Source organism: Mixophyes fleayi, chromosome 3, assembly GCF_038048845.1.
Source record: "Mixophyes fleayi isolate aMixFle1 chromosome 3, aMixFle1.hap1, whole genome shotgun sequence".
Lineage (NCBI taxonomy): Eukaryota > Metazoa > Chordata > Amphibia > Anura > Limnodynastidae > Mixophyes > Mixophyes fleayi.
In genome coordinates, this window is record NC_134404.1 from 41,608,331 (window position 1) to 41,680,419 (window position 72,089).

Here is a 72,089-nt window from a genome sequence, read left to right on the forward strand (position 1 = left end):
TTTATTATTACCAGCAATCTACATCAACATTGTTTGGATGGAACTTTTATTATTGATTATCCAATAACATCGTGAACACCGGAATTTATCCACGCTGCAGATTCATAGACTCTATGCTTGTTTTTCTGGATTGTTTGTATGAATTTTGAACTTTATACCTTATGTTGCCTCTGAAGATAGTACAATCTCATTGAAGGCAAGGCACTATATATTTTTTACTCACTCATCAAGGAACTGACATTCTGAGTATCACTTGGATTATGATACACCTATTGGACTCAATCTACCTCTCTGGGACGTCTGTGTCCAACCTAATGAAGACTTTGTTAGTTGTTTGAGGTTTGAACCAAGGTACTATATTGTTTGCCTTTTATATTACTGTGCAGTCCAATTTTGCATCTATTTCATAAGTTGTTATTTATATCATTCTTTGTGATATCAATGTATTAACCACAAATTGGAATTAAATCAATACTTTTACACGATTCATACATATGTGCGCCAAGAGGACATCTTTTGTATACATGCCTATTTAAGGGTCGGAACTACCCTTGTTAATCCTCTTCCTCCTGAGCAGCAAGGCCTATGCCCTTTACATAGACCAGGGAACCAACATCCATTATCTCTAAGTGATTGATTGGTGACCATTGTTTGGGGCACCCTTATGCAATGTCAGGTAACGAGCCCTAATGTGCATAATGTATAGATGTTATACAGTTGTAAAAATTATTTAAATACTTAGCAAGAGTGCCAATGTATAGTGTGTTGTTGGTGTCATACAGCAAATTCTTCAACTTCGGTACATATATATATATATATATATATATATATATATATATATATATATATTTATTTATTTATCTACCGTGTATAGCTAGATACACTACCACCACTACTCCTACTGCCTTCATTCCCCCCCCCTACTTCTTTCACACCAACAATTCCAAATTTCCACTTCAACCACTATATATATGTGTATGTATACATGTATATATATATATATGTATGTATATATATATATATATATATATATATATATATATATAATCATTACAAAAGCTTACTGAGAAAAGTAAAGAGAATCATTCTGTTTGGATGAATGTTTAAACAGGTGCACAGTGTACAAGAGCCTTTACAATAAAGGATCTTAGATAGAATCTCCTCGCAGTGTGACCTACCAGCCTGGCGCTGTTATATAAAATGTTCCCTAGTCTATAGTCTGTTTGTACTTTTCACCTGATATGCTCTGCTTGGCAGTAAAGTAAGACATCCTTATACAATATTGAAGGACTTAATCAAATTCAATCTCTTGCAAGCCGCTTAACATTTTTTACAAGTGATAAACCGTTGTCTTTCATTGTACGGCATTAGCATTTTGGAAATTCCAATATTGTCTTATTATCCTTGTGTTAAGAGAAACTACTAATCCTTTTCAGAAATATACTTCCATTAATTATAAAAGAATTTCACCTTTCAAGTGAAGCAGAGAGAAGAGAGCTTCTGGCCCGGCTTTCATCTTTTATTCGAAGATTGCTGGCACCATTAAGTAGGTGAGTCCCTCCATACATGAATGAATTTTAGATGACTCTATGAGATTAAACACTGATAACGGTAATTTTCATGTAAAAAAAATCTAACCTCTGATAGCTGATATACTATCACTTTACTCAGGAAATAATGTAGATAACAATAGAGTATTGTTCTAAATCTTAAATTGTAATGCAAAGAAAATAATCCTGATTTTTCAAATACAGTATGTATTCTACATACACCATACTGATTTATCTGCAGTAATTAATTACATGTTCCTGAAGTCTCTCCAGGTGCTCTGTGTAAAGGTTCCTGGAAGCAGTGGGCCAAACCATCCTGAGGCTTGCAACAGAAACTGGCAACCCCCTCATTACTTATACAAATCATTGTAAACATTTGGATAATGCAATTTCAAGGCGGATTTTTTAAAAAAAATAAAAGGCTTAGCAGCTGCTGCCTGGAGCATGGAATATAATGTAAGAACAATTTCCCATGCTGGGATGCGGCATCTTCTAAAGCAGTTATGGGTACCAGGGAGCCTTTCGACCCTTGACGTGCGTCCCTTCCTGCATTATTGTCAGGTATGTTTAGTATAAGCTTGCAACACTTTTTTAAAATGTCCGCTGATATGTTATTACAGATAGGCATCGTTTTCTTTCATTAAATTGTTATCATTTATTACTGAAATTAAGGGTAATGTATGGCCCTATTCAAGATTAGAGGGCCACACCATGTAGCCCATACTTGCCAACTTCTTCTAGTTGGCGTCCGGGAGCTGCCGGGGGGGAGGTGGGCGTGCAGGGGATGGGGCTCCAAAAATCACGGCATTTTGGACCCGCCCCCTTGACGTAATGACAGAAAAGCGTTATTTTACAATGGGGGTTGGGCCAAATGCTGCGATTCCCGGAGAATCACGACATTTTGGGCCTAATTCTGCCCACTTCACTAGGAAGTGGGCAGATGGGGGAGACTGCCATACACTCCTGGGAGTCCGGGAAACCCACCCACCAGAAGTGTATCAGGTTGCCCATCACTGTTGTAAAGGAAAATACTTCAGATTTATAGTTTTGGAACTGTATCAGAAGTGTCTCAGTTGGAATCCCTACTATCAAAATCATGTGCATAATCTTGCCTTCTTTCCCTTGTGCATGATTCAATCTCTAGATGGTACAACTAGGCTACAGGTAGCTTGGTGAAGATGCCAGAGGGGATAGAAAGATTGGGAACCACACTCAATGTGCACCACACAACTCCTTGATTTTCCCTGACTACTCTCTGGGGGACTGGGTTACATTGGGCAAAGTGTTTTCCACTGAAGGGCAATTGCAAAATGCACCCCATTAAAAGTGTAGGAGGAGACTTGTCTTAGTGCACAAAATGAAATCTTGTTTTCACGCTGCTGTGCAAAACCAGACGCACAGGGGCCCCAGCCCCGTCAAACGCCCTTACTCTACGTCAGTTCCTCCAGTTGATTACTACAAACTACTGCTCCTCCTCAAATGCCATATGGCATATATAAATGTAACACCCCCCTAGTGGTGTTTTAGTTAAACCTTTACCTCAGTGAATAGAGGAGGGGTCACCTAGAGGGTAAGATAGAAGTTTCTGAAAAGTTACATAAACTGGTTACCATGGTGATAACCCAGCCCAGCCTGTGAGACTAAGTGAGAGGAAGGAGGGGCTGTCATTAAGGGGGGATAGGAACTGAGAAGGGAGACACAAGAGGAGAGTTGTAGCTGGGGACCTGGGGTGGAAGCTCCCAGGCTCCCCCAGCATTGCCTGGAAGTCTGAGCATGGTGACTGAGCCAGGGCAAGGAATGTGTGCCCTGGATGAGGGGGAGAACTCCATGCCACTATAGAGAACCCAAGAGAGAGGGGGACACTTTGCATGGAAGAGGCCCTGGAGTGAGGGCTGCTACAAGAGGCCTGGTAGCTGTAGTGTCAGATCCTGAGGCTGAGAGTACACAGAGTGACGTGTCAGAGCACAGGAGACATCATCCCCGCAGAGGAGGGGTGAGCTGCAGTTGAGAGGTACACAGAGTGTGTCAGAGCTGCATGGAGGAGAGGCTGCCTGCCTATTAGCATCCATGCATGTGCCCCTGCAGAAAGGGTATCTGCAGTGAGTATGGAGTGTAAGAGAGACCAATGATTTATGTTACATAACATCTGGATAACATTAAGAACTGTGCAGGAGGAGTAATGAGATATATTTGCAACCATATTCGTATTGCTCATTAAGAACTGTGCTGGAGAGAGTAAGGAGCTGTACATATATTTCTTTATTGCTGCAACCATTATGATTATCGTGCTGGAGGAAGAGTGTAAATAAAGAGTTGAGTTTGTTATAGAGATGGTCTGGCGCCCAAATTATTGTGACTTCTATTACACTGCACCAAAGTGACATTACCTGTGTCCCACTAACTACAAAGAAACACCTGCATGTGCAGGGACCCCCTGATCATTTACACCCATGCCCATCAGCTAGCCAGGGCTTGAGAAGGAGGTGCACTGTGTACCCTTTGCACCCCACACTACACACAGTGACAGGGGGTTACATATATGTAACCCCTGGGGATGCTGCAGTTGGACTTGAGCACCCAGGGGCTAATAATCACAATTGCATCAGTAAAAAAAGAGATGGCTATAGCTATTTATCAGTCCAGGAAGAAAAACTACATTTCCCACAATGCTATTGTGGAGAGGGGGCTGAGCCTATGAAGACTGAGAAACCAGGGGGCGGAGAGAGAGGAGCATCCTGGGAGAGACTGAGCGGTGTGACCAGTCCAGATAGGTGACCCTAGGCAGAAGGGCACTGGATTGGTGGTCTGAACAGAGAGAACAGACAGTCTGCAGAGATATCAGAGCTCAGTGCAATCCTAACCAGAACCTGCTGGAAGTCACAGTGTGAAGCTGTAGGAGGAGGTTTGCATGCACCTCTGAAGAAGGACATTTTACAAGTCAGCCATCTTGGAATCAAAGTTCAGACCTGTGACACACACTGGTGCAGATAAGTAACTGGTTATTTTTTACCTATCTGTTATTATTCAAGTGGGGTTTGGACTATATCTGGCCACAAGGGCTGAAGAGTTAGGGATAGATGGGTGGGCAGGTAAAATTGCAACAAGTGTTTGTCTAATCAGCATTTGTGGAACTACAAGTCCCAGAATACAAATAAGAAATGATTTTACAGTTGTTGCTACAGGAGGGTTTGCATACTGTGACTGCTTTACCTCACTGCAAGTGATTTAAAGACATCTAAAAGCTGCAATCTGGACACATGATGTTTCCATGCCATGCTGCATCCATAGAGAAGGGCCCCAACTTGCAGTGCACTGCTCCATTTGTGTGGCATGTTTGAATACTGTTGATGTGTGTGTTTGGCAGTACATTGTAGAGCTATAAGGAAAATATATATACATTCACCCCGCAAGGTATTCCCAGTATCAGGAGCCAGTAAGGTATCTGATATATTTTTGTATAAGGCTGTGACAGTTAATGTTCATATTGTATGCTGTTAATGTTATTGATTTATTGCGAGTTATTGTGTTAACTGGGTGTTCATAGTAAGAAGTGGTGCTCCACTTTTATCCACACTGTCTTATTACTGTATTGTATTGTTTGCACTATTATTTCAAATTATACCAAAGTATATTTTTCTATAAAATTACAAAGCTGCATTCAGGGTTTTCATTTCAATAAATGTGCCTGGCTGGCTTTTGCAGCACACAGTTTGTCACAGAGTGTTAATACTGAGCAGGGGGTTTTCCCGATTCTCCCCCTGGTGTATCTTTTGAACACCCCCCAGAAGAGAAAGCAGCGATTCGGGTGGAGGCACTGAAAATCAAGTACCGAGGTGAGAAGCATCTGCATTGTTCAATATATATACACCCTCACAATGCATAATACAGAAGGGGGTGTTACATATATATATATATGTTTAATATTGATAGTAGAGTTAAAGGGCAGCTAAATTAAGTGCTGGGACTGTTTTTCACCCAAGGTTCACACATTGCCATCAGCACTGGTGCTGCCATTATAGGAGCCTAGGCCCAAAATACTGAATGAGTTTTTTTCATGTCCCCACGGTGTTCCACATGGAATGTCAGCTGATGACATTTAAGAGAAGCAGTCGGCATCTTCTTACCGTGAAGCTGCTGCTCCTCAATGTCTGTGATGGATCGGGAGTGTAATGTCAAAATCTGAAGGGAGGGGGCACCACCTAGTGCAATCACAGTGCTTTTGCCGATTACCATTCACACATTACACCCAAGAATACCCCCAACACAATATGCCAAGCAGTAACACCCACAGAGAAGAAGGTATTAACTTACTGTTCACACTGACAGTCATAGAGAGGATGTTTCCAAACCAAGGAGAGGCAGCTGTGGATGAGCCCGTCATGAGCTGAGCCATGCCATGTGTGACAGCCATGTCACTCCATCTGTGACCTCATCTCTCTGCTTGGATAGTGCTGATTAGTTAAGTTCTCTTCCTGACCGAACCTGCTCCCTGCTGTGATTTCAATGCTGACAGTGAGGAATGGGTACACACTGAAGAGGGAGACTGCTCTACAGTCTGTGCTCTCAGGGATAAGAGTAGGGGAAGCAGCTGCCTATTTTGCCTCTACCTTGGCCCAGCCCTAACTAAACCCATTTCCATGTATTCCAAACATAAATAAATAATAGTTTTGCAAAAAATAAACAAACAAGAACTACATAAGTGCACTGGTCCCAGCGCTAATCTTATATAAAAGTTGCCACTCAACATTACCCCTCATAGATGTGTGTTTCTTATTACGTTGGAAATGTAGAGCAATTACATTGTTTGCAATTGGGCTTGATTTGGAGTAAGCCTAAGCATATTACTATGTCAACTCCTCGTTCCATCATCGGGATGATACAGGTCGCCCAAATGGGGTCGGGGTTCCCTTTAACTAATTGCACTTTTATAGAATAACTTCCTTCTAGGGAACTCCTCTTCTTCCTTGAATCAAGTTGAAAAAGTCCTTGCAAATGATTAAATCATTTTATTCATCCCTAGTAATGATCTCCACTTTTTTTATTCATTTAGCATTATTCACTAAGGAAGTGGTCATTGATGTGGTATTTTTATTCTAGTTGAGGTATAAAGCTGCTGCTCCGGTCTTTGTGTTCCACCCACTCTTTACATACAATGAATGGAATATGATGTATAGAAAAATAATGCTGACAAAGAATATCTATTCAACTCTTTTTATTTGTTTGCTGTAAATCACCAACAACATGTAAAATCTGTCTGTATTTAGCCATCAAAATCCACCGTAAGGTAAGAACATATATATATATATATATACATACACGATATACTGTGCCTGGAGGACAGTTAACAGGCTGTATTTAGAGCTTTATATTTTCAGTTATTACAAATACATTTGTAAGTGGAGCAATGATTGCCACTTAATTAAACTGAGAATCCCACAAATATATACAGTTAATGTACTTTCCTACATCCAGCGCATTTAAAAGAGGGACATGAGCCTTTCTGTATTGGGGATTTTGGGCATTTGAACAATTCATCTCATGACAGTATTTGTGTTTCAGTCTAACATATATTTTGAGAAATATGACTTACAAATTTGGAAAAGAACAGACACTGGCTCAGTGTCACGGATAATATATGTTATTATGAAAGCCGCGGGAACCAGTCATTCTAAAGGTGGCCACACATAATTGATCCAGTACAGCAGTCCACCTAAAATAACGCTGATACGTCATAAGCGTGGTGGAAAATACATTTAACCATAATCGGCACGTGTGTGCACTGGTCTCCCAACAGCACTAATGGGCTGCAAGAGAGGCGGAGAAGTGGCTCAAATGCCCAAGAGGCTGATTAGGAGCATCTCATTCAATTCGGTAATAGTCCCGTTGCCTGACCCTTAGGTAAAATGACGAGATCAGCCCGGTTATCGGCCAGCTTCAGTTTCATATACCCAGGTTATTTTATTGTCTAGTTCTCAAAACTGCCTAAAATAATGTTAAATGTAATATTAAACTACAAAAATACAAGCTGAACTTTAATTAACCTCGTAATGAAAATAATAATAATAATAATAATAAAAACAATAAAAAGTGCTTTAAACAGTTAATGAATTGAATACAACATTTATTTAAAACCCTTTTGACACAGTAAACTGCAGGTTTACTTTGCTATGAGCTACAGAATATATTCAGATGTATCTCAGATTTAAGGATCACAGATTGTTCCTCTACATCCAGGAATATATATATATATATATATATATATATATATATATATATATATATATATATATTATAATATATGTACTGAAGGATGGTAGATAAGTGGATAAGCCCTAGCTATTGTCACAGCAGTGTGTTGAACCCCACCATTACCTTCATTATTTGTGTTGAACTATTTACTAGATTCTGAAGGACTGACTATTTTGACGGCTAGTTGCAGGAGGTGTGTGAGCAGAAGCTGCAATTGATTTGTCAGGTGCAGCAGTCATCCAATCAGGTGCATCCTTTACCCATATCTCCTAACTTTTTTTTGAATTCTACAGGAGGTTGGAGTCCTCCAAGCTCAAGAACTTGAGTCATCCAGCAGTAAGTGTAAACATATTGGTGTGGTTCCTAGGATTTGGGGCACTAGCTAGGCAGGATGGGATAGCCTGAAGTTGATAAACACTTTAACAACAGCATTGCCTGTAAAGATATACAAGTTTCAAAAGAACAACCATCATGGCTGTCCTTGAAGTTAGATTTAAGTAGATTTCCAAATAGCACTGTAAAAGTAGACACAATGCCTTGCATTTAGGTGTTTATTCGATTTTGGTGTGTTTTATCTTTTTTAGTTCACTGATAATAATTTCACATTTTCAAAATAAGTATCCAGGCCTGTTCTATTGAATACATATATAGATAAAAGCGTGCTACAACTACTTCTTGCCTTTGATACAACTGACCTAACAAAAGCAATAGCAGGGTCATTTCAGGGTAATAATTACTTTTTTGGTTATTCCTTGGTACAGCCTAGTAATGTGAATGTAAGAGCCCCTTTAAAGACAACAAGCAAGCTGTTCTAAATCCTTTGTAACGTTAATCCCCTTCAATAAAGATTGATTAAAGCAATAAAATGCACTATGACTATGAACCAGCAAAAACTATGTGGACAGCTATCCCTAAATACGTAGTAAATATTGGCTGAAAATGTTCTGCAGGATTATGTTTAAAACCGTTCTGAGATCGACTGCAAAATATTTTAAATCATAATGTGAGCATTAAAACATAGAAACGCTGTAAATACCTTTATAACGCAACATGTATCTAATGGTATTAAAATGCATTTTCGGCAGCATTTATATCTCCGATCCTATTGTATGTCTAAAATTCACGCCACTAATCTAATGCCATCTATTTGTGCCCTCCTTGGAATTGGAATCAGCTAACGGAGATAAGGATGAAGCTGTTTAATCTTGGCTTTCTTTGACAAGCCGATCCTGAGAGGGCCGGTCCGTGTCTTGAGTGGAGTCACTCTTCTGATCCCATGAGAGAATGTCACTGGTGGGGAAAAGATAAAACCTCTTATCATTATGAGCAGGAAAGACGTACACTTCACCACTCGGTAATGATATTCTAATTTCCATTGCATAATAAACAGCACAAAGCTAAGCATTGTTTAGAGTGACTGGCTCCATTTGATAGACAGACGACCCCCTGGGAATAACAATTTATGTTTATTTTTATAGCAAGTCAAAAGCATGATTTCAAACAATTCCTATGTGTCACTTCTGAGGGGGAGGGGGGATTGTGTGCAAATAACCATAGTTTCCAAATCCATTCAAGTCATTTGCATTTATTAGGCTTTTTTTTTTGCGCTCTCCATTTCTGTAAATTTTGTTGCGCTGTACATAGGCTTAACTTACACCCTGAGCAAGTTGGTGATGTCATGCATGTGTGTGTGGCTTAAACGTGGATTTAAATGTAATAAAATACAAACACAGTTTAACCCATATCCAAATCATGCTCATAAAAACAATTGCTGCTTCCAGGGGACAAAAAAAAAAGTTTATTTGTATTCTATAGCAGTGGATTAAAAAAATTTTTCAGTTCAAGGCACCCTTAGGGTCTCCAAAATGTTTTCAAGGGACCCCCAAGCCAAAATAATTACCAAGTAGTCTCCCGCCTTGCTTACCGCTGGCCCTGGCCGAGGCACCCCTGTGAGATCTCCAAGGCACCCCAGGGAGCCTAGGCGCACAGTTTGGGAACCACTGTTCTATAGTGCTGAAAAATCACAGTACCCAATCATGCACAGCCCCTAAACGTTTGGGTTAAATGCTCTAAATGCTGCTGGCTTCAGTCACTGTCCCCTAAATTATACAGAAATTCTGTCTGGTCTCTTACCTGTCTCAGTGGGTGATGTATTACTTGACTCTCTCATATTACTTGTCAAAAAGGCCGGAGTCCAGGAAAAGGTCTTGGCAACATCTCCTGTATAACAAAATTGTTTCTTAATTGGTGTTCTATATACTAGAATTAAAGTAAGACTTTTATGAGGATATATAGAATATGTTCTTTATGCTGCTTACAATTAAATCTAATTACATTTCAATAGAAAAAAAAACACTTTGTGATATATTTGTTTTGCCATTCTACCTTTTTATCTGTTTTTTGTCAGGTGGACGTTTGAAGTTGTAGACAATACCAATTAATGGACAGTCAAAGCAACAATGTCCCCAACTAAGAGATCTGCCAACAACCTACCTTGTATACACTTCAAGCTACCAGCAAAATGTAAATATGCAGTGAATGAATTTACACCCCAAAGCGTCATTGAATCCATAGAGAGCCGGGACATTATAATATGAATATAAATAAAACTGCTCGTGTTTTTTATTGCAGAAAAATACCTCTATTTTTTTCCTTTCAAACATGCAAATCAGTAGGGAAAATCTGGGACAGTTGGCAAGTATGTCAGATGTAGAGAAATGTTACCATTCAGCTAAATAATTTGTAGCAACCTTTGATATATGATTTTGACTTCATTCTTATAGAAATATCTGCAGCTGGTGCTGATGTTGCAAAAAGCCATAAAGACTGCCAACCAGAACATTATGTTAATAAGTGAGTTTAATCCTTATAGCATTTGTTTACACAATATAAAAGGATTAGTATATCAAAGCAACAAAAAAATAAATACTCAGCACACCTAAATTAACCTTTGCATAATATTTGTATAATAAAGCTACATTGAAAAAATAATTAGCTAAGCCCGCTTTTTTTAAAGACTAAAATTTATATATATATATATATATATATATATATACATATATATATACATAGAGAGAGAGAGACGTTACTGCACACTTGTTTAGTACCCTTCCATCTCCTGCCTCTCCAGTGTAGATACGCAAATGTCAAATGTGTCCAGCTCTGCATGAGAACATATAAGTGCGCTCTCTTTTTGGGGATGCACAGAGCAAATGATCAGAAAATACGCTACACAAACGGGGGTATGTCCAAATCAGTATCAAGCCCATATACGACATCAATGGGGTGGAACCCTTACAGAACTCACAGAGCGCGTAGTTCAAAGACTTTACAGTCAAGAATATTATTGTCACAATCAACATATAAAAACAACTGATACACCGCTTGCATTATTTTTTCATTATACTCCGTTGTTAACATTTCTACATGTAATGTAGTGTATAAAAAAAATATTGAATTCTGTTAATAAAGTAATTTAGTCACTACATTTCAGTTTAATTTAAGCTAACCACTGGGTTTCCCTAGCTGATTATTATTCTATTAATCCTACAAACTTGTGACTAGTAGGAAGCCATAAGATCTCTGCTGTTGGTACAAGTAGTGGGTTTGGTACGGATTTCCGTTGACGAAAATTCTGACATCCTTCATACCTACAGCAAAAAAACAATTGCATAAAAAACGAAGGCAATAAAAACAGACTTACCTGAAATCCGAAGATCCAGATGTCCAATGGTACTTGCAGGCTGACAGTAAGTGATTCCGAAAGGACAGCGCTCCGGCACTTCAGTCTTACGTCTGTGCGACTTGGATGAATGTTAATTTAAAGCGGCAATGTCTGGACCCCACAGCTTAAGTGTTCAAACAGTTAGTCTGCGGGGTCCAGACATTGCCGCTTTAAATTAACATTCATTAGGTGGCGCAGACGTCAGACTGAAGTGTCGGATCGCTGTCCATTCGGAATCACTTACTGTCAGCCTGCCGGTGTCATCGGACATCTGGATCTTCGGATTCAAGTTAAGTTTGTTTTTATTGCCTTGGTTTTTTTATGCAATCGTTTTAATTTTGTAGGTATGAAGGATGCCAGAATTGTGGTAATCACTAATATGATTACCACCGCAAGTAGTGACCCCCCCCCTCCACTTTGTGGCCAACTAATGTGCCAAATAGTGTGGTGTGCCCAAGGTTGGCACCCTTTGTTCCCCTCTATATCTTGGACAATTGAGGTAATTTTCTTATTTTATTGATTATTTATTGCTCACTGCCATATTTCTGTAAATGTCTATCGCATTAAATGTCTGGACTAGTATAAAAAAGCAAAGTGCCCAAATAGCAGGAATCTATGCTAAACAGAACTCACGTATCCTTTGACGGTTAAATATCACTCTTTCTTTATGAAGCACACAGAGCTAATAATCATGGAAGTGTATTTTTCCTGTTTTCACAATTTTGCACATCAGTGGTTTTGGCTCTTTGGTGAGCCCGCATTTAAAACTTGACATACAGTGGATATAAAAAGTCTACACACCCTTACTGAAATAGTAGGTGTATGTGATGTATGTATATGTAAGATAGTGTAATAGATAATAATGAGACTCAACAATTTCCATGCACATTGCACTGTGTAAATTAAGAAAAATAAGTAAATTATCAAAGGAAAGATAGCTTCCACCCCCCCAAAAAAAAAAAAAAAAAAACAACAACAAATTATCAACCAGTCCCAAATCTGAGCTGGTGCCTCTGTGGGGGAGAGAAATGACAAGAAATTACATTTTTTCTCCCCCACTGGCATATGCAGAGATCAAGAATTTTTTTTATTTTTACTTAGTAAAGTGGTGCTAGGGTTTGGAGTGTCTTTTATTTTCAATTAATATTGTATAAATGTGTGTACGTGTGTGTATGTTTTTTGTACCTTTTGGTATAATCGGCTGAGATCTTTGTACATTATAATGGGAGCACTGGCGTGGCAAAATTTTCACTCCAAGTCTTCCAAACTTATTAATAAACTGTCCCTTACAAACCATAAAATGTTTAATGGCTGATACCTTTCCTTACATTATTCTCTTATCATTTTAACCATAACCATAATAAAGACACGACAACTTAAATGTGGGGAAAGTAACACGGGATTTATTGCAGGTATGGTGGTGGAGAAAGGAGCAGTCCGAGTCGCCATCCGCCAGGCCAACCAGGATGCCCCAAGCCTTCCAGGGGGCATCCGCAAACGGGGGACAACCACACACCCCAAGGCGCACATATCTACCTAAATGGGGCTACCGCCCCGGGCACTACAGAACCCTCCCCTTTTCTAGGCTAACGGAAGCAACCACAAGTCAACCCGGTTGGGAAGTACTTGGACCGAGACTAATAGCCTATTCCATTTGAAAACAGGTGGGTTAAGCGTGCCCGATACCATCATGTGCCCTTACCACTGGCCGTCGACTGTACTACGATTTCCGGCCACGCCCGGGTCCTCAAGACCCGCGGCCCGCCACCACACCTAAAGAATTCCCGCTAAGCCTCTATAAATATCCTCAACAAACAAACGCATGCCTTCCTCATTCAGATGAACACCATCAGACCGATATAGGCCAGGACTCTGGAAACGTATAAGAGGATGTTGTATACGGACTCCACCAATAGAGCGAATAAATCGAGCAATCACCGAGTTCACTTTTTTCGTCAGCCACTCTGCCCTCCTTAAAATATCTCCAAGACAACCTAGGCACTATATCCGACCAGCATATTAACAGGTCAGGCCAGGAGGCACGGACCCAAGCCAACTCTGACTGAATTACGAACTCCAAATCTACGGTCCTACCTATACCCAGGTCATTTCCTCCCAGATGAATAACCAACACATGAGGCACCCCCCTTTTAGCAATCTCATTTACTAACAACCTACGAAAACCCGTCCATCTTAAACCCCTCTGACCAATCCACTGAACCACAACCGACCCCGGAATAGCTGAAGTATCACCTATAGCCCTATGCAAAGCAGCCCAATGCACAAACGAATGTCCCAAAACCCAGACCAGCCGCGGGGTCCTGTGCTCTGTAAAGAAGGCAGTGAAAAACAATATACATGTTAACGACAAATACCAGCAAAACTTTCGAGCAGCTGGAAATTGAAAAATAATAAGAAGAAAAGCAAAGACCAGCATGGCCCCAGGATTCTATCCTGCACACCCATAACAGGCAACTCAGCAGACCACCACACAAGAGGTACGCATTCACACAAGTAGCAAAAGGAAACAAAGAGGGGAGCTGAAACACAAGCGAGGGTAAAACCATTAAAACCTCATGGAGCCAACAAGCCAATCATGGCCCCACTTTAGAGGGAAAAAACGGACAAAACCCTCGCGCCCTGCTTAAAAAGCATGAGCAGCCGAAACCCTGTGAATCCGCCCGCAGCTTCAGATCAGGAGAGCAGAAATTCAGGAAAGAAGAGAGGGTGCGACCTCTCTCATAACGTTTGTAGACATTACTTTTCCACCTGCCCAGTTCCTTCAAGGTAGGCTCTGATGCCCCTGCAACCGCAGCAGATGTAGCGGCACCAATACGGAAAGAATGGGTGCCAAACTGCTTACAATCCACACCCACAGCCGTCAATGTGCGTTTAAAAACCACTGAAAATTGGTACCTGGTGAGAGGTGAACCATCACCATGCACCAACCAAGGTAATGTACCACTCGGTCTAAGGGAGGCAAATTGGCTGATTAACACAATAGGGCATACAGAACAACCAACCCTTGGGACCAATGTAACCCAGCGCCCTCTCCCTAACTGGTCAGATTTAGACTTCCTCACCTTACAACACACAGAGCTGCTAGATATTATTACGTGCTGGCCTAGCATGCCTGACAAGGGGGAAGTACGAGAGGAAGCAACTAGCTCGCTCACCCGCAAAGCGCCAAAGTATAACATAACAAAAGCAGCGCGAAACAAAGCAACCTCGTAGCTATCCCTAGCAATTGTCGAGATTGCGGCCACCATATTCCCTAGCAACGAGTCACTGATAGGCCTTCTCTGATCCGAATGAACCGGTCTTTCTCTCGCCCAACCCCTCAGGGCCTTTGAAATCAAAAAACTTTTTGTAAAGTCTCTCTCTCCTTTCATCCTAGCAAAGAATGATATCCCTGCCAATGCGGCCACCATGGAGGCCTTAGACTTGCCTGCCTGATACCCAGCCCAGACAAACACCAGCATCCGCTTATCCCCACCTTCCTTACCGCCAAGGCCAAGGCCTTGGAAAGTGCACCATTCCGTCCAGGCAGCCCGATATTTTCACCCTCGTCGAGGGAGCCAGGGAGGCTTCGGCCAGCCCTTCTATGCTGGCTTGACAATCTGCCATACGTAAGAGGGACAGTGCACACCCGTTAGGGATGCCCCAGGAGCCAAGACCCTAAATCTCTCCATCTGACCCCTAGACAACGCATCCGCCAACTCATTCTCGACTCCAGGCACATGCCGAGCTTGAAAGGATATATCGCAGGCCAGACAGCGCCAGACTAACCTACGCAGAAGTGTAATTACTGGGGGGGACTTGGACCTTTGTCCATTTATTGCCTGCACAACACCGAGGTTGTCACACCAAAAAAACTACCTGTTTTCCAGCTAACCTGCTTGCCCATAGCTCCAGTGCCACGATCACGGGGAAAATCTCGAGTAGCGTCATGTTAGCTGTCCAGCCGGACGCCACCCACTCCTCGGGCCATGAAGCAGTACACCACTCGCCTGCAAAGTATGCCCCAAACCCTACCGACCCAGCTGCATCTGTAAATAGCTCCAGCTCCGGACTGGAGACCGAAAGACCGCGCCATACCCGTACTCCATTGAAATCCTGCAAGAACAGGTCCCACACTGCCAAATCCTCCCGGATTTCCTCAGAGAGTGAGATGCGGTCGCCTGTTCCCCGCCGTTGCCCTCTCCAGCTTCCTACAAAATACCCTGCCCATGGGTATCACCCGGCAAGCAAAATTGAAACGTCCCAATAACTCCTGCGCTTGTCTCAACGACACTCCCCCTTGGCCTATCACTTCGCCTATAGCTCCCCTTAGCTTACTCACTTTATCGTTTGGCAAGCAGCAGATACCCCGGACAGTATCTATCTCAATACCCAGGTATGATAACTTGGTGGTGGGGCCTTCAGTTTTTTCCCCAGCCACTGGTACCCCCAGGGAATGGAAAAGAGCCTTCACCGCAAACAACATGTCTCTACAAGTCTCATCCTCCCCGGGCCCTACCACCAAGAAGTCGTCCAAGTAGTGAGCGACTCCGTGGTGGCCTGTGCCCGCGCAGATACACCAGTGCAAGAACGAACTGAAACATTCGAAGAATGCACAGGACACCGCGCACCCCATGGGAAGACACCTGTCTACATAATAGCCCTCCTCTAGCTTAAAACCCATAAAGGGGAAGGAATCAGGGTGAAGCGGCAGCAGACGAAAAGCCGACTCCACGTCAACTTTCCCCATCAATGCCCCTTCCCCGAATCCCCGAACCATGTCCAGAGCCGATTCAAAGGACTGGTACGTGACCCTACAGTACTCATCTGGGATCGCATCGTTCACCGACGCCCCATGTGGAAATGAGAGATGCTGAATGAGTCAAAATTTCCCTGCCACCTTTTTAGGAACCACCCCTACCGGGGACACCACCAAGTTCCGATATGGGGGGTCCCGAAAAGGTCCACTCATGCGCCCCAACATCACCTCCTTCTGAACTTTCTCCAATAGAACCCCTGGGTGCAAACTAGCCGATTTTAAATTTCCTCCTATTCCCGACTGCACCGCTCCCTCGATAGGAACTCGAAACCCCTCTCTAAAGCCTTCCCTCAAAAACTCTGCCTCCATCCTATGAGGATAGCGGCTAAGCCACCTGCCCAGGCTCGCCAAATTAATCGGCGACCCTGCCTTCCCCAACGCCAGTGCTGGGCTGACCACCTGAGCCACCTCTTCTATCCTGCTTGTCACATGCCTTTGCTGGATGCCCTCCCCCGCACTTAATGCATGCATGGGTGAATCTGCACCCTTGCCCGTGAGGGCAGCTTGATCGGTTGAACAGGAAACAGCGGCCCTTGCTGAGAAAGGGCGCATTACCCTTCATCCGCCCTGTCTGTCTCCGCCACGTGACGCTTGTGGCGGCGGCCCCCCACCCCTCTTGGGACACCTTCAACCAAGTCTCAACGTCTTTGTAACCTAACATCAGGCTGGCGTGTCCCTTATATTTTTCCCTGAAAACCTCATCGTAGGCCAGCCAAACCCCGGGACGGGAGGACACGTACATCTCGTGTATCATATGCAGATATTTTAGCATATCCATCCATTCGCTAGGGCGAGACTCCAGATAACAGGCCGCAAAGAGGTAAGCGCCTGACAGCCAGTTCTTATAGGTCTTGTAACTGGCTTCCCCACCCCCTCCCCTGGCCATGGCCTCTGTCACCAATTTCTTGCCCTGTTTGGAAACTTCAAACATATCAACGAAACGCCCCCTGTGAATTCTACTGCGTATTGTCTTTCTGACCCCTTGAAATATACCTGTGCTTGCGCAGCGCATAGTGTCATCACCCGTGAGCCTGGAGCCCCTGAAATGTCTGTGTCTATCCGCAGAGCGCTCTGACTGTCTAGTAACAAAATGCTTCCGCAAGCGCTTCACTAACCGCTGCGGACTACCTTGTGAATCCGAAGAAGACATGCTAGAGCTACAGCTATAGCTACCAGACCCCCCAGATTGCTCGTCATACATATCACAGACATTCATCTCACCTTGCTCCGCGGACCCTCCTTCCAAGCCCGTCCACTGACCTTCCATCTCCGCCTCAGCCGAGGCCTGCCGCTCTCGAGTCACGGACCTATCCCTTCGACCACCACTGAAAGCGACGCCATCTGCTGGGAGAGACACGTTACTACATGACGCCAGAGACACAGCACCAATCAACAAAGAGCGCCTTCCTTGACTACCAGACCTGTGATTCTCCTGCACCACCCGTCTAGCCCGCTCCCCCTGCCCTTCCGGGGCAACACTGCTGGGACCTGATCCACTCCTAGATCTACCCCTGCGGGACCCGGAAGCCACCTGTCTATTGCCCCCTGCTGCCCGGCCCGACTGCTGACTACGATGGGATCGGGCTCTATTCTCTCTGGCCCGGCTATGCCCATGTGAAACATCCTGTACTTGCCCCTGGTAACTACCCCTTGGAGAGCCAGAATGAGGCTGACCCCTGTCTATCCCACGCGGCCCATTCCGCACATCCCTGCCCTCCCCTAGAACAGGACTACCCCTACCAGGTAAGCTACCATGGACACTGAGGGAGCGTGACAGGGATTGGGACTGACTAATTACAGGCAACCTAGGGCTACTCCCCGTATTAACAGTGGAACTGCTGGGCCTGCTAACACTAGTGGGGGGGGGGGGACACCACCCCCTTGTACTGACCGCGAGCCAGCGCTACCCTCATGCTGGCCCACGGACCTATGATGCTGCCTACCGGCGGGGGAGTGCCCTGCCCCCTCCGCCGCTGAATGCTGGCCACTTACCCTCCCCCTGGCTGGAGCTAGACGAGCGGATCCTCCGCTCGTGGAGTTGCCATAGCGACGGACCCGGGACCGGAAGTGACGTCCGACGTCACTTCCGGCCGGGCGGCGGCCCTGGAGGCCTGAATCATACCCCTCCGCCGCATCTCGTGACGGGGGGAAGGCCCGGCGCCTGCTAGCTCTCACATGAGAGCGGGATGCCTGGTCTGCTAAAGGTAAGGAAACGGGCGGGGGAGGGGAGCGGGAGGAAGCGGGGGAGCGTGGATCCATATCGTGGCTGGGGTTAAATAATGAACACACACCAAAACACAACAAAGGGGGGGGGAGCGTGAGCGGAGACAAGGAGAGAGAGGTGGAGGGAGATGTAGCGGGAGATGGGACCAGGGATAAACAACCACTAAAATACAAGTACTATACAATCAAGGGTAAAAGAAAAGAAATAAAGAGTACAGACAAAGAGAAGAAGAAACAAGCAGATATACACAAGTGTTGAGAAACAGAGACAGCGGAATAAGAGATATACTTATCTGTGTCAAGCAGCCTCTAACGTCCAGCAGTGTAACGTCCAGCAGTGTAACGTCCAGCAGTGTAAGAGATGGATTCTTCTCCGCCTATCCCATATATAATCTCCGTAACTCCTCCCCATGACTCATCCGGACGTCCTGATCAGACCAGCCCCTTTAACCCCCAGAGTCCAATACAGTTCAACACAGCCTTAGCTTTTATTATCCCTCGAGCTTATATCCAGCCCTCTGTTCTTATTTCCTCTTTAATAGAGGTACCAGCCCTGCACTGCCCAGACCAGGTTGGTTATTCTATAGCAGTGGGACCTATACTTGTGGTCTTCCTGCTATAGTGGAAATCAGAACATGCTGTTGAGGATTTCAGAAGGAGAGTAAGCTGGCTGTTTTCAATTATGCACCTGCAAACATGTGATCGAAACCCACTAAAGTGCATTTGTAGGTAAACTCAGAGCAATATAATAAAAAGCTTCACACACACAAAAAGGACAACCACACTCTTAACCTCACTAGGCTACCCTATTACCACCCTTAACACAATCTACACAAGACAACAACCCTCTGACCCCTGAACAATATTGCTATGTGACTGGATCACATAGAATACAAATCACTTTTTACCTGGTTGGACCAATATGTAGTATGTAGATTTATTGTATCTGTATCTGACTCCCATTGACATAGATTGTAAACTTGCAAGCAGGGTCCTCTTACCTCTTTGTCTGTTTTACCCAGTATTGTTTATTACTCTGTTTGTCCCCAATTGTAAAGCGCTACGGAATTTGCTGGCGCAATATAAATAAATGATGATGATGATGATAATAGAACCAGTCGCAACATCACTAAACTCTCATGATTTATTTTAGGAGACAAACAGAAACATTCATTTGATTGCAAGGGGTAGTGGAGGCTGGACTTTGTACAGTGAACCTTCCAAATATTTTTCCACCTCTCCATAAAGCAGTTTTACTTTTGCAGAAGCTGCCTTCGTAGGCAGAGGGGAAGTGTGCACCTTGATGTGGGCTGGGTGGTCCATCAATGTACCCGATTGCAAAACTAATTAATTTGCAATAAATGACCTTTAATGTGTTCTTGTGTAATGTTTATTACAAAATTTATTTTAAAAAATAAAGGAGCAGAGTTGCCTGAATTATCTGAAACAGTTCGAAATTTGATCGAATTTGACCGGATCGTAGACTTTGAATTTGTTGGAGACACCATTGTGACTTTTGTGCCAGTTCAAATTGGGCTCGAATTTTTGGTTTGAAGTTTGCAGCTCGTAAAGCAAAGGACTTTAAAATATATATATATATATATATATATATATATATATATATATATATATATATATATATATATATGTGCATCTATATTTAATGTGATATGTAATGTAATAATCATGCTGGAATGACTTGAACTCATGGAGCTAAAAACTGTCCAAAACATCAGAGATTAAATTTAATTTAGTTGCATAAATTTATAGTAGTGGCAACTTTTTTTTCCTGATTAAACAAAAATAGGTCCCAGTAGCCTCCAAATGTAAGATTTACTGAGCAGGATCACAATCAACAGCTGTGTTGATACATTTTTTTTTATAATTATAAATAATTAATCTGTCGGATTATGAATGATTTGTTGGATATCTACACTTAGAATATTTATGGAAGTTTTGTTTAGAACAGCAGTGTACATGATATTCCCGGCACATACTGAAAATATGTAAAAGAAGAGTGAATATAAATGAAATATGTGAAAAAAATAATAATGAGTCGTATGAGATGAATGTTCCTCCTTTCATCCCTGGTTTTTATCAGCATTGGTATCTCAGTTGCCTGTAGACCAACACTGTATGCTATAAATACAATTGTTGCCAATGATAAAGTAATACCACAGTCACCTGCTCCCCCAGAATGTCTGGGGGATTAATGGAATATTGGGAAAACTTCAGGAACTAGGTTTACTAAACTGTAGGTTTGGAAAAGTGGAGATGTTGCCTATAGCAACCAACCAGATTCTAGCTTTCATTTATTTAGTGCATTCTACAAAATGACAGCTAGAATCTGATTGGTTGCTATAGGCAACATCTCCACTATTTCAAACCCGCAGTTTAGTAAATATACCCCCAGGTGAGAAGGGTAACCCCCCGAAACCCCGCTATGCCTCCCGAACTGGGCCACAAGAAAGAGACTGCTGCTCTCCTCCTCTTTATGTTTCATCTTCATGCTTTTCCACAGAAGATGAGGACGACAAAAAAAACGGCCACCACCCTTCCAATCACAGACGGAGTTTAACTTTTTGCATATTGGTTATTTGTCTGACAGAATTTATTAGCCCAAGCAGGAAGTGAGTTGCAAGGCACAGCTAGTGGTTGTTGCATAACATCTGGATGGGAGGAGACAGTGGCTGACTGAGGGTAATGACACAGAGTAAAAACTCCAACTTGCATACACACTTATCATCATCATCTATTTATTTATATAGCGCCACTAATTCCGCAGCACTGTATACAGAGAACTCACTCACATCAGTCCCTACCCCATTGGAGCTTACAGTCAGATACACAGACTAGGGTCAATTTGATAGCAGCCAATTAACCTACTAGTATGTATGTTACTTATCACATGCATACATATCACATGTACATATAGCATAACCACAGCTGCCTACTCTCCTAGAGTATTGGGAGACATCCCGGATTCCTACTGTGCCTCCCAAACTGCCAGCTTGCCCAAACGTGTGTGTACAATATGACGTGACTGCATACTCGAGTCCGGGCCGCCACAGGCAACTAACCAGTGTTTGCATAAATCAGCAAAAAGAGTGAGGATCCTCTTGACTCAACCGAGTCAGCACAATGCTACAAGGCTACTTGTATTGCAAGTAAGTCCATTTTCATTGTTCTTTTATTGTTCATTTGTTTGTTTGTTTTTCTTAATAATTTATTAGAAGTCCAAATTGTATTTGTTAAAGTTTGATAGAAAGAATTTTGATCATTAAACAATGGAGGATCTATTTATAAAGCCCTGTTTATTGCAGCATTGTAGCTTTTTGTTGCTTTGTTCTATTAATTCCCCCTGTTATCACATGCAATTGTCCCTCATGCTTCTGCACTGGTGATATTATTTATCATGTGTGGTACTAATTTTACTGCTGCGCTGCTAGGTTATTGCTGGTGTTGCCATAGCTTTTACAGTAAAATAAAAATAATTTTATTATAAAAAAATATTTTTAATGGCCAGTACATTGCTAGACATGTCCCTTGGGTTAAATAGGATATGATATGCCTGTTCAGGTAGAGCTAGACACTTCGCCTTGGGCAGTGCACTGTACTTCATTCTTACTTTTATAATCCCTCTGAAATGATTTTCCCTGGCAGGAGACATGTACTTTAATTCAGTTAAAAAAAAGAAGCAAAAAACATCCAATTAGAGCCCTGGGCAAGTTATTTCCTGTTTTTTTTTTTTTTTACTTTAACCCTGCTCCTCCCCTTACCTCCTCTCTGCTCAATCCTTCAATTTAATCTTGCTCCTTCCCTTCCTTTCTCTCTGCTCCTTCCCATCCCTTCCTTCCTCTTTCTTACACATCCCTCTTCTCCTCCTCTTCCTTCCAGTTCTGCCCCTCCCCCTTCCCACTCTGCCCTCTGCGCCTCTCCTTTCATCCGCTCCTATGTGGCTGGCCTAACACCCCTTTGCTGCTTTCAACTAGTGCTTTCCCCTGTGATCTGATTGAAAGACTTCACTATATAAACAATGACTGGCCATGTATTGCCAGTGATAGCATTTGACATTCATGCTTTTGGCTCCTGTATCTTTATCTAAATCTAAATATATCAAAACAGAACAGGATACAGGAGTCAAACACGTGTGTGAAACACTATCACTAGCAATGCATGGCCAGTCAGGGTTTTTCTAGTGAAGTATTCCAATCAAATAACAGAGGATGTGGCAGCAAACATAAAAGAACATATTTAGAAAGAATTACACTAATCAGGAGCCACTTATAAACCCTCTACTAATTCTAAATTAATAATTACTAACGGAAAAGAGGCTAGACTTTTTGGGGTAAATGTATCAAGCTGCGAGTTTCCTGTGGGTTTGAAAGTAGAGATGCTGCCTACAGCAACCAATCAGATTTTAGTTTTCATTTATTTAGTACATTTATACGTTTACCCCTTAAGTGTTATTTAACCGACAATTCAATTAACACAATAAACCAGTGGTTCCCAAACTTTTGCAGTTCGCGGCACCCTTATAGCCGCCGTAATGTTTTCAAGGCACCCCTCTAAAATAATCACAGAGCAGTCCCGTTTTATAAGTAGTTGGGTCAGGAGAGAAACACTTATTTAGTTATATGCAAAGATACACATAAATCCAAGGGAAAATAATATTTTTATATATTTTTTTCAATTATAATAAGAATAAAGAATAATTTACAGCTAACTCACTCTGTGCCCCTGCATCATCATCCTCACACACTCTGTGCCCCTGCATGATCATCCACACACATTGTGCCCTTGCATCATCATCCTCACACTCTGTGCCCCTGTTAGGAACTCCCAAGTCAGTACAGTGAAACTCGGGAACTACTCTGAAGGCCAGGTGTTCGCTGGAGCCCCTAGTGGTGGGGACAGACTGGGCTGCGGGCCGACCGAGGGTCGAGTAACGTATACTGACTTAAAGGAGTTCCCAGGAGTGGAGTGATTGGTGGACTGTAGTATAAGAGAATCCTAGGTCAAAAGGTCACAGGCACAGATGCAATATCCAAGGGCAAGCGAAGGGTCAAACTCACAGGCAGAGAAGCAAAATCCGAATTCCAGGCAAAAGGTCAAGGTCAGAAGAGAAGGGTCACAGGTCCAATAACAAGCAGAGGTCAAAACACGGGTAGTCAAATCCAAGGTAGCAGGAACCAAAAATGGATAGCACAAGCAGGCAGCAGAACTGAGGACAGAACGCTATAACCGGCAGTGAGGCTGCAGACCTCACTGCCCTAAATACCACAAGCCACCAATCAGAGCCTAGCTCTGAGTCTCACACAGCCCCCATGATAATTACATTAATCAGCCCACAGGCTGTGTTAAATTGCGCGCATGCGTCCGGCCACTAGTACCGCCGGGAAGCAGCGCTAGATTATCAGCGTCGGACTGTTGCCTTGGCAACGGCCGACCAGGAAGTGGAAATGACGTCCCGGTCGTCAAGGTGATGGCCGGTACGCTAGCAGAACCGGGAGACGAGCCGCTGCGGCTCGTAACAGCCCCTACATCATCATCCACACACACTGTGCCCCTGCATCACCATCCACACAAACTCTGTGCCCCTGCATCATCATCCACACACTCTGTGCCCCAGCATCATCATCCTCACACTCTGTGCCCCTGCATCACAATCCACACACACTCTGTGCCCCTGCATCATCATCTACACACTCTGTGCCCCTGCATCATCATCCACACACACTGTGACCCTACATCACCATCCACACACACTCTGTGCCCCTGCATCATCATCCACACACTCTGTGCCCCAGCATCATCATCCTCACACTCTGTGCCCCTGCATCACAATCCACACACACTCTGTGCCCCTGCATCATCATCCACACATACTGTGCCCCTGCATCACCATCCACACACACTCTGTGCCCCTGCATCATCATCCACACACTCTGTGCCCCTGCATCATCATCCACACACACTGTGCCCCTGCATCACCATCCACACACACTCTGTGCCCCTGCATTATCATCCACACACTCTGTGTCCCTGCATTATCATCCACACACTCTGTGCCCCTGCATCATCATCCACACACACTCTGTGCCCCTGCATCATCATCCACACACTCTGTGCCCCTGCATCATCATCCACACACTCTGTGCCCCTGCATCATCATCCACACACTCTGTGCCCTTGCATCATCATCCACACACTCTGTGCCCCTGCATCATCATCCACACACTCTGTGCCCCTGCATCATCATCCACACACTCTGTGCCCCTGCATCATCATCCACACACTCTGTGCCCCTGCATCATCATCCACACATACTCTGTGCCCCTGCATCATCATCCACACACACTGTGTGCCCCTGCATCATCATCCACACACTCTGTGCCCCTGCATCATCATCCACACACTCTGTGCCCCTGCATCATCATCCACACACTCTGTGCCCCTGCATCATCATCCACACACTCTGTGCCCCTGCATCATCATCCACACACTCTGTGCCTCTGCATCATCATCCACACACTCTGTGCCCCTGCATCACCATCCACACACACTCTGTGCACCTGCATCATCATCCACACACTCTGTGCCCTTGCATCATCATCCACACACTCTGTGCCCTTGTATCATCATCCACACACTCTCTGTGCCCCTGCATCATCATCCACACACACTGTGCCCCTGCATCACCATCCACACACACTCTGTGCCCCTGCATCATCATCCACACACTCTGTGCCCCTGCATCATCATCCACACACTCTGTGCCCCTGCATCATCATCCACACACTCTGTGCCCCTGCATCATCATCCACACACTCTGTGCCCCTGCATCATCATCCACACACTCTGTGCCCTTGCATCATCATCCACAAACTCTGTGCCCCTGCATCATCATCCACACACTCTGTGCCCCTGCATCATCATCCACACACTCTGTGCCCCTGCATCATCATCCACACACTCTGTGCCCCTGCATCATCATCCACACATACTCTGTGCCCCTGCATCATCATCCACACACACTGTGTGCCCCTGCATCATCATCCACACACTCTGTGCCCCTGCATCATCATTCACACACACTGTGCCTCTGCATCATCATCCACACACTCTGTGCCCCTGCATCATCATCCACACACTCTGTGCAACTGCATCATCATCCACACATACTCTGTGCCCCTGCATCATCATCCACACACACTGTGTGCCCCTGCATCATCATCCACACACTCTGTGCCCCTGCATCATCAACCACACACTCTGTGCCCCTGCATCATCATTCACACACACTGTGCCTCTGCATCATCATCCACACACTCTGTGCCCCTGCATCATCATCCACACACTCTGTGCCCCTGCATCATCATCCACACACTCTGTGCCCCTGCATCATCATCCACACACTCTGTGCCCCTGCATCATCATCCACACACTCTGTGCCCCTGCATCATCATCCACACACACTCTACGCCAATGCATCATCATTCACACACACTGTGCCCCTGCAACATCATCCACACACTCTCTGCCCCTGCATCATCATCCACACACTCTGTGCCTCTGCATCATCATCCACACACTCTGTGCCCCTGCATCATCATCCACACACACTGTGACCCTGCATCACCATCCACACACACTCTGTGCCCCTGCATCATCATCCACACACTCTGTGCCCCAGCATCATCATCCTCACACTCTGTGCCCCTGCATCACAATCCACACACACTCTGTGCCCCTGCATCATCATCCACACACACTGTGCCCCTGCATCACCATCCACACACACTCTGTGCCCCTGCATCATCATCCACACACTCTGTGCCCCTGCATCATCATCCACACACACTGTGCCTCTGCATCACCATCCACACACACTCTGTGCCCCTGCATTATCATCCACACACTCTGTGCCCCTGCATTATCATCCACACACTCTGTGCCCCTGCATCATCATCCACACACACTCTGTGCCCCTGCATCATCATCCACACACTCTGTGCCCCTGCATCATCATCCACACACTCTGTGCCCTTGCATCATCATCCACACACTCTGTGCCCCTGCATCATCATCCACACACTCTGTGCCCCTGCATCATCATCCACACACTCTGTGCCCCTGCATCATCATCCACACACTCTGTGCCCCTGCATCATCATCCACACACTCTGTGCCCCTGCATCATCATCCACACATACTCTGTGCCCCTGCATCATCATCCACACACACTGTGTGCCCCTGCATCATCATCCACACACTCTGTGCCCCTGCATCATCATCCACACACTCTGTGCCCCTGCATCATCATCCACACACTCTGTGCCCCTGCATCATCATCCACACACTCTGTGCCATGCATCATCATCCACACACTCTGTGCCTCTGAATCATCATCCACACACTCTGTGCCCCTGCATCACCATCCACACACACTCTGTGCACCTGCATCATCATCCACACACTCTGTGCCCTTGCATCATCATCCACACACTCTGTGCCCTTGCATCATCATCCACACACTCTCTGTGCCCCTGCATCATCATCCACACACACTGCGCCCCTGCATCACCATCCACACACACTCTGTGCCCCTGCATCATCATCCACACACTCTGTGCCCCTGCATCATCATCCACACACTCTGTGCCCCTGCATCATCATCCACACACTCTGTGCCCCTGCATCATCATCCACACACTCTGTGCCCCTGCATCATCATCCACACACTCTGTGCCCTTGCATCATCATCCACACACTCTGTGCCCCTGCATCATCATCCACACACTCTGTGCCCCTGCATCATCATCCACACACTCTGTGCCCCTGCATCATCATCCACACACTCTGTGACCCTGCATCACCATCCATACACACTCTGTGCCCCTGCATCATCATCCACACACTCTGTGCCCCTGCATCATCATCCACACACACTGTGCCCCTGCATCACCATCCACACACACACTCTGTGCCCCTGCATCATCATCCACACACTCTGTGCCCCTGCATCATCATCCACACACTGCCCCTGCATCACCATCCACACACACTCTGTGCCCCTGAATTATCATCCACACACTCTGTGCCCCTGCATTATCATCCACACACTCTGTGCCCCTGCATCATCATCCACACACACTCTGTGCCCCTGCATCATCATCCACACACTCTGTGCCCCTGCATCATCATCCACACACTCTGTGCCCCTGCATCATCATCCACACACTCTGTGCCCTTGCATCATCATCCACACACTCTGTGCCCCTGCATCATCATCCACACACTCTGTGCCCCTGCATCATCATCCACACACTCTGTGCCCCTGCATCATCATCCACACACTCTGTGCCCCTGCATCATCCACACATACTCTGTGCCCCTGCATCATCATCCACACACACTGTGTGCCCCTGCATCATCATCCACACACTCTGTGCCCCTGCATCATCATCCACACACTCTGTGCCCCTGCATCATCATCCACACACTGTGCCCCTGCATCATCATCCACACAATCTGTGCTCCTGCATCATCATCCACACACTCTGTGCCTCTGCATCATCATCCACACACTCTGTGCCCCTGCATCACCATCCACACACACTCTGTGCACCTGCATCATCATCCACACACTCTGTGCCCTTGCATCATCATCCACACACTCTGTGCCCTTGCATCATCATCCACACACTCTCTGTGCCCCTGCATCATCATCCACACACACTGTGCCCCTGCATCACCATCCACACACACTCTGTGCCCCTGCATCATCATCCACACACTCTGTGCCCCTGCATCATCATCCACACACTCTGTGCCCCTGCATCATCATCCACACACTCTGTGCCCCTGCATCATCATCTACACACTCTGTGCCCCTGCATCATCATCCACACACTCTGTGCCCCTGCATCATCATCCACACACTCTGTGCCCTTGCATCATAATCCACACACTCTGTGCCCCTGCATCATCATCCACACACTCTGTGCCCCTGCATCATCATCCACACACTCTGTGCCCCTGCATCATCATCCACACACTCTGTGCCCCTGCATCATCATCCACACATACTCTGTGCCCCTGCATTATCATCCACACACACTGTGTGCCCCTGCATCATCATGCACATACTCTGTGCCCCTGCATCATCATCCACACACTCTGTGCCCCTGCATCATCATCCACACACTCTGTGCCCCTGCATCATCATCCACACACTCTGTGCCCCTGCATCATCATCCACACACACTCTACGCCAATGCATCATCATCCACACACACTGTGCCCCTGCAACATCATCCACACACTCTGTGCCCCTGCATCATCATCCACACACTCTGTGCCTCTGCATCATCATCCACACACTCTGTGCCCCTGCATCATCATCCACACACTCTGTGCCCCTGCATCACCATCCATACACACTCTGTGCCCCTGCATCATCATCCACACACTCTGTGCCCCTGCATCATTATCCACACACTATGTGCCCCTGCATCATCATCCACACACTCTGTGCCCCTGCATCATCATCCACACACTCTGTGCCCCTGCCTCATCATCCACACACTCTGTGCCCCTGCATCATCATCCACATACTCTGTGCCCCTGCAGCATCATCCACACATACTCTGTGCCCCTGCATCACCATCCACACACACTGTGCCCCTGCATCACCATCCACACACACTCTGTGCCCCTGCATCATCATCCACACACTCTGTGCCCCTGCAACATTATCCACACACTCTGTGCCCCTGCATCATCATCCACACACTCTGTGCCCCAGCATCATCATCCACACACTTTGTGCCCCTTCATCATCATCCACACACACACTCTGTGGCCCTGCATCATCATCCACACAATCTGTTCCCCTGCATCATCATCCACACACTCTGTGCCCCTGCATCATCATCCACACACACTGTGCCCCTGCATCACCATCCACACACTCTGTGCCCCTGCATGATCATCCACACACACTGTGCCCCTGCATCATCATCCACACAATCTGTGCTCCTGCATCATCATCCACACACTCTGTGACCCTGCATCACCATCCATACACACTCTGTGCCCCTGCATCATCATCCACACACTCTTTGCCTCACCATCATCATCCTCACACTCTGTGCCCCTGCATCACAATCCACACACACTCTGTGCCCCTGCATCATCATCCACACACACTGTGCCACTGCATCACCATCCACACACACTCTGTGCCCCTGCATCATCATCCACACACTCTGTGCCCCTGCATCATCATCCACACACTGCCCCTGCATCACCATCCACACACACTCTGTGCCCCTGCATTATCATCCACACACTCTGTGCCCCTGCATTATCATCCACACACTCTGTGCCCCTGCATCATCATCCACACACACTCTGTGCCCCTGCATCATCATCCACACACTCTGTGCCCTTGCATCATCATCCACACACTCTGTGCCCCTGCATCATCATCCACACACTCTGTGCCCCTGCATCATCATCCACACATACTCTGTGCCCCTGCATCATCATCCACACACACTGTGTGCCCCTGCATCATCATCCACACACTCTGTGCCCCTGCATCATCATCCACACACTCTGTGCCCCTGCATCATCATCCACACACTCTGTGCCCCTGCATCATCATCCACACACTGTGCCCCTGCATCATCATCCACACAATCTGTGCTCCTGCATCATCATCCACACACTCTGTGCCTCTGCATCATCATCCACACACTCTGTGCCCCTGCATCACCATCCACACACACTCTGTGCACCTGCATCATCATCCACACACTCTGTGCCCTTGCATCATCATCCACACACTCTGTGCCCTTGCATCATCATCCACACACTCTCTGTGCCCCTGCATCATCATCCACACACACTGTGCCCCTGCATCACCATCCACACACACTCTGTGCCCCTGCATCATCATCCACACACTCTGTGCCCCTGCATCATCATCCACACACTCTGTGCCCCTGCATCATCATCCACACACTCTGTGCCCCTGCATCATCATCCACACACTCTGTGCCCCTGCATCATCATCCACACATACTCTGTGCCCCTGCATTATCATCCACACACACTGTGTGCCCCTGCATCATCATGCACATACTCTGTGCCCCTGCATCATCATCCACACACTCTGTGCCCCTGCATCATCATCCACACATACTCTGTGCCCCTGCATCATCATCCACACACACTGTGTGCCCCTGCATCATCATCCACACACTCTGTGCCCCTGCATCATCATCCACACACTCTGTGCCCCTGCATCATCATCCACACACTCTGTGCCCCTGCATCATCATCCACACACTCTGTGCCCCTGCATCATCATCCACACACACTCTACGCCAATGCATCATCATCCACACACACTGTGCCCCTGCAACATCATCCACACACTCTGTGCCCCTGCATCATCATCCACACACACTCTGTGCCTCTGCATCATCATACACACACTCTGTGCCCCTGCATCATCATCCACACACTCTGTGCCCCTGCATCATCATCCACACACTATGTGCCCCTGCATCATCATCCACACACTCTGTGCCCCTGCATCATCATCCACACACTCTGTGCCCCTGCCTCATCATCCACACACTCTGTGCCCCTGCATCATCATCCACATACTCTGTGCCCCTGCAGCATCATCCACACATACTCTGTGCCCCTGCATCACCATCCACACACACTGTGCCCCTGCATCACCATCCACACACACTCTGTGCCCCTGCATCATCATCCACACACTCTGTGCCCCAGCATCATCATCAACACACTTTGTGCCCCTTCATCATCATCCACACACACTCTGTGGCCCTGCATCATCATCCAAACAATCTGTTCCCCTGCATCATCATCCACACACTCTGTGCCCCTGCATCATCATCCACACACACTGTGCCCCTGCATCACCATCCACACACTCTGTGCCCCTGCATGATCATCCACACACATTGTGCCCCTGCATCACCATCCACACACACTCTGTGCCCCTGCATCATCATCCTCACACTCTGTGCCCCTGCATCATCATCCACACACTCTGTGCCCCTGCATCATCATCCACACACTCTGTGCCCCTGCATCATCATCCATACATACTCTGTGCCCCTGCATCATCATCCACACACTCTGTGCCCCTGCATCATCATCCACACACTCTGTGCCCTTGCATCATCATCCACACACTCTCTGCCCCTGCATCATCATCCACACACTCTGTGCCCCTGCAACATCATCCACACATACTCTGTGCCCCTGCATCATCATCCACACACTCTGTGCCCCTGCATCATCATCCACACACACTCTGCGCCAATGCATCATCATCCACACACACTGTACCCCTGCAACATCATCCACACACGCTGTTCCCCTGCAAAATCCTCCACACACTCTGCGCCCCTGCAACATCATCCACACACACTGCGCCCCTGCAACATCATCCACACACTCTATTCCCCTGCAGCATCATCCACACACTCTGTGCCCTTGCATCATCATCCACACAGTCTGTGCCCCTGCATCATTATCCACACATTCTGTGCCCCTGCATCATCATCCACACTATATGTGCTTTTCTGCATCATCCAAACTCTCTGTGCCCCTCAAGATACACACTCTCTGTACCCCTCTGTATCCACACTCTCTGTGCCCCCCTGCATCATCATCCACACACTCTGTGCCCCTGCATCATCATTCACACACTCTGCGCCCCTGCAACATCATACACACAGTCTGTGCCAATGCATCATCATCCACACACTCTGTGCCCCCCTGCATCATCATCCACACACTCTGTGCCCCTGCATCATCATCTACACACTCTGTGCCCCTGTATCATCATCCACACACACACACACACACACACACACACACACACACACACACACACACACACACTCTGTGCCCCTGCATCATCTTTACACACTGTGCCCCTGCATCCTCATCCACACCCTCTGTGCCCCTGCATCATCATCCACACACTCTGCGCCCCTGCAACATCATTCACACACACTGTGCCTCTGCATCACCATCCACACACACTGTGCCCCTGCATCACCATCCACACACACTCTGTGCCCCTGCATCATCATCCACACACTCTGTGCCCCTGCATCATTATCCACACACTCTGTGCCCCTGCATCATCATCCACACACTCTGTGCCCCAGCATCATCATCCACACACTTTGTGCCCCTTCATCATCATCCACACACACTCTGTGGCCCTGCATCATCATCCACACAATCTGTTCCCCTGCATCATCATCCACACACTCTGTGCCCCTGCATCATCATCCACACACACTGTGCCCCTGCATCACCATCCACACACTCTGTGCCCCTGCATGATCATCCACACACATTGTGCCCCTGCATCACCATCCACACACACTCTGTGCCCCTGCATCATCATCCTCACACTCTGTGCCCCTGCATCATCATCCACACACTCTGTGCCCCTGCATCATCATCCACACACTCTGTGCCCCTGCATCATCATCCACACACTCTGTGCCCCTGCATCATCATCCACATACTCTGTGCCCCTGCATCATCATCCACACACTCTGTGCCCTTGCATCATCATCCACACACTCTCTGCCCCTGCATCATCATCCACACACTCTGTGCCCCTGCAACATCATCCACACATACTCTGTGCCCCTGCATCATCATCCACACACTCTGTGCCCCTACATCATCATCCACACACACTCTGCGCCAATGCATCATCATCCACACACACTGTACCCCTGCAACATCATCCACACACGCTGTTCCCCTGCAAAATCCTCCACACACTCTGCGCCCCTGCAACATCATCCACACACACTGCGCCCCTGCAACATCATCCACACACTCTATTCCCCTGCAGCATCATCCACACACTCTGTGCCCTTGCATCATCATCCACACAGTCTGTGCCCCTGCATCATTATCCACACATTCTGTGCCCCTGCATCATCATCCACACTATATGTGCTTTTCTGCATCATCCAAACTCTCTGTGCCCCTCAAGATACACACTCTCTGTACCCCTCTGTATCCACACTCTCTGTGCCCCCCTGCATCATCATCCACACACTCTGTGCCCCTGCATCATCATTCACACACTCTGCGCCCCTGCAACATCATACACACAGTCTGTGCCAATGCATCATCATCCACACACTCTGTGCCCCCCTGCATCATCATCCACACACTCTGTGCCCCTGCATCATCATCTACACACTCTGTGCCCCTGTATCATCATCCACACACACACACACACACACACACACACACACACACACACACTCTGTGCCCCTGCATCATCTTTACACACTGTGCCCCTGCATCCTCATCCACACCCTCTGTGCCCCTGCATCATCATCCACACACTCTGCGCCCCTGCAACATCATCCACACACGCTGTTCCCCTGCAAAATCCTTTACACACTCTGCGCCCCTGCAACATCATCCACACACTCTGCGCCCCTGCAACATCATCCACATACTCTGTGCCCTTGCATCATCATCCACACACCCTGTGCCCCTCTGCATCATCATCCACACACACTGTGCCCCTGCATCATCATCCACACACACTGTGCCCCTGCAACATCATCCACACACTCTGTGCCCCTGCATCATCATCCACACACACTGTGCCCCTGCATCATCATCCACTCAAACTGTGCCCCTGCATCATCATGCACACACACTGTGCCCCTGCATCATCATCCACACACTCTGTCCCCCTGCATCATCATCCACACACTCTGCGCCCCTGCATCATCATTCACACACTCTGCGCCCCTGCAACATCATCCACACAGTCTGTGCCAATGCATCATCATCCACACACTCTGTGCCCCCCTGCATCATCATCCACACACTCTGTGCCCCTGCATCATCATCCACACACACACTCTGTGCCCCTGCATCATCAGCCACACAGTCTGTGCCCCTGCATCATCATCCACACATTCTGTGCCCCTGCATCATCATCCACACACTCTGTGCCCCTGCATCATCATCCACACATTCTGTGTCCCTGCATCATCATCCACACTATATGTGCCCCTCTGCATCATCCAAACTCTCTGTGCCCCTCTAGATCCACACTCTCTGTACCCCTCTGTATCCACACTCTTTGTGCCCCTCTGCATCCACTCTCTGTGTCCCCTCTGCATCCACTCTCTTTGCCCCCACTGCATCCTCACTCTACTCATTTTGCATCCTAACCCTGCCCCCTACTTCATTCTTTTGCCCCTCCATTGCTGTTTCCTATCACCATTCCCCTCCGTTTCTTTACTTACCATACTTGACCTTCTTTCTTCTATTTCTTCTTTCTTTTCTACTTTCTTCTTACCAATTCGGCGGTAGCCGGAACCCAGTATCCTCTCTCCTGCCGCTTGTCACTGAATGTTGGGCATGATGACATCACACCTGACATTCAATGAGAAGCGAGGACGGAGGGGGATGCTGGGTCCCGGGCGCCATCGGATTGGTAAGTTGTTTTTTTTCGTCCCCTGGCCACGGCACCCCTGCGACAGCGCCGCAGCATCCCTGGGAGCCACGGCGCACACTTTGGGAACCTAAGTAATAAACAACAAATATGCTATCATAGTGGTAAATCTGTAACATTTTCCTATGTTGATTACAACTATAAGTCTGAGTATCCCATTAACTTTACAGGTAAATTTGATAAACAATGTTAAAAATGTGGTCATTTGAATGGCGTAAAGGACATAGGGCCTGATTTATTAAGGACCTTAACTTAAGAAACTTCTTATTTAAGTCTCCTGGACAAAACCATGTTACAATGCAAGGGGTGCAAACTAGTATTCTGTTTTGAATATCAACTTTTAATTTCAGTGTACAAATAAGCTATCAAGTATTTGTGTGCTACATGAAAAAACAGTTAGTATTTAACTTATGTGCAAAGCAGAATACTAATTTGCACCCCTTGCATTGTAACATGGTTTTGTCCAGGAGACTGAAATAAGAAGTTTCTTAAGTTAAGATCCTTAATGAATCAGACCCATAGATATCAATAATAGAGATTGATCATATATCTAAAAAATAATACACAGTAACAGATGATATATTACAGTTCCTATACTGTGTTTTATTAACTTTTCTCATTCTCTACACTTTTCTTACTATCATTTTAATACTTAATAGTCATGCTTTTCTTTTCTTTTTTTATGTATATCAATAAAGATTTCTAATATTTTATATAAAATACCCTAGAGCATTGCAAAGAACATAACCACCACTCTACTTTTTTTTAGTTTGTATCAGCTCAGAATCCACAGACACAGACTGTGGTAATTATTCCTTGCTCTCCAGTAGGGCTTCGCAGTCATCTTTGGACACTGTGAACATTTGCACCAGCCTTGCTACCAGAGACATTAGTTACTACCTCACTTTGCCTAAACACTGTGTAACCTTGCACCAGAAATATCTTCAGTGTTCTATTTTGCAGTCTTAGACTGTCATATACCACATGATTCCTGTGTACCCTGTGCCTTATTCATTATTCCAGCATAACTTCAGAAATTGTGTTTATTTCCTGTCTTCATTTGAACTCAACAATAAATGCCATAAAGTCTAGGGAAAAGCCAAAAACGTTTTGTGTTTATTGTGACAATTGCGTCTCACTGTTTTGGTATCTTTTCTCTAACCTCAGATGGCTAGCAGATTCTGGAGAAAAGAATTCACCTAGGGCGAGAGAAGGCATCACCTACAGTGAATTGAATACACTTTCTCATCTGCAGCCAAAGCTTTTTAATGGTAAAAGCTTTGCATGCAAAAATCCAATTTTTCTCCCATGGGAAGGCAAAAAGTCAGACAATTTAATAAAGGGAAATAAAAAATGTTTCACTTTTGCATGGGGAGAATTATTTCTTCCAATGAAATGGTGGAACTAAATAGCCTATATACAAGGATGCTCCTGTCAAAATAGCCTGGTTCACTCCACGTGATGAACATAACAGAACGCATAAGGGCTATATAGCAATAAATCTCTTTAGGAAGCAACATAATGGTTTTGGTTGGATTGACTCCTCCCTTAGTCACAATTAGTCACAATTATCTGGTGTTTTCTATGATGTTATGGAGTTTCCTAGGATTCCTACACAAGAAACCAAGAAAATAGCTTTGTTTTTTTTTTTAGCTTAAAGCTGTGTCACCCTGACTTTTATATCTCTGCGGTATGCTCTTCAATGAGATTAAATTGAACTGAATGCACTTTCTATCTCTTCACTTAACTATTTATTTGCAAGTTACTGATTTTTTTTTAAGGAGAGACCTACATTGTAAATGTAACCACCTACCTGACAGTGGATGGGTTACATATTGTATAATTTCCCACTGAATGGCTCTGTTTCACTTGCTAAGCGTTTAGGTAAAAGGAAACACCTTGTTTATGCAATATAATTCTTAAATCTGTGCGTCATATACTGTACATTCCTGTATTCTGTTATGGCGGCCCTCATGAAACACATTTTAAATGAGTATTAGGCAGGTCCTATTTTTATGAGCACTTGCAGACCCATGAGGTGGGTGCTAAATGTGGCTATTACCTTTGGCAAAATACACCTAGGTGAGGTGTTTTACTATTGCGATAAATACATATATTAGCAATAGACTGCTGTAATGAAAAACTATGTTGTTTTCCACAGTTACCTTCTTTTTCTGTAGAATATAGCGATTCCTCCTCAGCTGGATAAGCAGGCCCACATTGCTGAGGTACCTCCTGGTCTTCTATTTTATTGTCACATATATATTTGTCATCCGTCACTACATCCTGTCTGTTGTCATCTTTCCTTACTGAGTTACTAGTAATGCTCTCAGTTAACACCTCCGTTAATACTTCTAAAGTACGAGAAGTATGTTTCAGTCCGTTCCCTTCTTTTGCCTCGGTGGAATTTTCTGCTTCTTCTCCAATTTTATGGAACGTCTTCAACTCTTCCAGAACTAAGTCAAACTGAGCCTTCATCTCAAACTCCATAGTTCCTAAAGACAGTGGTGTGCCTACGCTGGAACCATCAGTGTTGACTTTGGTAACTTCTTCAACTTTTATTTCATTTACACACTCACATTCCTGCTTTGTATTTAGATTCAAAGTGCACATAGTATTTGTAAACGAAGACACGTTGCTGAGATGTACATTTTCACTCAATGTGTGTAATTCAATCTGTTGGGTTTTGTCTACACCAACCATATTTTCTAAAGGGTCTTTAGCATTTTTTATACCTGTATCACAGACAAAGGTGATGCAATTGTCGGTCTTGAGAAAAATGTCACAGTTTATTTCTTTGTTTATATTGTTGCTGAGCTCTTCCTGGTCTACGTTATACTCTGTGACTGATGTGTAAGGGTGATTGATGTACTGATAATTTGCAATAGGACATTTTGATTTGCACTCTTTTGGTTGACTTTTCATTGCAGCAGTGTTGTCAAGTGTGGCTCTGCTTTTGTAAAACACATGTTCATCGCGGAAGGAACAATAGGTTTCCTTGGGATTATTGCTTTCCATTTCCCCCAAACACAGATCTAAACAGACTTTTTTAAAAGTTTCAGTGACAGACAACTGTTTTGGACACATTGACGTCCGATGAGCATCTATAGCCTTTCCAAAGCTATCTTTTTCAGAATGTTGTGTGTCAACAGTATTTTGATAGTGTGAAGGAAAACAGAAGCCTTGCTTATTAAATACAGTTGTATAGTCCAAATAAGCACTTCCAGTTCTTTTGTTTATATTTTCTGTGCTAAGCAAAACCTCCACGTCTGTGTGTTCCAGTTTTATGCCATTATGTTTGAATGAGAACATGAATGATTTGCAAGACATTTCATGGGAAGATTCTATTTTGGAAGTGCTTTGTAAGCCATTGGCGTGAACACATAAGAAGTCATTTTTAGCCTTTCCAAGTAATGAAGCTGCAAGTGTTGAAAAGTTGATGTTCGAAAGGAAATGTTGCTTTTCAAGCTTGCTCGGGTAATTGAGTAGCGCTGAAAAGGTTTCTTCTGTTGACAGAAATGGCTCACCGTTATTGCCAAAATGAAAATTTTCCTTGTCAATACAAGGTAAAGACAGATCCGGTTTTTGTAAACCGTTCCATTTTGGAGGGCTTGTTAATATGTTTGCAGAAATGGCAGTTTCATCTGGAGTCGTGCTTTTCTTACCAGCCACCCAATTTAAACATTTTCGCCCTTGTGGCTCACCTGGCTCTATGCAATTAGCAGCTTTAAAAACAACAGTTGAAGCTGGTATGAGAGGATGCAATGACAGCATGACATGCAGATTAATATCACTGTCAGTGTTGTTTGTCAGACAAAGGCTTTCATCACAGTCAACCTGAATTTTACAAAGTCTTTTCTGTTGGAAACTACCGCCTGGCACAGAATAATCAACAGAGCTGTCAGTTTGAGAAATGTAAGTGCCCCTAACGTCCTCCAGTCTATCACCAAATGAAAAACATGATAGAACCAAGTCCTTTAGCACTGACCTTATGCTGCATCCTCCATCGCACATTTTACAGCCGTCTCCAGAAATGTTATATTTTTGTTGAGTATTAAAATAGTTTAATGTAGATATAATGGGATTTTTTTCCATATAAGCTTCTATTTCAGGACAGAGTATTACAAACCCGCAGTGATCCACAGTTTCTGCTGTAGCGTTACTGGGATTTCTAAACCAGGAGAAACACTTATTTGAAATACCCAGGTTTGTTGTTTTACCAAGGTCCATGAATGGTTCAGTAACATCAGTACATGTATTTATATTTAAAGCTATTTTTATCCTCTTCCCTCTAGCTTCTAACAGATCCACTGTTCGCTTTCTCTTACAATGCTTTTGATTTTCTATTTTGCGAGCTGTCTTTTCTTTACTGTCCCATATAATTTTTTGTATATGGCAATTAGCAGACTTCTTATTGGCTTCATATAAAGATTGTCGTACCCCTTTGTCTGTTAGAGTAAATAGGAAGCTAGGGAACTTTGTTGGGGCAAGTTTTTGTTTATTCATAGTGGTTACATCAGAAAAAGGCACTATGTCAGTGGAATAAACTGAATTGTATGCAGCTGCAATATCATTTTCCCAAATTAGGTCACATTGAGAGAGTATCATTTTTTCCACTGATAACTCAACAACATTCAATATCAGAGCTGAGTGTTCATTTGTGGTCATTGTCGGAAAACGTTCTGCATCTCTAAAACGGTGCTTGTTCCTGATTCTTACTTCAGCATTAGATGTTGTTCCACACTCAGAGAACATGACAAAGTGAGGGGAGAGCGCGTCCATCAGCCCGTGTCTTTCTTCTTTTATAGTTTCAGCAATAATTTCTGCTGACGTTCCCCTGTCTGTTCCCACCAGTAATTGCTGATACTGCTGTGCCCCCATACATTTTCTCTGCTCATGCCATATGTAATCCACTGAATTTGAGTGTTGCCCTCTGTGCATGTCACTTGCCATATGTCAGAGGTTCCTAATGCATTTTAAAGTTAAAGAAAGGCTGTGGAAATAAAATTGTGGTTTCTTTTTAAACTGATAAATTAGCAGATCTTTTTGCATTTTTGTCTACATAACAGCTAACAAATTCATTTTGGGTTGAACAAAGAGAATATCTGTTTTAGGTTGAATACAGAATAGCTAAAATTCAGTTGTTAATAACTAGTTTAGTTTGTTCTAACAAAATGTAACTATCTGACATAAAGTTCTCAATAAATCATTTTTAATTAATTGCCATTTTAATCAACCTGCCAGTGTCCCCATCTTGTAGGCCGTGAGTGATTGACTTTTTCATGAAATAAATTGTCTCAATTACAACTTGTATTATTTCCAATGTACACTAAGGTCTGGTCCACGCACTCATCATCTCCCGCCTCGATTATTGTAACCTTCTCCACACTGGCCTCCCCCACTCCCCCCTCCCCCCCTCCGCTCTATACTCAATGCGGCTGCAAGACTCATCTTCCTCTCACGCCGCTCCTCCTCGGCCTCCCCCCCTCTGCCTCTCCTTACACTGGCTCCCCTTCCTCTACAGAATTCTCTTCAAACTCCTCACCACCACTTACAAGGCTCTCTCCCAGTCTACTGCCCCTTATATCTCTAAACTCTCCATTCACACTCCTGCCCGCTCCCTGTGCTCGGCCAATGACCGCCGCCTCTCCTTCACTCTGATCACCTCTTCCCACTTCAGAATCCAAGACTTTTCCCGTGCGGCCCCCCTTCACTGGAACGGCCTCCCTCGTTCCATCCGTCTCTCTCCTACTCTGTGCTCCTTCAAACATGCGCTCAAAACTCACCTCTTCCTTAAAGCCTACCAACCATCCACTTAACCCCTCATCTCCTCCTCTCATTCTCCCCTCTCTCCCCTCTCTCCACTTGCCTCAACTGGCTCCTCTTTTGCCTTGTCTAATAAACTGTTGATAAATAATGCATATCTTTAAATTAAAATATTTGTAACATCAATTATAAGGCTAGGATATAAAAAATACTTGATAGGGACCCAGATAAATTAATTTATCCTTTCTTTCATCATCCCCATTGTAAAGCGCTAGGAAATTTGCTGGCGCTTTATAAATAAATGTTGATGATGATATATCTACTGTTACAAAAGGGTTAGCTTACCTATAACCAGCATCTACTGTAGTCCAGGTGCTCTGATCCTTTGTCATCCAAGGTCCAGAATATGTCAGTGAATCAGATTTTGCATTCAAGGTTTAACTATGAACAAACATATTTCCGTTAAATGACTTATGTCTACAAAGTACGTTATTGATAATAAATTAGAAAAAGAAAATGCAGAACATACAAAATATAAATTTTTAAATATGTTTAAAAATTAGTTTATTTGGTAGTACACAGGTAAAGATAAACATGGAAGCCTACTCTAAGTAACATATCCAGACCCAAAACTCTATTTACACATATTAAGAGCACTGCAAACCCATTGCATTATCCTCCATACCCCCAAGTCAATCTGTACAACAAGTGTTCGCGAGGGGTAGGAAAGAAGTGGTGGGCTAATGGAAAATATAATGTGTTTGTCCTTATTTGCTTCACTGTACATGTAAAACTTCTGGTCTCTGGCCTAAGGCGATAATGTGAAAAGCTTTGCTAATAATTATAGAAGATAGCTTTAAACTTGCAGAAGAGAAATTCAAAAATGTTATGCTTCATTAGTTAAAAAAGCAAGTAAATGTAAAAAATGTAGATTCCTCTGCAGCCACTAATTTTTTTTTTCTGTAACAGAAGTAAATATCAAATTCATTGAACGCAAAGAAACAATCCCCCACAATGCTCTTAATTATTCCTGATGCAATTCACTAGCAACCCTTTGTCCTGCAGCACAAGTATTGTAATCAATGCCACTACTACTATGGGGTTGTAAACACCCTTTTCTCAGCTGATATTGAGTGTAGCTACCACCAACTTACCCACAACTGTTGTCATTATTCCTTTATGGAATACGGGTACAGTGTTACAGTAATAATGTGCACGGCAAAGCATTCCTTTCCCATTGAGTACAATAGATGTGCTTGTACTGAGCTCTATGGGAGAGGGGTGGACGGATTCTCTCTCCCTGCACACAGTGCAACTGGCTCTTGCGGTTTCTGGCTTTACGTAGTGGGGAGTACCAAGGGCATGTTAGAAGGAAAGGGAGTTCTAGAAATGTGAACTTTGCTTACAATTAAAGCCTTTTCATGGTTAAAAAGCTCTGCCTCACCGACAAGGTAAGTATCTCACAATACCTCTTACATGCACCCCATTCATCTATCCTACTTACTCCTGCATCTTGTGTGGACAAAATTCATATATCTATATATTTTGCACAGAACCTTCCACTTTGCAAAACAAAATGCAGAGCTCCCCTCTGGCTTGTGCATAATTGGGGACTAAATAGTTATGCATAAGGTAACCATGCTAGATGTCATCAGCCAGAGCAAAAAAAAAATATCTTTTGCAAAATAGGCAAGACAAATCCACATGCAGCGGTGTAAAGATAATTGATTGGGTTGCAGAAGTAAGGGAAAAACAGCCTTAGTGTAGAATAATCAACAGAGCTTCAAAATGTGTCTTTTTTTTGTTGAAACATTATTAGGTCCCAACAGATGTCTATTGGTTTTATGTTCTTTGTTTTTCTGAGTCAGCAATATATGATTGTAGGTCAGACCTACAATAAAGAGTTATGGCAGGGATCAGCAGCTTTTTTCTATCAGTGCGCCGGCAAAAATCTTTTCGAGCCCCGGTGGGCCAGTTGTACACATATATATATATATATATATATATATATATATATATACAAGTTAACCTGTGCATGATACTCATGCATTCTAGTCAAATCAAGATACTTAAGGTCTTAAAAAGGTTCTTGTCATGCATTTGGGCCTAGCCCAGGCCTCCTCAGGGGAAGAGCGTTACTTCCCGACGCAAGCAGCCTTTTTAATGTGTGTTCATGAGGTAAAATTACCTCACGAAAATGAGTTTTACCCCTCAACTCGTAAATTTAGCCTTTAATACCCCTCCCACGGGGGGAAGGGGGGATGATGGAAGTTAACTGACTTGACTATTCTAATTTTTTTGTCAAATAATGTCAGTATACCAAATTTCAGGTCAGTTGGATGAGCCCTTTCTGAGAAAAGTTTTTTCCACACACACACACACACACACTAACGCTTGCCTCTACACATGTGTGTTCATGAGGTAAAATTACCTCACGAAAATGAGTTTGAGCCCTACCAAATTTCAGCCCTTTTTGAAAAAATTTTCCCACACACACTAAGAATTTAGTAGGTCAGTGTATAACTCTGCCCAGGAGTTGGCGCTGCAACTTGGTTTTTATTTTACACACACAGATGCCACTAAGCATTTATATATTAGATACAACTGACACACCTGGATATAATGAGGTGCCCTTGACGCTGGGATGTAGGCTTAAATGATATGAACTAATACCTCATGTTTTAATTTTCCTAGATACACACAGATATGGAGTGTTGAGGATAAGCTCTGACAATTGTCTTTTTTGTTTTTTATAGATATATGGGCATTTATATTGCCATGCAGCTGGTACCAGATACATGGCCTTATCTGTGTGGAGTTTGTATGTTCTCCCCATGTTTGCTTGGGTTTCCTCTGGGTGCTCCGGTTTCCTCCCACACTCCAAAAACATACTAGTAGGATAATTGGCTGCTATAAAAAAAAATTGACCCTAGTCTGTGTGTGTGTGTGTGTGTGTGTGTATGTTAGGGAATTTAGACTGTAAGCTCCAATGGGGCAGGGATTGATGTGAATGAGTTCTCTGAACAGCACTGTGGAATCAGTGGCGCAATTTAAAAAAATGGTGATGATGATATACCGAGCGCAGGCTTATTGCCATGTAGCTGCTACCATATATAATATGAGATTTACCGAGAGCGGGCTTGTTTTTTCTCTGGTTTTGTATCAAAATATTGCCTTATTGTCATAGCAGCTGTCCATCAAGTCTATTTAAGGCACATTTGGGTGTGGCTCACAAGTCAGCCCTTGCTAGATGTAATGCTGGGATGCTTAAATGTTTCCATCAAAATATGAACTAATACCTCATGTTTTCATGTTGCTAGATACACACATATATGCAGTGTTAAGGATAAGTGCGGATAACTGACTTTTTTGCTTTATATACCGTATATACTCGAGTATAAGTCGACCCGAATATAAGCCGAGGCACCTAATTTTACCTCAAAAAACTGGGAAAACTTATTGACTCGAGTATAAGCCTAGGGTGGGAAAAGCAGCAGCTACTGGTAATTTTTGTAGATTTATTCATTATTATGTTTTTTATTTACATCTGTATATGCATTTTTATTTTACACATTTTTATATCATGTGCAGAAAGCAGGCATTAAAACAACCAGCTTCGGGAGCATATCTAGAAAAAGCAGGACTGATTTTGAATGTGGTCTTGTAGGTGTGACACCCAGCATCAATTTAAAAAAAAAATACACAGTTTGTTTGCCATTTTTTCACAACTGCTCCATAAATATGGCTTTATGGTCCTGATATAAGCTTGCCATTTTAGTGAAGCCCTGACACATTTCAAAATGGGGTGCAGGGGGACACTGTCAATAAATATCTTTATATATGTGTGCATTAATATTTCCACACCCCCTGATTTTTTACTCTACTTTATTGATTTAATTTGAAAAAACTGTTTTATAAATGAATCGTATAAATTAGAACCATTAATGTACGGTATCCTGAATAATAATGTATTATGAGACCCAGCAAATGCCATATCTGAAATTCACCCCCAAATTCACCCCCAAAGAATAGGGAAATCACGTTATGTTAATATTGGAGGGGGAGAGAGGGAGGGAGGGAGCGAGTGAGGGAGAGAGAACGAACTTACCTGGTCTCCGTTTCCTCAGCTCTTCAGTTCCGCAGTGGAACGCATGTGCGTTCCAATGACAGGAAGTTCGGCATTTGTGCCGAACTTCCTGTCGGTGGAACGCACATGCGTTCCACTGCGGAACTGAAGAGCTGAGTAAACGGAGACCAGGTAAGTTCACCCGTGTATATATAGTACTGTGGAAATGTTTTTGGCAGGTGTGGAAAAAATGCTGCAAAGTAAGAATGCTTTCAAAACCGGAAGTGTTAATAGTTTATTTCTATCATTTAACAAAATGCAAAGTGTATGAACAGAAAAGAAATAATAAATCAAATCAATATTTGTTGTGACCACCCTTTGCCTTCAAAATAGCATCAATGCTTCAATTCTTATAGGTACACTTGCACACAGTTTTTGAAGAAACTCTGCAGGTAGGTTGTTCCAAGCATCTTGGAGAACAAACCACAGGGGGTAAATGTATCAAGCTGAGAGTTTTCCGACGGGTTTGAAAAGTGGAGATGTTGCCTATAGCAACCAATCAGATTCTAGCTATCATTTTGTAGAATGTACTAAATAAATGATAGCTAGATTGGTTTGGTTTTTTGATTGGTTTTTCAAACCCGCCGGAAAACTCTCAGCTTGATACATTTACCCCCAGATCTTCTGTGGATGTAGGCTTGCTCAAAACCTTCTGTCTCTTCATGTAAGCCCAGACAGACTCGATGATGTTGAGATTAGGGGCTAGATTTACTAAGCAACCAATCAGATTCTAGCTGTCATTTTGTAGAAAGCACTAAATAAATCAAAGCTAGAATCTGATTGGTTGCTATAGGCAACATCCCTACTTTTTCAAACCCGCAGCTTAGTAAATCTAGCCTTGGGCTCTGTGGGTACCATATTATCACTCCCAGGACTTATGCCCTCAGCTAATGTTATTCCTCACAGTTATGCCCTCAGCTAATGTTATCCCTCAAATTTATCCTCATACTTACCTTAGATGCTGATCTTCCATTCCACAGGAGCTGCTTCACTAAAAGAGCCGAAGATTCCGTTTCGCCCATCTTCTGCTGTTTAAGTTAGGCAGCTGTGGAGCTCCTGCGTGCCAGACAGAAGTGGTCCACGTACCACGTCTGTAACGCATGCCTGGGATTGCCGACTCCTGAGTTATGGTGTTATAATGTTCTCAAAACTTTTCTAGCCATCCACTCATCTATCTATAAAAATGTCTGCACTCAGGAACTGTTAATGCACTGACCGAGGCTCAAACTGAGTCCTCTCAATGCATGAAAAGTGCATCTGGGGCAAAGTAAACAAACGCATAAAAGCCAAATAGCAAATTGCATGCTTTTTGTAAAAATACAGACTCTACTCCATATAACTATACGGTCCACCGCATGGATTGACTCACAGCTACTCTGCAAAACACTCCCAACAGCTTCAAAAGAACATGGATACACTGGAAGGATTGCTTTGAGGCTGAATCCCCACTGATTACTATTTGATTCATCGCTTCTAACAATCACACACCAAGCAATCACACAAACCCCTCTGTCCTTTCCAACTGACTTCCCTCTGAATACCTAACAACAAAGAGTGCCCTTCATTAATTTTCTTGTTTCTTTATACTCCCCTTTTCTTTCCAAGCCACTTACTGGTGCATATTTATGTTAGAATTGTTTTTAGCTGTTATTACTACCTAAAGAAAACAAAGTGTTTGTTTTTTTGTTTTTTTTAAAAAAATGAAAAGTGCATGAAGTTGTGATTTTCATTCACTTTGCAGGTTCTCATTCATTCAACTGAATATACTCCTGACCAGTCCATGCAAAACACACTCACACCCACTCCTGCACGGTTCAAAAGTAGGGGACATCGGTGACCTGACGGATTATAAAAGGCACTTGATAGTGTCTAACACATGAGTCTAGCCTAAAAACACTTGACATTTCCATCTTTTTCTTGTTATTTTTTTGGTTTTTTTTTAAAACTCCAGTTAATAAATGTGGTTATGATGTTCAATTCTGCTGCAATATTTTCTTGCTTGTTGATTTTATTAAGACACATGATATGAGACGCAGAGCCAATTTAGTATGTTATTGGCAATTAAAATATGAAGGCTGTCTCCCATTTAAGGTAATTAGTGCCACAATCAATTAAAATAAAGTATTCCAAGATCACCATTCAACAAATAAAAGCAGTTAGAAATCTGTCTGTTTAACCATTTTCATGAGTGCATTTTACTCTTTCATTACTCTGTGGGGGGAACTGAACTTGCCACCACGTGCCGCTGGACATCGCCTCGATGTCTGGATGCTCACATTGTCAGCCAATATGGTACAGAATCTCCACTCATTTACCCTCACTTCTTTATGAGAAATGAGGGAAAATTAGCGGAGATTTGAGAAAAAACATTGAGTCAGTGTGTCTCCGCGGTGTGTTCCGAAGACACATTGCGGCACCTCATGGCTAATTGTAATCCCCCTTAGAGTAATGCTAACACTTAAATATATCATTATTAATAATGCCTAAACATTGTGCAGCGGTACTTGGTATGAATTGATTATTATTAAGAGACCTCAACCTTGAAGGTGTAAAATCAGGAAACGTTTATGCCATGTCACAATGTGGGACATTTTGAGTAGACATGGGCGGGCTCGGTTCCCCGAGATCCGAACCCACCCGAACTTTGCCTATCGAGTGCCGAGCAGGCTCGGTACTCATCCGCCCATTCGGAATCGAAATCGAGGCAAAACGTCATTGTGACGTTGACGGATCTCGAGATATTTGAAATGCATAAATACCCGCCTCCACAGCAATCCATCGCCATTTGACAGAGGGAGAGAGCAGGGTTAGGTCACAGGTTGTATTAGAGCAGGGACAGAGCAATAATTGTACAACTTATTCTTTCTATTATTATTTCAATTCTATTTTATTCAGTTCTATTATTATTAGCAATTGTTAGAGCAGGAAGAGAAAAGGATAGAGGAGGCATTTTTTTTTCAATATTTTGCACTACAAGTGCTCTGGGGTGTCCCATATTCCCCAGTGTGAAACAATAATTTTTCTGGCTCACAAAAGTCATATTTAGCAGCAGTATCTATCTAATACAATATTGTGCACTACGAGTGCTTTATGGTGTCCCATATTTCCCAGTGTGAAACAATAATTTTTCTGGCTGCCAAAATTCATATTTAGCAGCAGTATCTAATACAATATTTTGCACTACAAGTGGTTTGGGCTCATTAAAATGGATTCAAAGCAGTCCACATATGAGCAGAATCATCAAGCAGGTGCTGGCACCAGTCCTGATGGTAGTGTTCCCAGTACGTCATCTGGTAAAGCCTATGTAAAAGTACATAGTCTTTTTAAATCAGGGAAAAAAACACACACCCAAAAAAATTTAGCGTGTTGAAGTGAAAAAGAAGTGCAACTGAGGAAAAGTTAAGTGCCGATAAAAAAAAATATTGCCAACATGCCATTCTACACAGGCAGTGGCAAAGAAAGAATGAGGCCTTCGCCTTTCTCTATTAGTGGCAGATCAAAAAATGTTCCCTCACTCTCTGTATGTTGAGTATTTCCTCACTCTATGCTGAGCATCCCCTCACTCTCTGTATGCTGAGTATTCCCTCACTCTCTGTATGCTGAGTGTCCCCTTACTCTCTGTATGCTGAGCATCCCCTCACTCTCTGTATGTTGAGTATTTCCTCACTCTATGCTGAGCATCCCCTCACTCTCTGTATGCTGAGCATTCCCTAACTCTCTGTATGCTGAGCGTCCCCTCACTCTCTGTATGCTGAGTGTCCCCTCACTCTCTGTATGCTGAGTATTCCCTCACTCTCTGTATGCTGAGTATTCCCTCACTCTATTCTCAGCATCCTTTCACTCTCTGTATGCTGAGATTTCCCTCACTCTCTGTATGATGAGTATTCCCTCACTCTGTGTATGCTGAGCGTTCCCTCACTCTCTGTATGTTGAGTATTTCCTCAATCTATGCTGAGCATCCCCTCACTCTCTGTATGCTGAGTATTCCCTCACTCTCTGTATGCTGAGCATCCCCTCACTCTCTGTATGCTGAGTATTCCCTCACTCTCTGTATGCTGAGCGTCCCCTCACTCTCTGTATGCTGAGCGTTCCCTCACTCTCTGTATGTTGAGTATTTCCTCAATCTATGCTAAGCATCCCCTCACTCTCTGTATGCTGAGTATTCCCTCACTCTCTGTATGCTGAGCATCCCCTCACTCTCTGTATGCTGAGTATTCCCTCACTCTCTGTATGCTGAGCATCCCCTCACTCTCTGTATGCTGAGTATTCCCTCACTCTGTATGCTGAGCATCCCCTCACTCTCTGTATGCTGAGTATTCCCTCACTCTATTCTCAGCATCCTCTAACTCTCTGTATGCTGAGTATTCCCTCACTCTCTCTATGCTGAGTGTCCCCTCACTCTCTGTATGCTGAGTGTCCCCTCACTTACTGTAGGCTGAGTATCCCCTCACTCTATACTGAGTGTCTCCTCACTCTCTGTATGCTGACTGTCTCCTCACTCACTGTATGCTGAGTGTCCCCTCACTCTATACTGAGTGGCCCCTCACATACTTGTTAGATATGTTTCACCTCACACATTTCTCCTCGTGCTCTGTGACTGTGATCAGAGTTTGTACAAACTTTATTGACAACAATTGTCCACTGTGATCCCTTCTACACCAGCGCTGTAATTTAAAATGATAATTATCATCTGATACTTGATCAGTTTGCTTATTGTCTCTTCAATGTATATTTATTTTATTTTAGGATTTTTTTCTCACTAGGCTTAGTAGGAGAATATGCCATTATCTAGGGGCAATTTTAAAACAGAAAAGTGACCCCACTCTCCCCCTTTGTGGCATGAACTGTACTTAGGCCATAAAAGTCATTATAGGCCTCATTTTCTGTTTCAAATGAACCAAAACAGCTACATGAACAGATTCCAGCTTACTCTGTGAGGTCGGGTACATAAGGTGTCAGGATTTGTTTTATTTATTTATTTTACAATGTTTGTCTAATTCAAAAATTCAATATCTAGAATATCTAGAATATATGCTAAGTCCTCTATCTCATACTTGCCAACTCTCCCGTAATGTCCAGGAGACTCTTGCTGTCAAAATGACGTGAATCGCGGTGAATCACATAATTTTGGCCTCGCCCCCTGCAACAAAAACGGCATTTTGTCGCGGGGGCAGAGCCAAAATGCCGCGATTCCCCGCGCCCTGCCCCTCCTGCCCTCCAACCACGCCCCCCTGCCTGGGATCTCCCGGAAAGAACTTTAAAAAGGTTGGCAAGTATGCTCTATTTACATTTTATATATTTTTTAACTTATTATTAATGGGGTTTTGGGGTGTCCTTAGTTAAAAAAAACAACATTTTTTTTAATCCTTTGGGGCATATTCAATTGACGGCAGGATCGCCGAAAATCCCACGCTCTAAAAATATTACCATTAATACGGTAATATCTCGCTGAAATCCAGCGAGTAAATTACCGTATTAACGGTTTTTACGCGCAGAATTACCGTATTAACTGTAATATTTTTAGAGCGCGGAATTTTCGGCGATTCCGCCGTCAATTGAATATGCCCCTAAGTGTCCACATTTTTTTTTCTTTAATGACTACAGTCAGGCTATGATATCACAGCTTTGTGCCACACTCCCAGTCTGCAAAAACAGAAGCTTCCTGGCTGCCAGCCCCCTCCCCCTGCTTGCTTCACGCAAGGTAAGAAGTCGGGGAGGGACGGTGGCCCTGTGGGGTGTGTGCAATGCGCTTCCGTTGGCCCTGGAAAGGATTACCTTGGAAATCAGCCACTATCACATAATATTGTTTAATAGCTCATTAATTATTTTTCTCAGATTATCATAAATTTATTTAAGCGTTTTGCACTCTATTCTCTATATGCATACCTCCCAAGTGTCCCGATTCCAGCGGGACAGTCCCAATTTCAGTGGACTGTCCCTTTGTCCCGCCCAATTTACAATTTGTCCCAGTATCGGAACACCACGCTCAGTTTCCATAGCAGACAGGTTCCCTGATGGTCTAGGAGGAAGTGGGGCAGAGCGTCTGTCGTAAAAGCGCAACTACGAATGCGCGAACTGCGCAAACAGGAAGTTCGTGGGCGGTGATTGGGCTCGACGGGGGGGGGGGGGGGGGGGGGCGGGACGAGGCTTATTTGTCTCTCTTGCGGAACTCCAAATATTGGGAGGTATATATATGTTGTTCTCTTTCTGCCACATCTACCATACAGTATTGAGTTGATCAATTTTACTCTTTTGCAGTGAAATAAACTGAAACCAACATTAACTTCAACAAAGGAGTGTTCCACTGACACACATTCACTATAGCTTAATGTGAGAACTTAGTAAGACAAAGCAGTCTAAAAATACAATTATTTTATTTATTTTATGGAAGCCATTTTTATTGCACTCCCCTTTTCTCCATCCTGCGCCTGCAAAAAAAGTGATAGGTGATTTATAACGTCCCAGTTTTAACGACTGTGTGCAATTCAAATTAAATTAGTTATTCCCTAATACATTCTATTATTATTTATTTGTTACATAACAAGGCGTTGCACTGCTTTGTTGTTTACACTGCAGAGCGCTCCCGTCTTGGGACCCTCTCCCACTAGTTTCCCAATACAAAATGTCGGCAGTAGAGAGTGGTATATAGAGTTCAAAGCTTGATTCCGAGATGTTTGGCCTGGCTTTTAGAATATCGATTGTTAAAATTAAAATTTCGTTAAAATTTGGAATTGTCAGATTCAGTAGAAAAACCACACTGCTCATCACTAATTATTATCTATCTACATTCATGTCTCCATTTCAATACAAATTGCATTTCTTTATCAATAAAAACTCAGCTTGTGAGAGTCCACCCTTAGGGGTGTATTTGCGAAGTAAGTTGCGAAGGACCTAAATTCCATCGATACCGCCGGAACAAGACCAGTGTATGGGGATGGATACAGTTTGCAATACATCAAGTCTTACCTTGTTGCTAATTGGAATAAAAATATAACTCCAGCTCAAGATGGCGTTAGTGTCACTTTGCTTTCAAGATCTGCCCGCGGGAGAGAATTTAACATAACAGAGATTGGTCTGCTTCACCTCTCCCCAACAGGCTGTATGCTCCTCCTTTCCTGGTAATACCAGGGGTGCCGAGAGGGAGGGGAGCAAGTACATGGGCCCTGGGACTGCCTGAATGCACTGACCTGTCTGTATAGTGGGAGGAGCCACCAACCTGTTGTGCCACGACCCCTTTCTGTAGTTATGGAAGGGGCCCCAAAAGGTTGCTGTACCAGGGCCCGAAATTCCTCTTGGTGGCCCTGGGAAATTCCCATAGCAACTGCCAGTTGTATTCTCTAGAGAGGTGAGTGAGCATGCTGTGCATAGTCATTGTGGTGCAATTGTATGAATTGAAATATTTTGACTGTGGTTTATGGTAGGGTAAAGGAGAATTATAAAAATGACCACTGTCAAACTGATAAAGTTGTTAACTTATACTGTCACTCATCATGGGCAGCACGGTGGCTTAGTGGTTAGCACGGTGGTTTAGTGGTTAGCACTTCTTCCTCACAGCACTGGGGTCATGAGTTGGATTCCCGACCCTGGCCTTATCTGTGTGGAGTTTGTATGTTCTCCCCATGTTTGCATGGGTTTCCTCCGGGTGCTCCGGTTTCCTCCCAAATACCAAAAATATACTAGTAGGTTAATTGGCTGCTGTTAAATTGACCTTAGTCTCTCTCTCAGGCTGTGTGTATGTTACCGAATTTAAACTGTAAGCTCCAGTACTAGTATATGAGAATACCTGCCCGGTTTCAGATTGCAACACATGCAACATCTTTGAAAAAACATGTCAGATAGTATAGCGGGCGTAGGAGAAGACGTCTAACGCCGTGTGTCTTCAGACAATACCAATCTCTTGCTGGTTTACGTGAGGTAGACATTATCAGGCTGCATCGGTTGCATTCAGTTGCCATCTTGTCCCTTTATGAACTTGTGATGGGAGAAACAGGCCCCAAAACAAGTAGAACAAATGACTGGAATTGGAATACTCTTGAGTATACTGCATTTTTTAGCTACAGGGTCCTTTCAGCCCTTTTTTTGCATCTGTTGGTGGATTTTCTCAGCCAACATTTTGCAGATTTTTCCAAAAGGGATACACGCCATGTCAAAAATTGTCAAAGACTATATATATTTTTTACGTGCGCAGAGAGAGTGGCAGGAAGTAAAACAATCATTTTATGCTATCGTAAATATAACAAATGTCATGGGTGCAATTGACTGCACTCAAATTGCCATTAGACCTACCCAAGACATGGTTGAAATCTGTCGCAACTGAATGCAAGTAACATGTGACGCAAACTCGAATTTTCAACGTTTTTGCTTTTTTCCTAGGACCAACTCACAACACGTACATACTGAAGAACTCTCCAGTGTTCTGTGATTTTTAAAATTTCATACTACATGGCGGAAGTTTGTTGGGTAATTGTTAAAAATATAAATATTAAATTATTTATTAGTATTTAATTTAGTGTTTCATTCTTTATCACTTCTCTTTTTTGTTTTAGGAGATTCTGGATATGTATGAAGAACGTGGCTTCTGACACCCACCTCTAGACCACATACAAGAGCAGAAATGAGAAACAATCAGGCACACATTGCCACACGTGTCAGGCTTCTTACGAACGCACAGGAACTCCGTCTCTCACTCCCACTGCCACTGTATCGGCGATATAATCAAACGGGTCTGAGTTATTTAGTTTAGCTATCAACTGGGTTGTCCATAGCTTTCAGACTTGTGAAACATCTCTCCCCAATATAACATCAAACCCCAAACCAGGAATAGTGAATATCACGGAACCACACTGTGTTTTGGTATCCCCTTGATCCTTTAATGGACTCAGCAACTCCGCTTTAATGGAGAAACCATACTACCAGAATCTAGCAAAGCCTTTACCCATTCCCCTTTTACAGAAGCGTTACACATTTGTTTGTCTGCTCAATTTGGTAGTCTGGCTTATTTTTTCTCTAGTTTTGTCTCAAAATATTGCCTTATGTTGTCTTAGCAGCTGTCTATCAAGCCTATTTAAGGCTCATTTGGGTGTGGCTCACAAGCCAGCCCTTAATGGTGTTGAAAGCATATAGGTCAGTGTAGGACCTGCATACAATGAGGTGCCCTTGACGTTGGAATGCAGGCTTAAATGTTCTGATCAAAATATGAACCGATACCTCATATTTTCATTTTGCTAGATGCACACAGATATGCAGTGTTAAGGATAAGCGCTGACAACAACTGTCTTTTTGTTTTGTATACATATATGGGCATTTACATTGCTATGCAGCTGGCACCAAATATAATATGGTATATACCAAGCACGGACTTATTTTTTATAGAGTTTAGTCTGCAGTACAGGCTAACTCGGCAAATAAAGATACTCTGTGATTTAAAAAAGCATTATCACATTATCCAAAGGTAAGTGGACAATTAGCAGCAATATCTAAAACATCTGATCACATATTTATCACAGCTCATATGAGGCATATATCTTGCCATAACTGGCCAATCCCCAGGTTCTGAGCCTGCAGTGCGTTTCAGCTCTTTCCACCGCCCAGCACCCTTTTCCCGTAACAGTCTCTCCAGAATCAACTGGAGATCCTCGTTGCTGAACTAGGAGCTGGTGGGGTGTATTCATCAGTTCCTCAGCTGACACACACTTGGCCTGCACCACTTTCAGCAAAGCAATAGACGAGGACGGAAACTCGGCTTCCTGCTGCAACTGACTTTACCTTTTGTACTTCTTTATGAGAAGTTCGCTCTTCTGACTGTGCTGCCTGTACAAAATATCAAGTACCTTTAGTTTTTGTAAGCCCAGAGCCGTAACTAGGGTGGTGCGGGCGGTGCCGTCGCCCCGGGCGCAAGCCCGAGGGGGCGCAGCAGCCGCCCGCTACCTTCCCCTCTGTGTTACATAGTAGAAAAAAAAAATCTAAAAAAAAAAAAAATCTAAAAAAAAATCTAAAAAAAACGCGTGGGCCCTCCCACGACTGGCGGCACCCGCCCCCCCCCAAGTCAGGGGAGGGGGGTGCCGCAAGAGGGGGGGGGGCTAGTGTGGTGGCTGGTCCATGAAAGGACTATGAAAAAAAAACGCCAGCTCCCCGTCACTGCAGCATCACTGATGATGTCACCATGCTGTCAGTGCAGAAGAGCCAACACTGCGGGGAGCTGAGAACAGACCTTAAGTAAGTGAGGGGGAGGGGGATCTGTCAGCTCCATTAGTTGTTCTCTCCCTAAGCACTGGTCTGTTATATCACATGCTGTGTGTTAGCAGCTCTCTGCTTCCAGGACTGCCCCTCCCAGCATCCCCAGCTCCTCCTGACAGCCCTGCGTTCCACCAACACTCTCACCTCTGCTCCTGATAACTATGACTCCAGTGCCCCTCCCAACTCTCGGTACAGTACAGAGCCCCCATCATTGACCTTTCCTTGCCCTGCATATCAGTTCCCTCTGTTTATATCCAGATATGTTTCCCTTCCTTCTGATCCCTGACACCTGTCAATTCTGACTCCTGGACCCCCGAAATACAGCTGTAACCTCTGCACCCTCTCCATCACAAGAATGCTCTCTGTATAGTTTGGCGGTCACAGGAATGCTCTCTGTATGGTATGGAGGTCACAGGAATGCTCTCTGTATGGTATGGTGGTCATAGAAATGCTCTCTGTATAGTATGGTGGTCATAGGAATGCTCTCTGTATAGTATGGCGGTCATAGGAATGCTCTCTGTATAGTATGGTGGTCATAGGAATGCTCTCTGTATAGTATGGTGGTCACAGGAATGCTCTCTGTATAGTATGGTGGTCACAGGAATGCTCTCTGTATAGTATGGTGGTCACAGGAATGCTCTCTGTATTGTATGGCAGTCATAGGAATGCTCTCTGTATAGTATGTCAGACACTAGGAGGCTCTTTATATTGTACTAGCAGAATACCCGGCGTTGCCCGGGATTTAAAGAATTTTAAGACACAACTGTGTTACAAAGTGTTTCTCTGAGTTTGAAGAGACCAGTTACTGGATGAAGCGGCATTAAACCATTCCCAATATTTAAGAAATGATCAGCAAACTGACCGTGCATTGTGTTGCTATGCAGAGAAACTCTCATATTTGTGGTTAGTCGCAAAGTGCGAACATGCCTGCAAAGATGTGATGATTTAAGGCATGCATTAATTTCATCCGCCATTGTTCCTTTTGGAATGACCGGCAATGTTTGTCGAAAATCTCCAGCCAATACAACAGTGACTCCACCCATTAGTAAATCATTGCCTCTTAAAAATTGAAGTGTTTGATTGAGGCCCTGTAAAGCATTTTTGTGTGACATGGTGGAACTTCTTCCAAGACATTGTTCCAGACATTCCAGAGTTATGGTCGTTTTCGATTATTTTTAGGTGTTACCCCCCTCGCCACTCCCACCTTTAGGAGTGCTAGGGGTGTCTTGCCCCCACAATATTTGTTGTTAGACTGTAAGTCATGTGTGTACCAGGTTTGGTGTAAATTGTTCCAGACATTTCAGAGTTATGGTCGTTTTCGATGATTTTTAGGTGTTACCCCCCTCGCCACCCCCACCCTTAGGAGTGCTAGGGGTGTCTTGCCCCCACAATATTTGTTGTCAGACTGTAAGTCATATGTGTACCAGGTTTGGTGTAAATTGTTCCAGACATTCCAGAGTTATGGTCGTTTTCGATGATTTTTAGGTGTTACCCCCCTCGCCACCCCCACCCTTAGGAGTGCTAGGGGTGTGTTGCCCCCACAATATTTGTTGTCAGACTGTAAGTCATATGTGTACCAGGTTTGGTGTAAATTGTTCCAGACATTCCAGAGTTATGGTCGTTTTCGATGATTTTTAGGTGTTACCCGCCTCGCCACCCCCACCCTTAGGAGTGCTAGGGGTGTCTTGCCCCCACAATATTTGTTGTCAGACTGTAAGTCATGTGTGTACCAGGTTTGGTGTAAATTGTTCCAGACATTCCAGAGTTATGGTCGTTTTCGATGATTTTTAGGTGTTACCCCCCTCGCCACCCCCACCCTTATGAGTGCTAGGGGTGTGTTGCCCCCACAATATTTGTTGTCAGACTGTAAGTCATACGTGTACCAGGTTTGGTGTAAATTGTTCCAGACATTCCAGAATTATGGTCGTTTTCAATGATTTTTAGGTGTTACCCCCCTCGCCACCCCCACCCTTAGGAGTGCTAGGGGTGTCTTGCCCCCACAATATTTGTTGTCAGACTGTAAGTCATATGTGTACCAGGTTTGGTGTAAATTGTTCCAGACATTCCAGAGTTATGGTCGTTTTCGATGATTTTTAGGTGTTACCCCCCTCGCCACCCTCACCCTTAGGAGTGCTAGGGGTGTGTTGCCCCCACAATATTTGTTGTCAGACTGTAAGTCATATGTGTACCAGGTTTGGTGTAAATTGTTCCAGACATTCCAGAGTTATGGTTGTTTTCGATGATTTTTAGGTGTTACCCCCAGCCCGTAATGAATTTCAATTTTAAATTTTTTTAGTTGCCTCCGTCATGTTTTAATGCACTCGTATGCAAAATTTCATGATCTTCGCTTGAAAAATGTGGATTTGTATAGAAAGACAGACAGTAGGACAGAAGGACAAATTTTCTCTTTTATATATTAGATGTGTGTGTGTGTATATATATATATATATATATATATATATAATAATTTCGTGTGATGGTGATAAGGGTGCACAATGTGATAAAGATGGCTCCATGGCACGGTGTGATAAAGGAGAAACTGTGATGGAGGGCACAGTGGGATGAAGGGGTAGTGTGATACAGATGGTACCGTTACAATTATGTTTTAATTTGTTTCAGTGAGTTTTATTTAAAAAAACAATTCATTTTTTATACAGCTAGCATGTGACAGCTGCATTTAAAGTACTTTGATTCTATGGAGGCTTATTACATAAAGATCCTTACAAAGCCAGACCGTGAAGAATGGGGAGGGAGGGGTTTCAGTGCGGTTTAGAACCGCACTGAAACCCTAGCCACGCCCCCACAGCAGGTTGACCACGCCCACTCGACTATTGACACTCCCACTTATATGGGGGCACCGGTGCCCCTGTCTCGCCCAGGGCACTAAAATGTCTAGTTACGTCACTGTGTAAGCCTAATGGCCACTTGCTGAGAAGGTCTCAGCACCCAGTTTATCATGCTGAATCTTAAACTCTTCCCAAGCATTGTTGTAGCTCCTTCCATTATGGCTTCCAAAAAAATAGGCAGGTTATTTGCTCATTGCTTCAACGATTTGTGCTAGAGGTTGTAGAGAGACAGCTACGAATTGCCATATTTGGCGAGGAAGAAAAAAACTCCACAGGTTTGAAATATAAATTAAAGTGACAAAGCGACTGTATTTTAAATGATTCCCCACCATCCTTTACATTCCCAATGCCAACAAATATTGCTGATTTGGACATATATCCAGATCATCCACTATGCAACCTAGGCTCCTGTTTAGGTCCCAGCAGGCTCTGAACGGGCCATATTAGCCTAATAAGTTTTGTTGGGTTTTTTTGACAAATAGTTGAGGAAAAGGAGCCCAGACCAATATGTTGCTTAGGGCCCCAAGGGTTTTAATCCAGCTCTGCCTGTACAGAGCTCAGAACACGTCACTCAGCTGTATTAGCGCTTCCACGTGACTTATAATATAGACCTCTTGTTCTCCACAACTCAACTGGTATTTCGATTAAACAAAGACTACAGAAAGGAATAGGTGGTTGCCACATAATTACCCAGGAGCTTTGGCTGTTTGGGGTATGATGGTGGTACCCATAAACCTGCCTTGCCCCATGGTGTGGTACCAGACAACAATATTTTAAAAAACAAAATCAGAACAAAATAAATTAAGCCCCACACATGACCGACCATGACCTGATGTACCTAACCTTGCCCATATACCAGTAACCATGCCCACATTCCCACAAAGCCACTCCCATACACAGGACTCGTGGTCATCCCCTAAGGTTAGAGGAGAGGAAATTTCACAACCAGCAAAGGAAGGGGTTCTTTACAGTAAGGGCAGTCAAGATATGGAATTCATTGCCAGGGAAGGTTGTGATGGCAGATTCAATAGATATGTTTAAGAAAGGGTTAGACAAATTTTTAGCGGAAAGGTGTATCCAGGGATACGACCGTTAATTTAAAATAAAGGATAGTAGTGGATATAGGGTAAAAATTGGATTGCAATATTGAGTCTGGGGGGATTTTCAAAATTGAAACAGATGGGCGGTTGCCTACTCTGGATTAATTTCAAATATAAGTGCAGGATCGCAGGAGATCCAAAATAGGTTGAACTTGATGGACTGGTGTCTTTTTTCAACCTCATCAACTATGTTACTATGTTACTATGTTACTTTCTGATAGGCCAAGCCTGAGAATTGTGACAATTTTGCCAAAATCGAAACTTTTGGAAGGTAAGCATTAGTTCTTAGGGCTACATCAGGGAGCAGGGATTTACAGGACTTTGTAGCCACACTTATATAATATAGCTATAAAATGGATTTAATTACAATTTATGAAACACCATATTTTTTATCTGAGAGAACACAAATTGACCATGCTCGACATAAAAAACAACATAAGCAATCATTTTTACATTGTTAGAAAGGAGAAAGACATGTCATGGCTTATATGTCTCTGAGCCATAATGCAATTCCTGTATGTTGCTGACCTTTTACCACAATTATAGATCTGTGAACACAAAAGCATTTTTTCAAATCTTTATTCCGGAACCTACAAGAAACTAGAGGGTAAGCTTCAGCATTGTGCTAGACCCATGCTGCTATAAGTACCAAGTGGGCGTAATGGCTGACATGATTTACCAGTGTCAACTCTGACATTAATGTGCCATGTTGAAAAGCAGAGAGAATAAAACAAATACATGCAGTATGATTTAATAATATAGTTGCTATTTTTAACTCCTGATGCAATGTCAATATACATTATGGTTTATAGATATGTGCTTTATCTACAAATCTATTTTGCAAGTATGGTAAATAAATACAGCTTGTGTATGGTTGTTTACATATCATAACTGCTGTAATTTCCCTAACAAGCACATCATTAAGTGCTGTATAAAATCGTTTCGCAAGAGCTCTGTAGGCTACAGAATAACACAAATTATTTCCTTCTGTGCAGAGAAAAAATGTTTGGACTGATTGAAAACTTTAAATAACTCTCTAAAACATATTACTTTGGCTGACATTGTTTTTTCTTGACCAAGGCCATTCCTAGAACATAAACAGGATAGACCACACACAAGATGCTCTTAATTTGATTGTGCAGTACCCCTCTGACCTTCTAGGTTTTCAAGCTTGTGTTTTTAATTCTTGCACCTACTTTTTGCTTTCCATACATTATATCCACATGTTTAAATGTGCCTTCTATTTATAATTATCTACATTGTTGCCCATAGCATCCAGATTCAGATCATTTATCTAGGACATTCTAAGAAAATGATGTCTAGAATCTGATTGGCTACTGTGAGCATCACCATCACCTTTAATTTTAGAAGGTTTGATAAATCTACCACCAGGTACTGTGTGACTATTTGGGCTCTATCAAGGAAAGTGAAGGTACAACTGGTAAGATATTGGGCAAGTGGCCATTAGGCTTACAAAGGCTAGAGGTACTTGATATTTTGTACAGAAACGAATCGCAGTGTACACATTGTATACAATACACCTATAAATGTATACATATAAACATATACAGTTATGGCCAAAAGTTTTGAGAATGATACAAATATTATTTTTCACAAAGTCTGCTGCCTCAGTTTTTATTATGGCAATTTACATATACTCCAGAATGTCATGAAGAGTGATCAGATGAATTGCAATTAATTTCAAAGTCCCTATTTGCCATGACAATGAACTTTATCCCCAAAACAAGATTTCCACTTCATTTCAGCCCTGCCACAAAAGCACCAGCTGACATCAGGTCAGTAATTCTCTCGTTAACACAGGTGAGAGTGTTGACGAGGGCAAGGCTGGAGATCACTCTGTCATGCTGATTGAGTTAGAATAACAGACTGGAAGCTTTAAAAGGAGGGTGGTTCCTGAGATCATTGTTCTTCCTCTGCTAACCATGGTTACCTGCAAGGAAACACATGCAGTCATCATAGCTTTGCACAAAATGAGCTTCACAGGCAAGGATATTGCTGCTAGTAAGATTGCACCTAAATTAACCATTTATCGGATCATCAAGAATCTCAAGGAGAGAGGTTCAATAGTTGTGAAGAAAGCTTCAGGGCGCCCAAGAACATCCAGCAAGCGCCAGGACTGCCTCCTAAAGTTGATTCAGCTGTGGGATCGGGGCACTACCAGTGCAGAGCTTGCTCAGGAATGGCAGCAGGTAGGTGTGAGTGCATCTGCATGCACAATGAGGCAAAGACTTTTGGAGGATGGCCTGATGCCAAGAAGGACAGCAAAGAAGCAACTTCTCTCCAGGAAAAACATCAGGGACAGACTGATATTCTGCAAAAGGTACAGGTATTGGACTGCTTAGGACTGGGGTAAAGTAATTTTCTCTGATGAATCCTCTTTCAGATTGTTTGGGACATTTGGAAAAACACTTCTCTAGAGAAGGAAAAGTGAGCGCTATCATCAGTCCTGTTTCATGCCAACAGTGAGGCATCCTGAGATCATTCATGTGTGGGGTTGCTTTTCAGGCAACGGAGTGGGCTCACTCACAATTTTGCCTAAGAACACACCCATGAATGAAAAATATTACCAAAACATCCTCCAAGAGCAACTTCTCCCAACCATCCAAGAACAGTTTCATCATCATCATCATCAACATTTATTTATATAGCACCAGCAGATTGTATAGCACTTTACAATTGGGAACAGTTTGGTGATGAACAATGTCTTTTCCAGCATGATGGAGCACCTTGCCATAAGGCAAAAGTGGTAACTAAGTGGATCGGGGATGAAAACATTGACATTTTGGGTCCATGGACTCCCCAGACCTAAATCCCATTGAGAACTTGAGGTCAATCCTCAAGAGGCGGGTGGACAAACCCCCCCCCCCCCCCCAAACGCCAAGCATTGCTTAGGCAAGAATGGGAGGCCATCAGTCAGTGTGTGGCCCAGAAGTTGATTGACAGCATGCCAGTACGAATTGCAGAGGTCTTCAAAAAGAAGGGTCAGCACAGCAAATATTGACTCTTTGCATAAACTTAATGTAATTGTCAATAAAAACCTTTGACACTTATGAAATGCTTGTAGTTTTACTTCAGTATACTATAGCAACATCTGACAAAAAGATTTAAAAACACTGAAGCAGCAAACTTTGTGAAAACCAATATTTATATCATTCTCAAAACTTTTGGCCATGACTGTAGAAGTGAACTTTAACCCAGAAGTAGGTACTTCCTGAAAGTCAACCTAATTGGTTTCCACCATAAAAGGTTCTCAGGTGCATTTCACATGTCTTCCTGCTGTGGAAAACTCCAGCTCTGAATCTGGGTGGAAACCCGAACTCAATAGTTAGTGAAACACTTTATTGTAGCTACAAGGGTTGTGAAGAAATTTGCAAATGCAAATAGCTGTATATTCTACTCTATTATAAGGTTGCAATAAAGTAAACAAGTGCATTCTTTGCACATGACCTTTATTGATCAATGCAAAATACATGGCATGGCAAGTAACCCTGGTATGCTTAAAGCAGCTAAAATAGGATGGAGTAGGCTACCCTCTGCTTATTTGTAACCATCTGTAATGATCACAGAGGGGTAGTATCATGATCATCATCAACAGCCCTACTCGCAAGCTTAAAATCTATGGGACAATGGGAGTTTGATACACAAGGGTACGTGCTACATCATATTGCACATTAGTCCAACTAGAATGCTAAGGTTAAAAGTATTTAGTGGGCTGCATAATGAGTCACTCAGCAATGTTGGTCAGAGGGTTGTTGTCTTGTGTTAGCTGTGTAGAGGGTGGTAATAGGGTAATCTAGGGAGATTAAGATGGTGGTTGAGGAATATCATACGTTTGTCTGAAGAGATTAGTTTTCAGAGAATGTTTGAAGGCTTGAAGACTAGAGGAAAGTCTTATTGTGCAAGGGAGTGAGTTCCACAAAGTGGGTGCAGTCCGAACAAAGACCTGTAACCGGGAATGGGAGGATGACAGTGGAAGAGAACTATATTGGATTGATTGAAAAACAGGCAACCAATGTAGAGACTGATAAAGTGACTCAGCAGAGGAAGAACGGTTTGCAAGTTAAATCAATCTGGCCGCTGAGTGCAAAATAGATTGTAGGGATTCGAGTCTGATTTTGGGAAGATCAGTAAGGAGGGAATTGTAATAGTCGATGCAGGAGATGATGAGTGCATGATTTTTGCTGTGTCTTGTGTGAGATATATGCATATTCTGGAAATGTTTTTTTAGATGTATGTAACATGATTTAGATATAGAGTCGATATGGGGAACAAAGGATAGTTCTGAGTCAAGGATTACACCTAGGCAGCAACTTTAGGGGCTGGGATTTATGGTCATGTTATCAACAGAAATAGAAATGTCAGGCGGGAAGCTTCTGTTTTTGGGTGGGAATATTATTAATTCTGTTTTTGAAAGATTGAGTTTGAGTTGGCGAGAAGACATCCAAGATGAAATGGCAGAAAGACGATCAGTAACGCGAGACAGCACAGATGGTGAAAAATCAGGAGAGGATTGATAGATTTGTGTATCATTCGCATAGAGATGGTACTAAAATCCAATGGAGTTTATTAGTTTTCCAAAATAAGGGGTGTAGATAGAGATTAGCAGAAGACCTAGGACTGAGCCTTATGGTACTCCAACTGATAAAGGAAGTGGGGCGGAGATGGATCCTGAAAACACTGAACACTGAAAGAGCGATTAGATAGGCAGGATGAGAACCAGGATAGGACAGTGCCTTCAAAACCTAGGGATTGTAGCGTTTGTATGAGGAGAGAGTGGTCAACAGTGTCAAATGCAGCAGAGAGATCCAGGAGAATTAGAAGAGAGTAACGGCTTTTAGTTTTTGCTCTGATCAAATCATTGACAACCTCGGTCAGCGCAGTCTCTTGATACGAGCCTTGGCCGTGCCCCTAGCATCCGTGACTCGCTGTCTCGCTCTGGCTGCGTCCCAGCTGTCTCTATGATGACCGGAACGTCACTTTCGGTTTTGCTCCTGCCGTTGTTAAGGCAATGGTCGGGACGCTGTGCCACTGATCGCTGCGTCCCAAGCATGACAGGTGCCCAGGCGCGTTCGCAACTTCTGTAAATTAATCAACAGCTTCCTGAGGCTAATTAATTCTGCTGGGTCTGTTAGTTGCTGATTGGTGGCTCTATGTATATAAGGCAGGGACTTAATAACTGCCGGTTATAGCATTCAGTTTCCTGTTAGCTGACCTGCTCCTGCTTGTGAGTCTTACTGATTTGACTACTGTGTATGACCCCTGGCTTGTGCCCTGGATTTGATTATTTGCTGGTGGTCCTGACCGTTGCCTAAACCTCACCTCGCTTTCTGCTTCTATCCTTGGACTTTGGCTTGTTCCTGACCATTCTTACCTCCTGTCATCACTTCCTGTTCCGTGCTACGGTGTTGCTCATAAACTTGCACTACATTGAGTTTAAGATCTGTGGGTATCTGAGTACCTGTAGGCATAACTTGACTCTACGGGAAAGGCGGCTACTAAAGGTGAAGTCCTCTCCTTCTAGTTCTCCAAGTTTATAAGAATACAGATTTTCTGTAACATCTCTCTGGAGTGTTTAGCGTGAAAACCTGGCAGAAGAGAATCCAGTAGGTTATTTGCTGTAAGAAAGTGTGTGAGGGGAGTGTAGGCTATTCTCTCGAGAAGCTTGGAGAGACATGGAAGCTGAGAGATCGGGAGGTAATTTGAGAGAGAGAGTTTGGGTCAGAATATTGTTTTTTCAAAATAGGAGTAATCATTGCATGCTTGAATAGTTATGGAAAATTACCAGTAGAGAGAGAGAGATTACAGATTTTACCATTTCAAGTCTGATCTTATCAATTTTGTCCTTGAAATAGGAAGCAAGATCCTGGGCACTGATGGTAGTGGGGGGGCTTGGGGTGCCAGAATTTATAAGAGATCCCCATAGATTCTAAGCTTGCCAGCAGGGCCTTGTTTTACCCAGTTTGTTTATTAGTTTACTATGTTTGTCCCCAATTGTAAAGCGCTACGGAATATGTTTGCACTGTTTAAATAAATGATGATGATGATGATGTGTTAAAAAGGCATTTGGGGTTAGAAGCCTGATGAGGAATTAGAGGTATGTTTGTTTTGCAGTGTCCAGAGCATTTTGATCGCAGTGGTACATGAGTATATGTGATGAAATCATTAGAGGTACAAGATTTTCGCCAGTGACGTCCTGCTTTACGAGAAAGTTGTTGTAGAGTTACGTGTTACTTTAGTGTGCCACGAAGTCTACTTGGAGTATGAAGAGTTGCTGGAGCCACTTGATCAAAAGCAGTTGCTAGAGTTTGGTGAAAATCAGGTACTGCCCTATAACTAATTTTAGTCAAAATGTGACCATAACATCTTTGTAAGTGGTCACACGGAGAAAGACCCTGTCATTGGTGGTTCACTCCAAACAAGGTCAGCTTGTGTACTTTTTATTTTATTTGGTTTTTTTTTCACATTTTAAATGCACCAAAAGTAAATCCTAGTAAACTTTTTAATTCGTCTTTAAGTAGTTACAGGAAAGTTCCTCTTCAGCACACTACAAAACATTTCTCTATATATTGCAGAAAACAATCTTCCTTTTATATGAAGGACAGTATTTCTCTCTGTGCAGTTCTACAGTCTCACACATCCGCAAAATAATAAATCTTACCTGAAAGACTATTACTGCCCATTTCATATTGCCGGCTCTCTTTTACACAGTGCATGCTTTTCCTGTCTTCCTAGGCTCTTAAGATTCACATTAATTCTCAACTAGGAAACTCATATAATAGCCCTCTTTTACATGCATTTTACAGACATATGAAATAAATTAATTTAAAAAAGAAACCAATTCAAAACATTGTACTTTGTCCTCTCATTATAAAGAGGGTTCAAAGAGCGTTCTCAAAGCCTGCCTACAGCTTAGTGTACTAAGTACCGAACATTAGCGCTTGTGAACGCTGTGGGCATTGTTGAAATGACATGAAGCCTGTGTGTCCATTTACTTATGTATTTTTTTAACACCATTAGTGTTAAAGCCTCTTTACCAGGCATTAATAATGCAAATAGAAGGCTTCGTTTCAATGCCTATGTGTACAAGCCCTAATATTAGCTTACAATTTGAGGCATGTCGGAACAAATAAAAGTGGACTTGATTTTAAGCATTTGAAAGAACAGGCCTCTCTAAGGTTTTCATATTTAGCGTAGACGTCTGCTTGTGGCTTTTCTTAATTCATATTCCCCATTCATAATGAAATGATCTGCAAACATTGGTTATTTCTGCATTCATTCATGAGAAAGTAGCCTATTCATTCACTACGTACCAGTGACATCACTTAGAATGCAGCCTATTCATTCACTACGAACCAGTGACATCACTTAGAATGCAGTCTATTCATTCACTACGAACCAGTGACATCACTTAGAATGCAACCTATCAATTCATTAGTAACCAGGGATATTAATGCAGTCTATTAACTAAGAACCAATGACATTCAATTCACCATGAACTTACTTGAAATCAATGACATCATTGAGAGTACAGCCATTCTCATGTCCCTTGTCTATACAGTCCCTGACTAATAGTTCCCCAAAAGCTTACTCTGCCTATTATCCAAGAGTTGCCAATGTACTCAGGGTCTTTCTGATGGAACGCAGACATCACAATTTAAAATTATGTCTCTTTTCTGGCATCGTTGCTCCTAGATACAGGTATTCCCATGCCAACAATGCCCAGGACCCTAACCGCAAACTTGTAGTTTGCTGCAGTGCAGCCTCTGTGCAGTGAGCTATGGACTCATTTGCAATTTGCTTTTAATATTTGTGTTCTGCGAGGCTCTTAATGACCAGGTGCTGGCACTGACCAGTAAACTCCAGATGTTCATTACTTCAACTTCAGGTCTAAATAAGCAGCTTTCTTTGAAGAACTCGCTGACAGTTTTTTTGCGCTTGACTTTGTGAACCAGCATTCTGAATCCTGTACCTTCTTGACTGCTTTCCTGGCTTCTGACCCCTGGCTTTGGATAACTATCCCTCTAATTCTTGACCCTTGACTTCGGATGACTACCTCTCTGGCTATTAAACCCTGGTTTGGATGACTATCATTCTTTCTCTTGATCCCGGACTGTGGATGACTAGGTCTCTGGCTGTTAACCCCTGGGTTTGTGTAAGAACTTACCTGCTCCACTCTCCTGATCGCAGCACTCTATTGTTTGCTTCCTGCTTGGTGCTGTGATCATGTGACTCTGGGCAGGGACTTTAAAACTCCCTGCACTATATAAGATCCACTCTGACGTACTGTCTGTGTCAGAGCAACAGGTTGCTAACCCCTGTTTCTGGTTTCTCCTGCACTTTACATGTTCTTGGCTTTAAGTGAATCACTCCTGGCTTGTCTGACTTTGTTTCCTAGGATTAATCCCTGCGCTGCTGACTTTTGTGTGTAGCCAACTGGCTTGTTTATTGACTACGGTTTCTGGCTTACTCCTGTATTACTTTTCCTCTGTGCACCAGACGCGGTTTGTTTACTGACCACACTTTCAAGATCATCCTAGGCACCGCACATCCCAGAGTGTATTATGACTGATATGATTTCTGGTTAAATGAGAGAAGATAATCTTCGATATCACTTCTATTTATTAGCCATTTTTTGGTACAGACATAAGTTTTAGTAGCCCGTAATATAGTGATGAAGATCTACATTATTAACTATTTATTTATTATATGCTAATCAACCTATCACGACATACTATACCATATGTTGCTATTTTGTTTCCTTTGCATATAATGCAGTTGGTTGGTAACCACGACAAGGGTTGCAGGAGATCTTCAGCTATCATCCTCAGTCGCAAAATATAAGTATTTTTTCATCTATTTGCCTATTTCTAGTAGAGCTTTGAGCAAAATCCAGAGCTAGAATTTTTGATATCTCTTTATTGTACGTCTTGTCTATTAGGTTTGTGTACACCTACTTTTAAGAAATTTGGCTGCATAGATTTATGTGTGGAGCACCAACAGTGATTATTCTTACATTTTGTATATCATTATTCATGGAAGGCTGAGAGATAGCATAATAAATGAAGATCTCTGAGGGCCCCACGCATTTCAGGAGCATTGTCATTCCTATAAAAACAAGGTCTAAAATAGGACAATAGACAAAATGCAGTTTCATAAAAATCATGACCTACAGTATTCTCACAAGGAATAATTATGTTAGCGGAGCTATTTCAGTACATATTATAACATTAGTATATATAATGGGAAATGCCTATAGCAGTTGTGTAGCAGATGTTTTCCTTGTCACTGTTAATGTGACTAAGCAAAATATCTACATCAGTGAGCATGTAAGACCTGCTCCGTACTAAAAAAAGCTGAATTGTACAAGTCAAGATTTATGCAATTTTATTCCAAAAGCATTTTTTTTAAAGGGTATTTTATTGAAATTTGTACGCTCATATTCACGAGTAACGAGAATGTACAGAAAATACAAAGTAGGAAAAAATGGTAATTTTAAATTGAAATAATAGGAGTATAATTTAAAAAGAGGGAATGCCAACATCAATAAAGTAGGATTGAAAGGCAAGATGGGGAAATTAGATTTGCATTCGTAATTATTAATTATGAACAATCCAGGCAGATATTATAGGCCTGATTCATCCGACGGTTTTGAGCATATCGAACGCAAAATCACTCTGCGCATGCCCAGAATCAGGAGATACGTCTGTGAAAGCAGCCCTGTTAGCTGCGTCATCGAACGCAAAGGACACTTACTACAGCCTACGATTAAGGGGAGTGACCGGGGTGGGGAAGTGGCGTTTTGCCCCAGTCTACAGTAGGGGCGTGCCAAACTCCAGCACACACAGCCACATCCGAATCCAGCTCTGAGCATCTCAAAGTTACTTGTTTTTCTGTCATATCTCTTGCACCAGCTAAAGAGCTAGTCTAAGTCCTAATCAGTAGTGATGCCAGTCTCGTATCCATGCTACAACATGTGTTTGCAATCAAGTGCAACTGTAAAAATCTATTTTATGCTCAGAGTAGACATAACAACATCTTAATGAATGTATTTCATCGAAAGAAATTAAAACAAATATTTTTTTTTAAAATTGTTTTATCATTAATGCTTATATTAATGGGTGACATTAATTATTATTTTTCCTGTGCATTCTGTTGAGAATTTATAATCCACGCTTTCAGCCGCACGCGGATCTTGAGATCTGGTGCCTTGATGAATTCAGCAGTACGCAAAGCCTAAAGCTTTTAGTACTAAATGCAGGTTGTGTTCAGAATGCCTGACTTCACGAATGAGGCCCTATAAGTATAGTTATAAGTCAAAGTTAGTGATGGAGAAGCACCTTGATGATTGAGCCAAGGAGAATAAATAAGCAAAATTGTATCCAAATAGCCAGAGATTATACAGGAGATATGCTTGCTTCTTTATATAGGGTCAGTTATCTAATATATAAATGTCTAGTGGCGTGTGTTAGTCTGTCTGTCTGTGTGTGTGTGTGTGTGGAAAAAATAAAACCAAGCTGCAGCGCCACCTGCTGGGCGGAGTTATACACTGACCTACTAAATTCTTAGTGTGTGTGTAAAAAAAAAAATCAGAAAGGGCTGCAATTTGGTATACTAAGATGTTTTTAATTTGTTAATTTAATTTGTTAATTGTTAAAAGTGTTTATAAAGATTTTAAAAAAATATATATATATTTCTTAAAGGAGAAGTGACAGTTGGGAGTGGTTAGTGGTTGCCGGGGGTGACAGTGGGGAGTGGTTGGTGGTTGAGGCCTGGGCTATGGCCCAAATGCATGACAAGAACCTTTTTAACACCTTAAGTAGCTTGATTTGACTAGAATGCATGAGTATCATGCACGGGTTAACTTGTATTAAATATAAGGTAATGAATCTTGCTCCATAATGAAGCTTTTGGCATTCCCAACAAATGTGAGACAGGGACCCTTGGTGGTATACTTATTAAACTGCGGGTTTGAAAAAGTGGAGATGTTGCCTATAGCAACCAATCAGATTCCAGCTGTCATTTTTTTTAGTACATTCTACAAAATGACAGCTAGAATCTGATTGGTTGCTAACTCCACTTTTTCAAACCCGCAGTTTAGTGATATATAGCCCTTATTGTCCACACAATCGCCAGTATAGTTTAGATGAACCAGAAAAAATTCTATGGATTCTTGAAGGTACAAGATATCATCTTAGAAACAATGTTTTCTCTCATACGCACACGTGGAGCCGGAGGCCACATTAGTTTGCGTCCGTGCCCACTCTTCTGTATCCGGGATGTCACATTCCAAAAGATATTTTTATGAACAATTTCCTTAAACTATAATACATACGTGTATTCGGAAGTGATTATAATGATGCAAACTGTGAGAGCTGTCTCAAGTAGCATGTTCTGGAGGGTTATCAATAGATCATAAAACATATTTTATTCTTGTTAGTTAATGGTTTACACTTTGTCAATGGATCTAATGTAGGGCCGGAGCAAAACTAACTGCGTTTTTACAGTTCATGATTTACTAAACAAACTAAAGAAGTGATAGAGCCCCTGTTCATGTCAGTGCAGGCATAGTTGATTGCAAAAACCTCTTACTAAGCTTAAAATGCGCCAGAGCTGTAAGTTGCTTTACTTGGTAGAGATGTCAGCGAAAAAAGATGGGGATTTTCTGAAGTGCTGCAAGCCATTGGTATGGTGGGTGTGGCCACAGCTTGTTAGATTGGTCTAGAGGGTTTGTGGGATTGAAAAAGTGGAGATTTTGCCTACAGCAACCAATCATATTCTACCTTTCATTTTGTAGAATGTACTAAATAAATGACAGCTAGAATTTGATTGGTTGCTATAGACAACATCTCCACTTTTTCAAACCCACATCTTAGTAAATATACCCCTAGGTGTTTGGTTTGGAATATCAATTAAGAGTGTACAACTGGATTAAAGGGTAAAACCGATATATATATGTCTATAAATTATTCTTAAGATTAGATATTTAATAATACTTTTTTAGTGATTTATTCTATTCTTGTAACATTAAAAGAAACAGGTTCCGCAAGCATTCTAGCAGTTGATTAATATCAGCTTTTGAGATACATACATACATATTTTGTGTATACGAATTTTAACTCCTTGCTAGAATTTGACATTTTCATATTTGAAATTCTATGTGACTTTGTTTGCTGATTGCAAGTTCTGTATTCCTGTGTACGTCAGTTACTCTACAGGTCCAATCGTTTGAAAAGGTTCTACCAAGGAACACACATTCATGCTTTGGGTGCGCACCTTCAATGTGTTTACAAGTGTAATTTTACAGGTATGTGCTTAATGATTAATTTTACATTTTATTTGATTCAATCAAAAACAAATGTAAAATAATAAAATAAAATGTAAAATAAATCATTTAACTTGATTTGACTATTCTACAAATTATAAATAACATTTGATTTTAGTTTGAACAGAAAAAATTCTTTGTTAGACACAGATTAATAGAGTATGTTGGGCGGCATATTAATTTAATTGACAGCAAAACCATCACCATGAGTTGTTTATTGCAGCAACAATTTTCCAGGTAACAGTGAATCAGACAACAAAGTTCTGAGCCTCCCAATATCTCTGCCTCCCAAGTAGTTTCCCCATTCATGTGTAATATCATTTTTCCCTTCTTTACTGGGTATGTACATATATTATTGTCCTGTAACTTCTAAGTATGTGAATGTCCACTTAAAGATGTAAGACTCCTACTTAGTTCTAAGATTTGGGTGTCCATAAAATGCTCATGGTTCGTGCTTGCTCTGGTTTAACGTACTATAAAATAATGAATTTGTTCCACATCCCAGAATTACTTTTTCTGTGTATGTCGTGTTAT

General features: G+C 43.2%; 1 protein-coding gene across 1 annotated transcript; it reads right to left on the bottom strand.

Moving 5' to 3' along the window:
* Positions 1–8,286: 8,286 nt before the first annotated feature.
* Positions 8,287–41,326, bottom strand: RAD51AP2 (RAD51 associated protein 2). Its single transcript, XM_075201400.1, has 4 exons — positions 41,250–41,326; positions 37,304–40,131; positions 9,933–10,019; positions 8,287–9,089 (listed from the first exon to the last, which is right to left on the bottom strand). The coding sequence occupies exons 2-4, from the start codon at positions 40,089–40,091 to the stop codon at positions 8,974–8,976; spliced, it is 2,991 nt and encodes a 996-aa protein (XP_075057501.1). The 5' UTR covers positions 40,092–40,131; positions 41,250–41,326; the 3' UTR covers positions 8,287–8,973.
* Positions 41,327–72,089: the final 30,763 nt, after the last annotated feature.

Coding starts and splice junctions, on each gene's coding strand:
- RAD51AP2 (XM_075201400.1), bottom strand. CDS start 40,091: ATGGCAAGTGACATGCACAGAGGGCAACACTCAAATTCAGTGGATTAC. Junction 10,020..37,303: donor ATATTCTACAGAAAAAGAAG/GTAACTGTGGAA, acceptor TTTGTTATACAG/GAGATGTTGCCAAGACCTTT. Junction 9,090..9,932: donor TACATCACCCACTGAGACAG/GTAAGAGACCAG, acceptor TTTCCCCACCAG/TGACATTCTCTCATGGGATC.